The sequence below is a fragment of the Osmerus mordax genome, chromosome 13, assembly GCF_038355195.1.
Source record: "Osmerus mordax isolate fOsmMor3 chromosome 13, fOsmMor3.pri, whole genome shotgun sequence".
NCBI classification, from domain to species: domain Eukaryota; kingdom Metazoa; phylum Chordata; class Actinopteri; order Osmeriformes; family Osmeridae; genus Osmerus; species Osmerus mordax.
The window spans coordinates 12,376,294-12,448,382 of record NC_090062.1 but is presented as its reverse complement, the minus strand read 5'-3'; the positions used below and the strand labels follow the sequence as shown (position 1 = coordinate 12,448,382).

The following is a 72,089-nucleotide window of genomic DNA, read 5'->3' as shown; positions in this document are numbered from 1 at the left end:
GGGTAGCCAGCCCTGTGAGGAAGGTCGTGAGTAACCGCAAAGGACTCATATGTTTATTTTTCTTGCTTTTATTCTGGACTTGCGGTGTGACAGCTGTTGACAGGTACCTGTGTACTGGATGCATGGGGTACTGTACAAACTCTGTTAGCTTCGGGTCTCTCAACACTGCATGCGTGCAGCAACCTACTGTTTGCTGTACTGTACTGTAAACACACACCCCGACACCACACACACGCATGTGCTGTCTACACCCATTCCCTCAAACACGAGCGCACTCTGCCATGCACACACACCCCATGCTTCCTGTGTTAACCCCGATAGCACACGGGTGTCCTTAATCCTTTTCTCAGTGTCTGTACTGTATTTAAATTTACCCATGCTGTGTCCACTAATGATAAAACCACGACCAGCCTAAAGACTTAGGCACTGATGAAGGGCTGAGGGCATCTCGGTCACTCTAGAACAAATGCCAGATTCGGTACTAAACTTAACATACCTAACCTTTCTTTTCTCCAACTGCTCCCTTCACTTTGCTCAGTACAGAAAAAAATAGGAAAAAAATAGGAACTTAATCATCGACCCAGCTAAGCCCGGAGATGAACTAGACAAGGTAGAAAAAGTGTCAAAAACAGGAACATTGTACTTTCTCCCCCGAGTTTGAAGAGGGTTCTACTTTTCCAAATGCTTTCAAAGTCGACAGTAGTCAGCCAGGTCCTGAAGACTCTGCCCTTAATTACAGAGCAAGTGTAATTACAGAACTAGAGGGGAGAGAAAAGAAGCCGGGGAGGGAGAGAGGAGAGGAAAACCCAAATCCAACCATTGTAAATTTAGATGGCTGCCGCTTCTGATGATACCTGGTTTTCCACCATTGCGAAGACCAAATAATCCCATCAAAGAGAACAATACCTCCACACCTGCCTCCTGAACCTCTGGCCAATTACACTCAGCTAAACATTCGATCTGCCTGTCTCTCTTCCCCCCTCCCTCTCTCTCTGACTCTCTCCCTCTCTCTTTCTCTCTCTCTCTGACTCTTCATTCCTTTGTTTCTGTCTTCAATATCTTTTTTTTATTCTTTTAAAACGTGATGCATATTCTTTTGTCCTATTCAAAAATACACACAAATCTCAAGTGCCAGTATCGTATCTTTCATCCATACAGATATGTTTCATATTGTTCATAAGCTTGGTCATTAGCATAAAGGCGACCAGTGTTTGCGTTAATGAGTTGACCTAGAGGTGAAAGGCTAAGCTCTCTTCCAGTTGAGTTGTCAGCACAGCAGGTCCATTGTGTCTGGGGAGGCCGTCGGAGATGGAGCAGAGTGTGTCTGTGTGTGTGTGTGTGTGTGTGTGTGGGTGTGTGTGTGTGTGTGTGTGTGTGTGTGTGTGTGTGTGTGTGTGTGTGTGTTGGCAAAGAGGAGGTGACACAGGCTAAATGTGCCATTTGTAATGATGGCTCAGGCCAGTGTGGTGGTCTTCACCCCGGTCAAGTGTTCCTCAGATCTCCCTCCCTGCAAAACACAATGATCTTACTGCCAGTGTTGTCAATGGCACACACACAACCACACACAACACTCATGTTCACACAAGCACACTACCAGTCAGACATATTACTCACACATTCACAACAGATGCAGTCTAAAGTCACCTGACTTCTTTTTTGAGTAAAAAAATGAAATAAAAATCTCCCCCCCTAGCCCACCGAGACTACGGAAGAGGCAGTCTTAATTTGAGGCTGTGAGTGAGAAAAGACTGGTCTATAGCCTTGGGTGTACAATAACCCCTAAAAGCTAGGTTGCTTGGAAAGTGTGTATGGACTACTGTCGGAAGGCAAGGGTTGGCTGCAGGAAGTACACCGTGTGTGGTGTGTCTGCGTGTGTGTGTGTTCCCCTGTGTTCCCCTGTCTTCTAATCCATTACCTCGGGGTCATTAGGGCCAGCTAAGGGGTTTAGGCCTGTTTTTATTGACTGCACTTTTACGCCTCTGCGTTTGAAGTGAGCGCCAAGGCTGTCATTTCCTGCTCGACCCGCTCGCCGCTCAAGACATATGTAATTAAGGACCATGTTGACCGTCCCTTAGAATATACCAGTGATGTTGAATATTGACAAGAGTGAGAGAGTTACGCTTCACTGCCAGTAAAATTACACACTGGATATTCAAATCATCTTCACAGGTACAAAGTACATCTTAACACTTTTTATGCCAAGCATGTTTCCGTTTACTTATCAAAGCATGCTGTGCTGTACTTTTGACCACCAAGAGTGATTGGTGGCTGTTTGAACTCCTCTTGAACTCTTTGACACAGTTTAACAAACTAAAGAGGAAGTTTGGTACAATTGTGTAAAAAAATATATATATATATTTGCAAGTATGTTCTCGAACAAGTGTTTGTGAATTCCAGTGTGTGTAAAGCTTTTCTTTGAATGAGTGTGTGTGTGTATGTTTATAGGTGGTAAAGGTTGTCACATGTGTGTTACACCTCCTCAGCCCGCTCCATTTATGCGACAAAGCGGATGGCCCGAAAACAGGTAATACAGGCTGCAATAATTAGACAATCTGGACTATACAAAAATTTGACGTTTTAACCTGTCTCTCCCCACTCTCTGGTTAAGATAAATAAATGTCTGGATCCGTACTTTGGCACATTAATTTCATAGCTCGATAGATTTACGACTTAACCCCGAGGCTAACGAAACCTTTTCAAACAAAGGTCGGGGTAAAGGACTTAAGTAGGGCAGGTTTGTGTGTCACAGCTGGAATTAAGGCACTGGGATCTTTCAGTACTTTATGGGCCAGTTGTGAGCTTGATAATATGCATTGTGGGAGTATATCCCCACAAAGCCATAACTTAAGAATCCTGTCCCCCCCCAAGCCCTGAACTAGCATGTAAACACCATCGTCTAATCCTGTCTGTTTGGTCATGAAAATGTGCTGTTCTATCTGGTCAATGTGGGCGTCTAAAATGCATTGCATTAAAGAGATTTACACCATTTCCATGTAAGCTTTTTGTTGTTAAATACTTTTTACAAGGACGCACTAACGCATAAACACACTCTCTTATACATCCATGCAAACAAGGGTGAACTGTTTCATAGTTTAATAGCTCATTGTTTCTGTGTCAGCCAGAAGCCGCTGTGTGGAACTGTTTCTGTCATGGCCGACAATTTGATAGTTTTTTCACACTTCGTTTTGCCAAGACTTCCCATTTTCTCGGCTCCGTTTCTGCAGCCATGCCTGCAAGCCAACCCATGGTTTACAAATATTGAGACTTAATCCCCTGGTTTCAATATGCGACACTCAACAAGTGATTGTGTTCAGAAGCTAATTTAGGTGACATGGGATTCTTTACTCCATACAGGCTAGAGCTTTTCAAGGTAGGTTTTCTGCTGATCACTAAAAGCCACGTTGATCATCATCTGCATCCTGTTTTAAAGAATTACTCTTAAGTAACTCTTGAAGCCACTGCTGCTATGTGTTTTGAGGGTAAATTACAAAACTTTCCCATTTGGAAATGGTGCCTTGATGAAATCTTAGATACATAGATGTCAATATGTCTGAGATGTTACTGTGGAGCTTAATGATTGTGTGAAATGTTTCATGGGTCGTTGGCTGTTAGTTTGTTATATTCAGATGTGGGATTTAGGCCAAGAGTGTGTATATGAGTGTGTGTGTGTGTGTGTGTGAGGGGGGGTGGTAGTTATGATGTGTTTTCCCAATATGTTGTTCTGAACTATGTGTACTGCAAAATAAATATTAATCTATGAACAGACTTTGTTCCCAGCGAGACGGAGCTCGGAGCTACGTGGTTCGAGTTTTCTGGAATCGGCCCAGCTCCTAGCTGCTCCATTATCTCCCAGTGTCTTTGTATGTGCTGATTTATTTCAACAGTGCTTTCTCGGCCAAGCGCTGGTCGCCTCCTCTTTGTCAGCTCCTGTGTGAACACAGAAGCCTTTGACCACCTTTGACAGTGTGAATATTTTAGATCCTTTTAATATGCAGCCTGAAGTTTTTTTTATGTAAAGATGAGGAGCGCAAGGGAGGAAAAAGGAGGGAGAGATGAAGGCGAGGGGGTTGGGGGGCTGAAAAAAGAGCTGTTCCCATGAGTTGATGTTGACATCATCAAGAGGCATGCTGACATTTACTTGATTTAAAGTACTTTTTTATATGAAATAATTTGAATAACCAGTCAGAGTACATTTTGTTTGTGAACAAAACAATACTATGTGTATACAATAACTCATACATTCCCACTGTTGTGACAAGAGGTTTAGGCTTACAGTATGTCCTGTCTCCTTGGTTCCATCTTCTTCTCCCATGGCAGGCCCGATTAGACATTCCCTCCGAGGTTAAATAGTTCTCATGTTTCACTTTCATGAGAATAATTTTTTGTTATTTGTGATGAATTCTTTGGCAGGCACAAACAATTGTTCTTGTAACACTGTTGACTGTACACTCTCTTCTCTCCCGAGGACACCCCAGTACAGGCAAGGCTTCTAGGTACAGATGTGGTTTGTAATTTCATTACGTAAGGTAATTATGAGGAATATCTACCCACGGTTGACATAGGTTTCTCACCTACTGCACTTCAAACAAACTATCTAGTTCTCATTGGCTAGCAGAGATAGCAAAAGTACACACATCGTTCACACAAGTAAAAGTACAGATACTCATGTTTAAAAAGACTAAACATGAGTATACTACTTAAGTACTGACTACACTTTTTCACTCAAGTTAAAGTAAAGAAGTATGGGCACTGACATATACTTAAGAAAAAAGTAGTCATTGGGCTACTACTACCTGTTATACCTCACATCATAATACATGAATACAAAAAGACACTATAGACACGCAGCGCATTCGCCAGGAATCTTTTTTGACACCGACAATTTCGAACATCTCCCTCATGTATGTCTATGGGTGATCAGGAACGTCTCTGTTCTCAGTCATGTCGACATCGCTAACTCAATTTGTCTCATCCAGAACGTACTTTTATATACATATATATAATTCTTATTCAAATATTTTTTTTTTCAACCTTAAAATCTAAACATGTTTTTCCCCACACACAACATGACACAAAAAGTTTTTTGTTTTTTAAAACGTATTTTTAAATAAATTTTTGCAACCTTTTTTAACTTTTCTTTCCATGCACGACATGACACATTTAGCAAAAAAATTATTTGTAACGTTTTTTGAAAATATTTTTTTACCTTTCTAAACTTGTTTTGTACGTTTTTTTTTAACCATCTGCCTTGCTCCATGGTAGCTTCGTAGACTAGCTTATGTTTGTTGTGCCTGATAGCCAAGGAAATGAAAAAATGCGCTCAATGACAAGAAATAATAATATCATGCCATCAAATACAGATTCAAACTAAAGTAACGAGCCTCGTAGAAAGTACAAATATTTGTGTAACAAATTTAAGGAGTGAAAGCTTGTCACCGAAATTTTGGTAGAGCTATGTTCAAAGCATGGTCACTGCCTTCAGTAAAAGGAAATGTAAGCGAGCCGTCTGTTACACATTATGAAAGGCTAGAAGAACCTCCTGGAACTTCCCGCTCAGGTCAGCCATGTTCAAATATGGAGTGTGAGACTCTGAATAATGATATTAAGTGATTAGATCGTTGATCTCTAATCAGACCTGACGTTTGACGTAGGTGGTATCTAGGCACAATACTCTCAACTCTTCATTTTGCATACAAGGCACTGTCAGTATGGTGGACTGATTGGATTGCAACGGAGAGAGATTTAAGATTACATGAATAGCACATTACGTCTAAGGTTATGTTAACATGTCTGTTGAGGTAGAGTAATGGAAATTCAAATTGTGACAAATACAGTGGCTAAGACAGTTAACTTTATTTAGATTCAAAAAATATCAGGATCACTAAGATACATTTTAGCATCCAAACTATTTAGTTTTAAGTTAACCTGATCATTAACTTTCAGTTCCCACCTCCACTCCATTACTGTAGGTAACACAGTCCGGTGACCTTTGACTTCCTGAAATAATTTATGTACGTCCCATGAGGAAGGGTAGTGTAAGAGATTGTAACAAAAAGCAGTGGGGCTCATCTCTCCGGTCATTATACTGACCTTATTTGCACAGCCTTGCTGACATATGTTTCTTGACTTGAGACGTTTCTATTTTAATCTGCTGAACTGTTTAAGATGTGGACATAGTCACCATTTGACTTTATTAATCCAGCTGGTGTTTTCTGATGAGATGTTACACCCCCCAGCTCCAAACCGCCTTCACCCCACCCCCACCCCACACACGCATTCCCCCTTTTGCTTCTAACCCCCCGCCCCTCTCATTCTTCTCCTCCTCCACTCATCCCTCAGTCCTTAACGATAGGCTCTTTGTCCATGGTCGCAATAAGCTGAGGGATTTATCATTCATGACTAACAGGGTGACTAGGAGCAGAGCAGGACAGCAGGACTGCTGTAAAGGTTACTACTGATTCCAATATTCACCCCACTGCCCTTAAACAGTCCTAATTCTAAGATTCAGAAGAAGCAGAAACCAACCATCTTTTTCTCAAAGACAAGAGTTGTATGTGTGTGTGTTCCGGCTGACTCGCACACACATACACAGGCAGACAGACAGCAAGATAAGCAGGCCGATTTACTTTTGGTACTTTAGAATGAAGTGGAGAGAGGAGAGAGGAGTGGTGCAGTGTGCTGCCGTGTCATAGCGAGGGCAGGAGCAGGGCAGTGGAGCGATGAGGCCCTCCCTCCCCCGCTGATCACAACAGGGGATTAATTATGTCAGTATAATAAGTACAAATGGTGATCTGAACATGGAATTAGCCCCCTAAGCAGAGGCTGCCGCAGAGTGCTACAGAGACAGGGAGATTCGCCAATTTGTCCCAGTCTGTCTGCCCAGGCATGGGGGTGGCGGACAGGGAGGTGGGGGGTGTCTGGATGGCAGGGGTGTCCCAACTTCAACCTGTCATCTCTGCTATGATTTGCATGGATGTCAATCTCAGTGGCAGCAAGACAAGACTCTAGCTGGGCTGGAGGCCACTCTGCTGCTCAAAGCACCATTCAGAACCAGCATGGGCAGGGACCATGGGACCTGCCACTGCCCCAGCCTAGCCCTAGCCCTAGCCACAACCCCAACCCCAGACCTTGCTCCAGTCCTACCCCTAGCCCTACTAACCCCAGCCTCTGCCCCATTTAATTGTATGGTATATTGTTTCATGCCTTTTGTACACATCTTTTGGCTAAGATAGTGAGCTGTGCAATACTCATTACGTTAATGTGGGTGGAAAGGGAAGGGACCTAGCTAGTGAACCAGGCAGCATGTGAGACTGGGTCAGGCTGCCCTAGGAACTTGACCAGGCAGGGCAACCAAGAGAAAACATTCCCCTCCCTCTTCCTCCCCTTCCTCCCAAGTGATAGTAGCCGTTGTCCCTGTCGGCACCAGACCCTCTGTGCTTCTCCAGACCAGCTCTGGCCGTGCCACACATTCCCAGCTCAGGAATGCTAACATCCACACGGCACTGCAGAGGGCTGGAGCATTTGTATGGGAATCCCAGCAGCCAGCATGAGGTTCAGAGATGACTGAATGGAAGACGAGGGTTAGCTCCTAGCTAACTGAGGTAAACCCGCTCACAGATGGATGCATAGCCCAAACAGATCAATAATCCAGTCCTTTTTAGCTGTAGCATCAGCAACATAAAAGGGTGCAGGGGAAAAACCTGTACCGGTGCATCAATCTACCTTCAATCTCATCTACACACCTCATCCTGATTTTGTCTGCCGTACCCGTTGTTTGTCCCACACGTCTGTCCAAGCCAGGCCTATTTGAATATAGTTCCAGTCAATGATGGTTACAGAGACTGGGACCACATAATGATTCCTCCTCTATGGGGCTGAGGTACTGCTGATGGGGGAGTTAGTATGAGAGACTCATAAATCCAGCGGTATGATGAGCATACCGTGTATGACTTACGTTTACAGGGGGGAGTGTGGGGGAGAAGGGGGGGCGTGGGGTAGGCTGGGTTGGGCTGGGGGCAGCCAGTAAAGACAGCCTCTCATAAACGTAGACCGGCTGGTGGCCCGCTTGTCAATTTTCATTTTTCATCGGTTATTGGAGTGGCGAGTGCTGAGTTATGTCTTTTGTGTTGGGAGGCCCATCTCATTAAGGAGACCACTCAGAGCTTGTCCTGTAGACTAGATGGTGAAGGGGGGGTAAAGTGGGAGGGGGTAATAAGAGGAGCAAGGGATGACAAGGATGTCTTTCCAACCTCTTATTTTATCCACAACAGCATGCAGCTTGCAGGGAGAAGCAAACCAGAAGCATGATATATAATAGATATCCTTGAATTCACTGTAGTCACATTAATAAGATGTAAGAGCATTTTGTCTGTACAGTAATTCAATATCATGTATGTGAAATTATTTATTGTATCGGGTTTCTTGTACTGGGTGCTTTTGCTATCTTTCCGAATGATTTGCCCTCTCTCTCTCTTTTAGTTGCTTTCTCTCTTTCTCTTGTCAACAACTCTCTCTCTCAATCTTTCTTCTTTTTCCTCCCTTTTTCCCTTTCTATTTTACCCTCTCCCTCTAACCCTTCTACTCTGTCTCTCTCTCTCTCTCTCTTGCTCTCTCTCTCACATTCCCTCTTTCTATCTCTCTCTTACCCCATCCCCCAGCCCTCTCTCTCCCTCCCTCTCTCAGGGGTCATGTTCAGGGGGCCAGGAGTTGTTATGGAGGTGATTGGGGCATGTTACTGCAGCTTGTTTTCACTGAGTGCTGTCTGGGCTCTGGTGTGTGTGGTTGTGTGCGGTCCTATGTGTGTTACTCCAGTATGTTGCTGAGTGCCCTGACTGGTTTGCCTTGACTTATGACTCGACACTGACTCACTCTCCCAGCCCCCCCCCCCTCCTGCCCTGGGTGGGTAGAGCTCTGCGTCACTTACTGGAACACATACAATGGAGACTGCGCACACAAACACACACCTACACACAGAAAGACACACACACTTTTACTGACTCCAATATAGGACCCTGCACTGTTCAGTCATTCCTGACTCAAAATAGGATTCAATGGGGACCCAGGGCCAGGTGCTTCATCCTCTGTGTGAAAGTGCAATACAGAGAGACACACTACCAGTCATCACAGAACTGAGACTCGCTGAGGAAGCCCCCTCTATATACAGATGACTGGTGACGTCAGCCACATAGCCCCCCCCCCAACCTCTCCACCTCATATTGGTAAAATCTAGGTGAGAGGGAGTTGGCATGGGACGGCATTGTTTTTTTGTCTCCTTTCAAGAACAGAAAAGGAACATCATAACAATGTCAAACGATACCTTTGTTTGACAGAACAGTTTGCACATTTATGCCCCAATTGTACTGATTGTTTCATTCATTTCATTGGAAGACTCATCATATCCCAGTACATAATATGGAATGGTATGTTGTTTCTTTAGACTCTCAATTAGAACAAATGCGCCGTGCATAAAGGGTCACTGAGACGTCAGTGTCAAAATGCCTCTGAGCGATTTACTTGACAAAGGCGCGTATTGTGCTACTGTGCACGGGCCACTCTGTAAGGCTGTTTCCTGTCTTTTCCGTTCTTGGCAAGTCTAATATTTAAAGAAATGTTATGTCTTGACAACCCTCAATTATATCCTGTCATAACAGAGGCCATCCAAAAAGAGAGACAGGAAGGAGAGACGTGGGGGATGATGATGTCAGTGGGATGAGACAGGGTGGGGTGGGGTGCGGGTGCTCAGTGGCGCATAAACAGCTGTTACGTTTGGCCCAGGCTCCCACTGTGTCGTCTACACCTCCAAGCCAGGGGAAAGGAAACCACGAGCGACCCTGACCAAAACTACTCTGTTAGGAAATGCCCTTTCTGTCCTCTGATCAGCCTGTCCCTATCAGTGCTTTGAAGTTGATCTGCTTTTTTTAAACTAAGCAGAGCTCATTAAAGGAGAGAGAGCAGGACCAAAAAAACAAGAATCCATGCCTGAATTATTACAGGGATGTAAGTACGTAACTCTAGCCTGCTTTAGAGGCTGTGTAAGTAGATCTAGTAGGTAGGAAACGAGAAAAAACAAGTATGACCCTGTGCACTTTAATGGAAGAGGTCAGCCTGGCTTTGGCTAGCCGGGACTGGTCCATGTGCTTTCTGTGAATAGGGGCTTGGCCTTTCAGAGGGTGTAAATAACCACCCCAGCCAGAACAGCCTGCGTGTGTGTGTGTGTGTGTGTGTGTGTGTGTGTGTGTGTGTGTGTGTGTATGTTTGTGTACCTGTGTCTGGTCTGCATGGAAGGGCATTCAGGGCTGTTTATGAACATAATCACCCATAGGTCCAGTTCATGGCAGTTTTATAACACGGCATACAATCGCTGACCTCACACACTCCCCTGGATCACAGACAAACAGAACAGGGTCCAACTCAAGCCTTCTCCATTACTCTTCTGATTCCTAGATATGAATCCAGTTTGCAAGTGACGTTTTTCCCTGAACGCCACTCACTGAGAACCTGGCAGAAAGATCATTGAAAATGTCAGTAAAAGTGCTTAGAGAAATTCCACGAGGATTATCGCCCCAGTAACATCGGCAGACGGGGGCATGTCTCCCTCTACACAAAAGGCCTTGTCAGGATATCATAAACCCTGCAAAGTTCGCCTGCTTTTAATGAAAACTTTTTCTGCTCTGCCAACTATGGGTGGAGGGAGGAGGGCGATAGAGTAACATCTTGTTTTTGGGTGCCAGGGGGAAGTTGGAAGCGTGGGGGGGGTTCAGTTTTGTCCCCCATCCGATCTTTTTTCGGGGGAAAGCCAGTGTTGTCAGTGCATCATATAAAGGAAGATATACAAGCGATTCACATGCTAATGCAGCGCGGTGATTTAGAAAGGAGGGGAGAAAAGGGGAAATGTGCTATTGAAAGGCGGTGGAAGGAGCGAGGAGGGGAGGTAGAGGGGGGGAAGAGGGTTGCATTGAACCGGGCAGGGAAAGAGGGCGGGGGAAGGGGGAAGGGGAAGGGGAGGTGTGAGGTAGCGGGCGCTGTGAGACAGAGAGACATTTGTGTAATCTGGCTTTATGTATCACTAGTTCTGAATAATAACATAAAAAGACTTACCTCATCTGCCTGGTACAGCCAAGGCATAAATAAAGAAGCCTGAACAATGGAATTACTATTAGCTGGGCCTCTGCCGCTCTGCAGCGACATCATGGTATTCTTTAGAAGCACTGGCAAGAAGATTAATGTTTTGTTAAATATCAGTGTGGAGGCATGTGAAGTAGAGATGGGTTGAGAGGGTTGGAGGGCTGGTGGGCCAGGGGGGGGATAGGGGGGTTGGAGCTGGGGCTGGGAGGCTGCTCGTTTGCTGGGGCTGCTAAACTTAGAGTCTATCCTTGCACTTCTTTAATTATGGTGTGTTACTACAGATCGTCTAACTCTTTCTGTCTTTCTCTCTGTCTCTGTTTCTCTCTTTCTTTCTCTCTTTCTCTCTCTCTCTGTCTAGTTTTCTGTATCTCTCTGTCAGGATCGTTGTGTGGGATGCCATCAGTCGTGGCTTTTCTCCCTTCAGACAGCACCTCATAGCCACACCCTCTGCCTTTCACTCCAACAGGAAGTGCCAGAACTTTGCTGTGTTTTAGTGGCATGAATCCAGTCAATAATGTTTCTTTGGTGTTCACTTAAAAAAGAGAGTTATGTCTCCATTTAGTTTAGAGACATAGAATTTAGAGGTTCTAAAGACATCATCAGAAAAAAAATCTAAATCAATTCCTGTTCAAAGTAGTGGAATGAACACACAACTAGGAGCATACAATATATATGGTCATCAATTCTTCAGGTGCAGGTGTGTGTGTGCTGATTATCACCCCCTGTCCAGACACATCCTGACACACGCTACAGAGACACAGCATTAGCGGGGCTTGTGATGTAGGGCAGTGGGCATGTTCTGACATAGCCCCCTTCTTCCTCCTTCTCCCATCCCCTCCATCCTCTCTGAAGGTGCATGGGACACGAAAGGGTCAAGGGTGAGTCTGCTGGATGACAGTGGGGCGACAGACAAACATGCTGTGGGGGCAGGTGACAGAGTGGCACAGAGCCAGGGTGACGGGGTGATGGCATGCGGTGACAGAGAAGCTGCCAGTCGTGGAGGCAAAGGTGAGTGATGGCAACTGACCAACACACCCAATTGTCACCCTTTCTCCCTGCCTGTCTCACTCGGTCTCTCTGTGTTCGCCCACCTCTCACAGCTCCTTCATTATCCATCTCTGAGCTTCCATTTGACAGACAATCTTGAAAACAGTGTGTGGTGTGTGTGTGTGTGTGTGTGTGTGTGTGTGTGTGTGTGTGTGTGTGTGTGTGTGTGTGTGTGTGTGTGTGTGTGTGTGTGTGTGTATGTGCATGTGTGTTTATTTGCCTGTGAATGTGTAACAGTTTGGTTGAATGTTTGTTTTGATGAATGTGTGTGTGTGTGTGTGTGTGTGCGCGCGCGCGCGCGTCTAACTAGGTAAAACCTTCTCTTTGAAACCCTCCCAATAGAGCTGGCCATTGTTCAGGTTGTATGTTTTCACCCCTGTCTCTGATGTCATGGCCGTGCACTTCTCCAGGCTTCATTAAGCAGGGGTCTTTTGTGCTGAGTGGAGGTGGGGGTCACTCGGAGCTGAAACACAGTGGTTAACATCCTTCCTGTGTGTTCACTCCTGGGCTCTGAGGAGAGGAGGATTTGGAGGTGGTGGGGGAGGAGATGAAAAGCTCTCCATCTCATTTCATACATCAGCAAGCTCCCATAGTGACTCAGCACTCGCTGCCCTGTGTGTATGTGCAGGCGCATGCGTGTATGGCATGAGGGCTGGCCATGCACTTAGTAACCTATGATGCAAACTCAATAACCTCTTACATTATTTGTCGAACTTGGGTGACTCAAAGCGTTTGTGTTCACTGGTCATATTTGCAAATGTCTGGATAAATTATGTACCTAGAAGAGAGCTGGTACACAAAACCTACAGTCTAACTAAACATGCAGTCTCACGTTAACTGTGTGTGGGTGTGAGGGAGGGGGGGGGGGTTGTAGGCCAGCTGACCGGTGGGTTAAGAGAAACACAATAGCAGCAGTCTTTGGCTGGGTTAATAAGTATTCTGTCTGGGTCTTGGTCAGATGCACTTTACCTTCTAATACACTGTCTGTGTTGTCTGCCTTCAAAGCCAGATGGTGACCTCATGTCTGCCTTGCTTTGTGTGTGTGTGCATGTGTGCGTGCGTGTGCATGTGCATACATATCTTGTGTCTGTAAGTGTGTAACTGGTGTTTGGGTGCACAGTGGGAGTGTGTACAGAGTGTGTGTGGGATGATTGCATTACACTAATCCACTGGGTCATATGTTTTTATGTGACTCTACAGTTGGTCACCCCTCTAACCTCAGTCATTATGCCTACCAGTGGTTTAATGCAATACAGAGTGTGTTTGGTAGTTTTTAATCATTAAAGAACTAACTAGAAGAGGTTGGATCATTTTATTAGAAAGATGAAAGGAATCTTATGTTTAAAAGTGTTAGAGGAGAGGGAGAAGGAGAGAGAGAGGGGAGAGAGAGAAAGGGGGGGAGGGAGGAGCAAGGGGTATCAGTGTCAAGAGGAGGGTGGGGGGAGCGGGGCTGTTCAACCACCACTGCTGCTGTCTCGGCTGCTCTCTGTCTGTTGTTTGTTTACAAGAAGGTGTCACTTGGCTGTGTGTCTGTTGCTAAGGGCCTGGGGGGGCCTGCCTGAGTTTGACTCACAGGACAGAGGCCTCTCAGCAAGCACCTGGAGCTCGCACAGGCACTGGCCAATCTCTCCAGAGAGACGAGGCACAGGTTCTTTATGTATTTGCTGCATAAACCACGAATAAAGAGCATCACATGACCCGGCCTCTAATTGTCATGTCTAAGCTTCTTCAAAAAGGGGATGGCCACCAGCCTTTTAGTTTGCTCATGGCAAGCTGAAAAAGGTAACAGCTCATGTTTACATAATTTTATAGCTTTTTTTCTTCTCTTTTTTTTATGTAGGGTGAGTGCAGAAAAACAACACTTGCCCACGAGTGACTCAGTGATTTATTTTGTGTTTGGACAAGTATGTAAGATCCAGCCTCTCAAGCGGTTTAATCTCCTTGAAAGTATGACTATTATTGCTCAGAGGGAAATGTGTGTCTAAATCAAAGATTTAATGTGTTGATTTAGCGTATGAATTTATTTCCCTTCTCAGAAATAACACGAGTACGAATCAAAACTAATAGATTTTTAAAATTTATTGGCATGGTTTAGCTAATATAATATGTTATATAATGCCACTTAGCGTCAGCTTTTCTCAAGAGTGACTAGTGGTCCACCGAGAAAATATACATTTCTCATTGTTGTTGTTTTTTGCTCTCTATACATGGGGTCAGTATTTTAAAGCTGCAGTAGGCAACATTATGAAGTAAATTCAACCGAGAAACAGTACCCCCAATTTTTGAACTTCTGTGCTTTCTTCCAGCTCGAGTTTGACAAAATAAGCCAAGCAGGAAGGCCCACCTTGCCAAATGCGATTGGCTGGAATAAAATTGCTGGAACAGAATTGGCTGCAAAGTAGCGGACCTCTCCAAAATGTTACATTGCCATTCCACTGGCACTGAACTGTTTCTGTTAATGAAAAAAGCTCATGGGGGCCTCATTAGCTGACGCAACATGTTTGTAGGAGAAAACACATTTTTTACAGAAAATAATCTTACTTTTTGTACCTTTAATGCTTTGTGAAACCCTGAGAGATCTCAGGTCATGGTTGTTTTTGATTTCATAAAGGCTGCATTGTTATTTGTAAATGAGGCTAGATCCATGTAATCATACTTGTCAGAGCCCCCTCTTGGAGCCAAGGTGTGGGTGAGACACCTCACAATTACTTCTCTGCATTTTGTTGAGATCTTTATAATTCCCGCAACCTAATACAGGAGCATGGACTCAAATTACAGGCTTTGAGTTGTCGGTGGGAACTTATTTATTGTGGCACCTTTTCTTTCTTTGCCGGTGACAGTCGACTACAAAAACTAATTAGTGCTTTCAACTAGACGCCCATTAGCTGCAACCCGATCCTCCGGTCTGCGAAAAAAATAATTATGACATTCCTTTTATAAATCATTGGTTATGTCCCTGATCCTTTCAATGTAAATATGATTTCCCACTACAAATTGTCTGACCTGTTTTACGTTCTCCAACACATAATTAAAGCCGTGGCGTGCGAGAGGAAGTAATTTTGTTCAAAGACTCTGGCAACAGCAGTGCTATGCCTTTTTTTGGGGCTTGTTTAAGTACCAGCTACTGGCGAACCTGCTCGTGTGAGCAGTGGATTGGATTAGCAGCAACAAACAACAGGCCATGTGTGAATAACCTGCGTTGGCCACCGGGCCTAGAGTGGAGGAGATCAAATGAACAAGAACTTAAGTGTGGGTTCTGGCTGGGCAAAGTCAGAGAGAGAGATATAGGTCTGATGCAGCCAGTCACTGACCTCAGGGGAGTCTGTCCACACATCAGCGCAGGGGAAAGCAGGCCATCTCTCCTCGTGGCTTTGTTTCAGGGTTCCTCAGTAGCCCCTGGTGGTCCTAGTGTCACTAAACAAACAGTCTGAACCCAAAATGATGAAAGTAGGAGGACAGACATTTGCAGCTTGTTGGACATCACAATAATATCACCAATGTCTGAAAGAAAACGTAATTCCTTCTAAGAAGTTATATAGTATTGTGCGAGATTTTAATTAAATGTTGATTAATTGGTTAAAAAAAAGTTTAAGGAACACACTTTTATACAGTTTTTAACAGTTTATCACAGTTTATTGTTGCCATGGAGGGTACTAATCTTCGTTCAGCCTAATCCTTCTGTATGCTATGCCAAGTATGCAAAGCTGCATCCTGTTTGTCTTTTCCTGTCCTTCCTGCAGGTGAAAGACTGTATGTGTGTGTGTGTGTGTGTGTGTGTGTGTGTGTGTGTGTGTGTGTGTGTGTGTGTGTGTGTGTGTGTGTGTGTGTGTGTGTGTGTGTGTGTGTGTGTGAGGTAAGGAGGCTACTAACGTCAGGCAGCCAAAGACAGTGTCATGTCCGAATGCTGCCATAGGTCAAAAGGGCAAATCTGGTAGTAATCTGCAAATCCAATTGACCTGCCGTATTCACATGATCTTCTGTGCCAAAGCACAGGACCACACCTTCAAAGTCGACACGCATACTCGCTCATACACGGATACACATTCACCTGCACTGCTCCGCACACACACTAACATGCCTACTGTTCAAGGTTTCTCTCCCTCTCTCACGCACATGACTTCATAAAGGCAGCTCGTTGGATTCCTCTTAGGCTAGAAGTAGATTAGTGAAGGTGACTTGGAGGGGGGAATTCCGGCACATAATTGGCATAATTTATAAACCAATTAAAAAGCACATTCTAAAGAGCTGTGTTCTAAAGCTATTATTAACCTATCTCTGATTGGATAAGCAGGGGCCTCTCAATTTGCTGTGCACTGTTGTTAACATATGAAGAATATGAAGTACGTTTGGCCTCATTTCGACCACACAGACTTTCTGTACTGGACAAATCCCTGATGCCCTTTTTCAACCACACCAGACCACACAGCATCCTCTGTCACTGTGCTCCTGCACAGCAAACTCACAAAACATGTTGTGTTCTTCCCTCAAACACTCGATAAGAGCAAACAGGGTTTTCCTGCAGTGAGTCACCCTGTCTTGTCCCCTAGCAGGAGTGTGGGGGCTTAGTGGAGGGACTGGATCCCATTTCCCAGGCCAGATCGAGACCCCAGGGCAGTGTGTGGAAACAGAACTAATTGCAGGATATTGGGCTTGGGATGATTAGAGGAAGAGATGAAATTCCTGGCCTGTGATGCAACCGGACCAAGGTGAGGCTAATGAAGGATGCATTCTTTGATATCATTAGATAAGTGTGGATCACACAGCGGACGCCCGCCTGCGGCATGCCAACAGGAAGGGGAGGAGCCAGAAGTTTAAAGGGGCGGTTGTAAAGACTGGAATATGTGCTGATTCTCTGAAAAAAAGATTGTCCTTTCCTTCGAGGTACTGTAAGTCTTGATTACAAACAGCGATATCTGTAACATTGTTACATATCATCATACATAACGGTGTTACGGATATTGATGTTCGTAATCACATATTACGGATTGCATATTACTTGTTGATATGTAACATATTACATATTGTTACATATCATCATTACATATTACTTAACACATTATTACATACTGTATAACCATTGCAAATTACATACCACACATTTACAGTGCATAATTACCATTCCACAGTTCTGTAAAGAAATCATGTCTATTCTTCTCTGCACAGCTCAGCAGAGACAATGCCAGGAAAGTTACAAGACTATGTGAAGACACTAGCTTTTTTATTTAGACTTCTCTTGTCTCTAGGCTCTTTGTTTGCTGTGTTTGTTTGGTCTCCCTCAAACAGAAGGAGAGAGATGCGATTGAGCTGGCGGGACCCCCACTGAGTTCACACCTCTTTTAGTGTGCTGAGGGTCGCTCTCACAGGTCGACCTCCAAGCAGAACAGGCCATTGGCCGGTCATTGTTGACTAGTGTAACTAATTGCCCTGATTGTACCTCAATAAAACCCAGCTGTCTGTCTGTCTGCCTATCAGCCTGTCAGTCTGTCTGTCTGCCTGCCTGCCTGCCTGCCTGCCTGCCTGTCTGTGTCTGTCTGTCTGTCTGTCTGTCTGTGAGCAGCCATACAGTGATTGCAGACGACCTATGTGTGACCACAGACAATGCATTAGTGCCAAAGACAAATAGTTGGGGGTGTTCTGAGGCAATATTTGGCTTGGCCAGATGGCCACTGTGTGCAGGCAGACTCCTTGCCCTCCCCTACACATCTGCTCCTTGAGATGTGCCAGCTAGGGACTGCCTGTCTGAGATGCAAGGTGCCCTTTGTGAATTGTGATAGGCTTACAGTGTGAGCGGCCCCTCCCTCTCTCACACAGACTGGGACCCCAAATCCACTAGCTTGCAAATGTTTGCGTGATGGGGAGGGTCCATGCCACATTTGATTTAACATGACAAATTCCAAATGTGTGTTGTTTACATATCCTTCTGTGATGATTACAAAATGCTCAGTTGTCTGTACACTGATACATGTCAGGGGCCTATGATAGACCTGGACCTAATTCCATTCTTTAAAATCTTTGATAGTGTGGTCGGTGTAGACATGACTCTCCTCTCCACTCCTCTCTCCTCTTTCCTCTCTCCTCCTCTCCTCTCTCTCCTCCTCTCCTCCCCTCTCCTCTCTCCTCCTCTCCTCCACTCCCCTCCCCACTCATCTCCCCCCTTTCCTCTCTCTTCCTCTCCACTCCTCTCTCCTCTTTCCTCTCTCCTCCTCTCCACTCATCTCTCTCCTCCTCTCCTCCCCTCTCCTTTCTCCTCCTCTCCTCCTCTCCTCCACTCCGCTCCCCACTCCTCTCCCCCCTTTCCTCTCTCTTCCTCACCACTCCTCTTTCCTCTCTCCTCCTCTCCTCCCCTCCCCGCTTGTTTTCCTTCCACCTTCCTCCAGCCTGTCTTCTCCGATGCTGTCTTGTCTCTGATGATGGACAAAGTATCAGTCTTGTGGTGTGGTCTTGTTGCATCATCACGTACCCCCTCCAACATTCAGAAGCTTGCTTTCGCAGCTGTTTAATATAAATTCTCTGTGAATATCTTTGTCCAAATGGTTTATTTTTACAAACAATACACAGCCGCATTCCTGCAGTTCTCCTGCCCCTCTCCCGTCTGCCTAACTACGGACTCTCTCTTTGGAGTGGAGTGGTGGGGTGGGTGGGGAGGAGGTGGGTGGGTGGGTGGGTGTAGGGGCGCACAGATGGTCCTGGCACACTACTGCCATACAAACAGGGTACGATAAAGAAGATATATGCACATGTACAGGTATCGATACATAAGTCATACACGCTCAGAGCAACAACAAAAAAATACACAGACACACTGACACGCACACCCACACACAGACACACACACAGTTTCATTTGTGAGGAGACAGATGTGCAGGGTAAAAAAGTGCATGTATATGTATTTTGGATTCCAGAGTGTTTATTTGAAGAGGATACATAGCCATTTGTCATAGATCACCAGGCTCCCAGATGAGTTCCAGATGACAGAGTATGGTGTTGTGTTAATGTCAGTGATATTGAATGGAGGGGCGGGTCTCCCCCTAGGTCGGCCAGTCACGGGCTCGCACACACACACACACACACAGTCTTCCCCTCAGGCCCTGCTGCCACAGCCAGTGCACATCCTCTGTGGCCTTTCCGTCCGTCTCCTTCCGCCCCCCCCCAGCTCGGGGCCCTCACAAAGGGGCCCTAACAAGAGAGAAGAAAGAACCAGTGCCACTTGGACGGGATTACATCCTAGTAAGATTCTTCAGTCTTCTTGGCTGGCCGCCCCTTAACCCTCCCCTCCCCTGTTTAGAAAGTGAGCAGGCGAGTGAATGGAGAGAGAAGGGCCACACATGCCCGATAGACTGTTACACGGCGTATTGACTAGACTGACTAGCTGACAGAGTCCTGTCCTGGCAGTTGACTGAAAATACACCCCTTCTTATTTCAGTTCCTTTGGAGCACCTGCATATTACCTTTTTTTGGAGCGTGGCTTATTGTCCTACAATGAGAGTGTCGAACTTCAAAGACCAAGTGTGCAACACTATTGGCCTTGTGTAAACTGTACTGAGTTGCTTGTCCTGGCATGTCCAGAACTCCCACTATGCCTGTGAAGGATAGGGTCAAAGCCCGACTGATGTTTTCCCATGTCCACAATGTCGTTAACACAAACCTAACACCTTCAACCCTTACAAGTCTTCAGTGTCCACTGTAGCCTGTTGCTAGTGGTGAGTGATGGCCTGTGTGCTGCTGTCCTCCACCAGCCCCCCGACCCCCCAACTTTTACACATCCACCCCTTCATAGGAAGGGGTCAGGTGACAGGTGGACAAAGACCCGTTGCTTCAGACTAAATGATTCGTGGCTTTGGGTGAGGTAAATAAGAGGCGTGGTGCCATTCAAGAGGGCCAGCCCTGCATTGCTGCCATTCCTACTGCCCCAATGGTAAGGTAACCTGCCCAATCCCACTGAGTGTGTATGTGTGTGTGTGTGTGTGTGTGTGTGTGTGTGTGTGTTTGTGTGTGTGCGATGGTGGTGTGTGCGCGCATGCGTGTTGATGATGGTGTGTATAGGTGAGTTCAAAGGAAACAGGATGTGCTGGCCACCCTCACCAGGGAAAACGGAGAAACTCACTGATCACAGAGCTATAGCCATCCTGATGAATGGAAATGGGTTTTGGGGCAGTAGCATCACCTGAATTATAGTAGTTTGTTGGTGACAGCCGGTAATAGCAGCTTTTGTTTTTGTTGTGTTTGTCTACGCGCTTATCTTCCATGTAGACGTGGGGCACAGTCATTTCAGCAGGGAGAGGTTAAATAAATTACTTGGATAAAAAAGACACAGAGGTTAAAAAGGCCATCCCACACTTTTATATAAATATATATATAAACCTTAGTTACTCATGTCGTTGTCTTTGTTCTGCCGGTTGAGGGATGAGCAGTCTCTATTGTTGGAAGAGACCAGGTATTGTTCATACTTCTCTCAAAGTAGTCAGAGAGAGAGAAAGAAAGGGGGATGGCAGGGGGAGTAGGGTGGGTACTGGCTTTGGAGCTCCTCGTTTTTATGGAGCCAGAGCACCAGCTGCCTGGTCCCCACAGCCAGCAAGGGCTTCCCAGACAGGCCGACCCAAGCCAGGGCTCTCCCCAGCCAGGCCCCACGGCGTTGCTGCGTACCACCCCTCCTGGACTGTGAGACTTGGAACTCCTCGGCCCCTCAGTTTGCAGCCAGGACAGCAGCCTCTGCCAGCCAGCCTCACCTCTAGCCCCCGTCCTACACCCTTACTCAGCCAGGCCTCATTGTGGTGCTCCACTGCCCAGTAATTGATGCCTTGCACTGGGGATATATTTAATCACCATAACAAGGAGTTGGTGGGAGTAAATGACCTTGTAAAGGCACCACGAAGCTCTCTGAATGAGCTGGATCACAGCTTATGGGACTGGAGGAAGAGGAGGGTTTGGGGTGGAGGGTGGGGTTGTATGTGAATGTGCACCTAGCTCCCCTCCCATCCCCACATCCCCAACCCCCCGACACGTCCTACTGCCGGCCAACAAATTTCATTACAACAGCCTTAAACTGCCCAGTTTTAGAGGGGTCTAATTATTGGACTCTCTGATGTGGTTGTGTTGAGAAAAGGCTGTAAATCACCAGAAGTTGAGGGGGGAGGCGGGAGTTTGTGTGGGTGCTTGTGTGTGCGTGAGTGTGTGTGCGTGAGTGTGTGTGTGTGTGTGTAGTTGGGGGATTGCTGGCCTGGAGCTGCAAGAAAACTGAAAACAAATGATCCCCCACGCCTATCCCTCCCTTCCACTTCCCCCTTCCTCCTTTCCACCCTCTATCTTTACGCCCCTTTTTGCCTCTGCCTGCCCCTCCCACTTTCCAGGTGCAAGCAAGAATAGTCAGGCAGTAGTTGGAAGGGGTGGTGGGGGGGATGTGTGGGGAGAGGGATTCAGAGGGCACATGGTCAGCTGCACCCTGCTGACAGCTGAGTGCAGTGACATAGTCAAAGGCTTTGCTTCCTTACCAAGTCTAAAAGTAACAAGGTCATCAACGTAACCCGACACTGTATAAGTGAAGATTGGTACAAAGTGATATTAGGGACCCATATCAACTAGTTATTATATGACGGCTGACAGATGTTCTCAGAGGTACAGTAGAGCTGTGGCCTGTTTTGCATACTATACTGCATGCTAAACTATTTAGTAAAGAAGTGTCTTTCCTTTTTCCTCGTTCTATGAATAAGTCACAATCGATAAAGCCAACAACAATGCTTCAGTGAGGTTAGTTAACATGAATATAAGCATTTCAAGAATTTCTTTTGAATTCTGAAAACTGTATGGTCAAGTTGAGTAGTATGGTTAATAATAGGGTTCATGCTTCACAAGAAAGGTCTAGAGTTGTAACCTGTCACGTGCTTACACCTGGGTGCGATCACGAGTCACATGTCATGTCTACTGTCTCTGTGTCATCCTATTCTATGCTGGGCAGCCATGATGGGGCTCCTTTGACAACAGAGCGTCTGCTTCAAAATGGCCACCAGTTACTCTTGTTATCAGAGGTGAGACATTGACATGAGCAGCGACAGACATGTTGAGTGGTACCTGGGCCTGGCTCTTTCTGTCTGCTCCCTTCCCAGTCTGGCCTGCCTGTAATCAGCCTCTTTAATGGCTCCAGCCAGTAATTGCTCTGCATAGCCCCAAGATAGCAATCAAAGGGCTCAGAGATGCTGAATTCCACGCTCTCTCTTTCTCTCTCTCTTTTATAACCCGCTTTGTATTTGGGGGCACTGTAACAAAAGCATTTTGGCATCTGTTACTTAAGGTTTGGGGGGGGGAATCAATTCAAATTGAACTAATGGCAAAATTGATATCTCTTTGAAGACTAGGCCTTCGCCCCCAGTTCTCTGTCCTCTGGTCTCTTATCTTTCAACAAATTACAAGAACAGTCTAATGGCCCTTTTAAGTTCCCTGCCAGCTGTATTTGCAAAAAAAAAATATGTCTTCTTCATCTTAAGGCCAACGAAGTGGCGGTGAAGCTCATTCTTAAGTAATGACGATGCCTTTCCTCTGAAGTCATTGTTTGAGCTGTTGGTCTTGAGATGAGCCGTGACTGTATGCCTTAAACCGTTCAGTCCTCGGGTTGGTATCTCTATGCCAGCTTAACATCCCCAAGCAGCTTGATGAAGTGTGTTGGATGTTCTTAAAACAAAGGAACATTTCTCTTGTGACCTTATGATGGATGGCAACTAAACTTCCCTAACTTTCCAAACACAAGTCATTTGTTTTGATGCAGACTTCCTTGATTGCGTCCTTAAAGTACATGTCTGTAATTATTGATGCCGGTGTTTTAGCGACATGTCTGTCATTTGTTGTGCACTGGGGATGTGTGTGTGCGCGTGGAGGCTGTAAACAGCGTTGGCACAGCAGGGTGATATCATCTGTTAACACTGAAGAGATGAGGAGAGAGGAGAAGAGAGGTGGAAAAGACACCTGCAGCTCAACAGATGCTTCATCCATTATCACTGCATCTCCTCCCCAACAGCCCCTCCCAACACACAACAACCCCCTCCACTCATCTCTTCAGCCCTCCGTCCCCCACCCTTGAGGCCTTCTCCCATTCTCTGAAAGAAACACTGATTGAGACGGCACCAGAATCCACTTGGCATCCTCCTAATTGTGTATTTTCTCTCAGCAGCTATACCCTGTAACACAAACCAAACACATGTAACATCCCATGCCTGTGTGCGCAGTCTGAGCATTATGTCTTCGTGAGAGGGATCCCAGTGAGATTTCTCTCCTCGGTTAACCTGCTTAAGGATTGGCCTGACACAGGATACATTGGGGTCAGGGCAGTCGGGTGATGGTCAGGGTGAGGAGGATCCTGTGGAAGCAGGTCAGATCTCTCCATTGCTTAGTGCGTACATCAATACATAGAGAGAGAGGAACTGAGAGCTATCAAGAAAGGAGTCAAGGAGAAGGGGGTATCAGTGCTGCAGCACAGCAGAGAGAGAAAGAAAGAGGGAGAGAGGAGAGAGAAGGAGAGTGTTTGAGCGAGAGAGACAGAAAGCAGCCCAGGCCAAGTGTTTGAAGTGTATCACTGTAGGCCAAACATCTGAAGAGGACAAGATTGCAAACATGTCACAGTATCGCCTGCTTGCACTTAACAACAGATGTTTGTTCTCCCAGGCCGGTTAATGGCTGCCTACTCAGGTTGGCCTGACCTGCTGAATGAATAATGCACTCGCACAGAAAACACTGGAACTGTTACAAGTCCATCGCAAAGCCTCCATCCTTGTTCATCCACCCCCCTCCACATCCTCCCATCCCCTCCTTCTCATCCTTCGTTTCCCTTACAACAGAATGCTCCGCCACGCTTCCCGTTTAGTGGGTAATTACTAGGAGGCGTCAGGAACCCATACATCCTCCGCACCTAATGGCACCAGGGGTGATCTGCTCCAAATTTATGGACACGGGGGCTTCAAAGTTTTAATAATATTTGGGTAATATCATGGCAGGTCTTGTCTGCCCAAGCGTGATAGATGAGGCCAGAATTAAGCGATTGTGATTCTGAGCATGACGAGATATTGGCAACCGACAACTCTGTTCCTCTGCACTGGTTTATGGGGACCGGACATGGCAATAGAAAGGAGGTGAGGTGGTGTGTGTGTGGGGGGGGAGTGCATTCATGAATTATAGATATGAGGCTGAGTGATGGGGCTGAGGCTGCCGGGTTGTGAGCTGGGTGGAGAGAGACAGAGGGTGAGGCTAGCTAGCTGATGTGCTGCGCGACCCTTCGTCGTCATGAAGATTGATGGCGAGGGGCCCGAGAGTGTAACAGGCCGCTCGGTGGGGACAGTTCAGAGGCAGTAAAATGCAGGGAAGCTCTCCGAGCGTCAGGACGGGCTCAAGTGCTACTGGGAGGTGTGGACCAGGCCCGTGGGCTAGTGGACAGCAGGAGGGACCGGGAGGGAGAGATGTGGTGGGTGTAGCATAACAAGTTTCAGGTTAAGATCCCTATGTGATATTCACTGTATTGTTCCTGTTCAATATTCTGGTTATTTGCTTAAAATATAAAACTACTTTGACAAACAACATTTTTAAAAGGAACACATTTAGAAGATAGTTAGAAGTTAGGAAGTGGTGAGGATGTGCTGAATCTCTGAATTGCTCCTTTGATTTCTTTCTCTTTGAGTTTTCCTGGGAGTTTTTATTTCAGTTTTATGGGCATGCAGGAAGCCCCTCTGTGACATTGCTTGTAAAAACGCTACACGAAGACAATATGATTGAATTTGATAGCTGTGGTTATTTAGTCCTTACTGTTGAGAGAATCCATCTCTCTCTGTTCCTTGAGTTCAGTCTTATTCTTAATTGCTCTCAACCACTGCGGGTGTGGAATGAATGCCAGCACAAATTTGTAATACACAGGAATTAAGCATTGCCATTCTGTTTTAATGAACCACTTGTTGAGAAAGCATTGATTCTGTGGACATTAAGCCCATGCTCAGATAAGATAACTCAGAACATTCTCTAATCTAGCCCTGTCCCAGTTTGCACTTGACCAGATGGAGATGTTTTATTTCCTTTTTTTTTTCTTCGATGCACGGAGGAGAAAAAATCTCTTTAAAAATGAATACCTTATTTACACCCACCAGTGACTTACTGGCCTTGTAAATCATGTCCACTACAGGCTCTACTGAGCTCCTCTTAATGACTTCTAAAACATATGTTTTTTGGGCTTTTTTCTCTTTATTAAACCATACTCACACAGGACAGACAGACACGCCAGTACACATACACACACAGGCACACACAAGGGAGGAACATAGTGTCGCTTAGACAGAGGCCTGTGATTAGAGCAAAGCAGGTCCTCCGCTGGCCTGATAAGATCTGGGGAAGTAGACTCGGTGGGAGCCCCACCCCCACCACCCCAAACCTCCTGATCCCCCTACCTCAGCCCAGCCCACACCCCCATCCCAGCCCCCAACTCCACCCGAGCCCCCACCTCCACCACCCAAAGAAAATTAAAGGTAACCAAAGGTAACAGGACAGCTGCTCTCATTGTCAACATCCCCTAGATAAGATCAGCCGAAGAGGCCATTGTTGTGACCAGGTAGCCATTTTACGTCAGTGTCTTAAAGACTGGCAGAGAGGGCCGGTGCCCAGAGATTACAACCTGAGATTTATGAATATGTGGAGTGATTAAAAAGGAACAAAAGGGGTTCGAGGAGTGGTGTCCCTTTCACCTCGAGGGGAGGGGGGAAGAAAGGAGCCAGCCACAGACCCTCTACCAACACAACAGAGGGATGGCCAGATGAATGCCCTGGCCACTTTGCCATCAATTAGCAAACAAGACCAATTGTGGGATTGTCTCCATGCTGGTAAAAATGCATTTGATATGAGACAATAGGAGTAGCAGCCCAGCCGGGAGATAAGTCCCCTGACCATTGTTCAGACGTCAAGGGGGAGAAATGGATGGTTTGCCTTTGGGAGAATTCAATCAATTAAACGTTTCAAATGATACTGCTCTACGATTATGCTGTTCCCTGTGTCATAAACGATAAGGAGGGGACAAATGGATGACAGAGGCCTTCATGTTCTGTCAATGAAATTGTATTGGGATCTGTTTGGATGTGTTACATTGTCATGTAGATGCATCCATGAACGACTGAAGCATGTTGCAATTAAGTATATTGTCCATTTTTACAGTAAATTTCCATACAGTGAATTCAGCGTAATGAGAACATTGTGTATTCCGTCCCGCTGAAGTATTTTCAGATTAAAAGCGATGATCCTTACAGATGTTCAAGCAGACATGCATGGCAAGCGTATGTTTTCGTGTTAAGAGGATATGTTTAATTCAACTTGGGAATAATTATTGAAAATACTTGGCTGCAATCCTAATCTGATGTCCAATCTAAGCATGAGTCTTAGTCAGATTAAATCTACCCACACCACACCCCCCATACACACACACAAAACACATTTTCCATCTGCTTCAAAACATCTCAAAAGAAATACACATTTTCTTCAGGGCAGAAAACAACAGAATTAAGCGCTGGCCAGCGTCTTAGTGCGAGTGTGTTTACCGAATCAGTGTGGATTAGAGAGAAGGCCCCCACCTTGGCACACACTCGGGGTCAAACAAAAGGACAGAACAACACAACATTCCTAAAGTTCCTTGACCCAGAGACACCCCCACACACACCCATACCCAACACCACCACCCCACCCTTCAAAGATTTCCATGACTTGAGCCTATGCCTTTATTTGCAATCAGCTTGTATATTGCTTGGATGCATTCTTTAAACCACTGCAACAAATTTGGGCTTCAAATTGACAGAGGGATTAATCAAGAGGATGATATAAAAAAAAGGCTATGACATCATTGAACAAGAGTCGATCCAGCTGGAAAGATTCCTCTGGGGAGGTAGGAGACGGATCTCGCTGTTATTTCATTTATTTATTTACTTATTTTGTGTCCCTGTCCTGTTTGTTTTTATGAGGTAAGAATGGCAGGTGCTCCTCTGGCCCCCACTGTCATCCTGACAGTCCCAGACTCTCCTTGGCTGACCACCAGGAGAGGAGCAGGCAGGAGGAGATGAGAGCTGCATTAAATCTCTGGCTGTCAGGCCCCGTGTCCAGCTGACCACCACTTAGACATTACCCCAGACAGCAGGCACATGTTACCTGTATAAAACGCTTGTCGGGGGGGGGGGGGGCTGTGGTCTAGTCCCAAGGAAAGGAGGGAGAGGGTGCATGGGGAAGAAGTGAGGGACAACAGTTGAATGAGACACTGAAGACCTTTCAAAGTAAACTCCCAAGGGCACCAGTGCAGGGGCAGTGCGATTCCCAATGCTGCTAGATTTTCACACTTGCAAACCGTAACAACTGTATAATATGAAGATGCATCTCAAATATATACAAAAAAAGAAGAATAAAATCCAATAAAATCCAAGTCAACTTTTTGACTTACTTTGACTTACTTTGACTTACTTTTTCTCCTGACAGCCTGAAGCATGTTTTCCATTTCCACATCCATCCTTTTGTCTGTCCATCCAACTGTTAGCACATATGCGTCTGGCTGGCTGATAGGAGATGACAGCAGGCTACTATTACCTCATCCCATCCGCTACAGTCAGCCACCAGACACGTCCGCATCTGTGGCATGTGGGGGATTTGATCATATAGTTACACATGTTCACATATGTCTGGGAGAATTAAGACGCCTTAAGGCTGTAGGGGACGATGTCTTATTTGGCTTCCCGGAATTTACGACCCTTGTCTGTCTATCCACGGCTCTGAGCGCTTCACACTTTGGCTTATTTTATTTCTCACTCTGAGTTTGGTTGCAGTACGTCCTGATAAATCACCCAATGGCTCCTTGCACCCCCATTTTCCCCAGAAACTCACTTTCAGTCTAGCTTGTTTTAGCCCCCCTCTTTTTTAATGAGCATGACCAATTGGATATGTGCTATTGGCAACTGCAACGCTCCTCTCATAGAGCAAGCCATTGTGCATGAAACTAGCTGTGGACCGAAGGAGGGGATGAGTGGCTCAAGATTTTAAGTTTGCTGCTGACTAGTCTGTAAATATGTTTCACGTGGTTTTCTAACTGTCACACTGTCACTGTGGGTTGTATGTCTGTGTTTGTGTGTCCGTCACTATTTACATCACATCTGGAGATTATTACATACTGAACACAACTGACAGGAAATTGCATAAGAACTATACCATTTTTCATAACAATTTTTTACTTGGATTTTGCAGTAAATCCAATTTGGAAATGAGGAAGAAATAATGCATTTATCCTAATCCTAGCCTAGCACCATGCTCTGGTACTTAAAAATATATACATTTTGAAGGGTGCCTCAATGAGGAAATATAGTTGTTTGATTGGCTAGTGGATGGGTGAATTCTATACAGCTATGTAGGTTGTGCTGGACTTAAGAACTTTGTTGGCCTAGACAAAGACACACTCACAAATACAAAAGACCAGCAAGTAGACTGGGAACTTTCAGGAAACACAATTTCATGGACACATTTCAGTATGAATGCATTCATCCTTCCTCCAGATGTATCTCTTTGAAGATGAAAGACCTGTAAATCTTAGGACAATGACACAATAGATCAAAAGGCAGCTATTGCTATCAATATGTGCAGTCAAGAATACCAGAAGCTGTTATGGGTAATCCCTTTATCCACGTCTCAAAAAGCACCCCAACTATTCTCAACTGAGTCTTGAAGTACCTGTGTTTTTCTGCCAGGCTGACCTGTTGTCTACCTCCTTTCAGGTTATTCTCCTGGAAAGCTGACCTCGTTGGATAGTTACTTTATTTACCCTAGGGCCATTGTATCCTTCAGTTCCTTGCCAGAACAGACCGTGCAGACCTCCCTCTCAGTGGGTGATCGTGTCCCAATTATCCCCCTGAATCTCAGCACAGGTATCCAAATGTCAAGCGTCCTCCTGTGTTATTCTGTTTCTTTGTGGCACGGCTCTGTGGTGTGGATGCGGTAATTAGTACCTGTGGGACGTGTTGATGATTGGGGGGGCTCAGGGTGAGACAGCCCTCCTAGCGGAACTACTGTTGCAACGCTCAAGATAGGGGTTTTGGTGTGATCGGACCTTGTATCAGCAGTGCTCAGGTATGGTGAGGAGAAGGGCAGTCGTTGGCACCAGGGCAGGTCTCTGTTTTCTCACAGCCTGGAGATGGAGACTTTATTCCCACGCTTTTACAGACAAAATTAGTATTTCAAAAACTTCAAGTAGCCAATTACTGCAAATATGCTTCCAAAAAATTAAGTAATAAGTAATTTGCAAACAATGTATTTACTTTTACATATAAAAAAAAAAAAATGTAAATTATACCAGGTGGTTGGAATATACCAAAACAAGGAAGCTTTGGAAACGACTGAAGATGTCTTAGTTCAAAGTCTGGCTGATTCCTTTCTATGCTAAAGCATTCTCAGATCGTTTTTTTCTCTCTCCTCCTTTGTCACTTAAAGAATGCTTGGTGTCTGTGGATTAATTAAAGTCTAAACATTAAATATTGATTGATGCATTATCAGTACCTTGCAGTCGCTTCCTCTCAGATTGATTTCCACTGTGATTTATTGTCATATTTTCAGTCATTCCACTTGATAACAAAGAGAAATAGCTTGCAACCTCCAAACCCACACCCCTTCCATTAGCCCACATTGACTGTCCTTCGCTCTGTCTTTTTATCTCTTTTTCCTACTTTCTCTGTCTCTCTCTCTGTGTTCCCTTTCCTCTCATTTTCAGTATATCTCTCAGTCAACCTCGATCCATTAAGGACATGAGAATGTGTCTGCACAATTTGTCAGAAGCATTATCAGTTGAGCAATGATAATACCTTCTGAAGTTAATGTCTGGGGGATACACATTTTCACTAATTAAGCAACTACCAAGAAGGAAAAGACAGAACTTCTCTAAATACAATATGCAGCCTTAGACAAAACCATGCCAACACTGGCAAAGTCCCTAGAAACAAAAATGTCTGGTGATTCCATGAACCACACCTAATTTATGGTATGATATCCATATTTTAATTTACTAGGCATATCTTGAACTGCACGCAATACCAAAGTTACAGGCATAATAGGTTATTCAATCATCTGCCGTGTTGACAGGTCACATTTGTTTTCAGTTTTTTTGTTGAACACCCCCTCCCTCCCCCAAACCTCCTCCGTCATACAAAGCATTTCCTTCTAATCCAATTAACTATTTTCTCTAGAATCCAGCAACTATTTCTGTACCTACATTATGTGGCAGATTAGGATTATCCTTTAATTTAAAAACTCATTCGATTCTGCTGATTCCATTCATTTTGTACTGTCCTAAACAAAAAAATGCTTTGTTTGTGTTCACTTTGTATTTTTAGAGTGTCTACCTTAATTAACCTCTTATTTTTATTATTTGGACAATTGAATTTTCCTTATGGTAACCAAATTTAGTCACATTGAATTATGAGATGTATCCTAACTGTGTGTATTTGTGTGGATGTTTGTGTGAGGGTGCTTGTGTGTGTGTTCTAGTAACAAGGTGTGAGAAAGGTGTCTCTCAGGGTGTTGCATTGCCTCCTAAATTAAATTATTCCTCATGAGAAGATTTTGTGGGAAAGAAGGTGTCGAACACCCTGCGGCGACCAATCAACAATAAGACTAGGATGGAAATTGTGTGTACGAGGATAGACCAGGTCAATGTCCCTGTACAACATTACACAATTTTGGTTGGATTTATTTGATCTGACAGTCTTCAGAAACAGATTGAGTTCTTAGTCACAGAGTCTCTTTTCACAGTAATTGGTGATAAATGAAGATAGCTTGTCCTTTGGTGTGCAACATCCATAATCAGTAATAACCAAAGGAAATTTGCCAAGTAACCCTAATTAGTAATGTAATATGTGCTTAACTACCGAAAGATTAGACTCCTTTGACCATATAAAGCATGTTCGTGTATATTCTACAAGCTTGTCTTTTGTTTGGAAACAGCTAATTAAACTCAAATGTGCTAATTGTTCATTTGTATTTTTCCTATTGGCCTGTCAAGATAAAGCGCATTGCGCTCATTCATCATGCAGTGTGCAGTTCATCTCTGTCAGAGAAGCATCGAGGCTCACTGTTCTCCTGAAGATGAAATGTTCTTTCTTTGCCATCAATCACACTGTAGGGGGAAACTGATGACACTGATCGGATGATCTCTAAAGAGTTCCCCAGTTTGGTGCGTGCATGTGTGTTTCTCAGTTTCTCTGGGACCATATCGTCCATAGTAGGACTGCAGAACTTGGGTCAACATCAGTCTCAGTCCCAGATGAGCTCATGCTTAGAATGGAAAGCATGTCCGGAGAAATTGATTGATGGTGGCCTCCCTAGACCCAGCTGAAAGACATCTTCCTCATCTGATCTGTTTCTTCTCATTGTCTTTTACTACTGTCTGTTTCCATGTTTAGCTGATCCTTAGACCAGGGACTATATAGTAATGTTCAATCTCCATCTTGCAGGTCTTTGGTCTATCTCTATCATGATCTACCTGATGTTTACCTAGTAAAGGTACTCTGATGCTATCCCTACTCCCAGAGCAAGTCCCAGGCCATTCTACAGTGAGGGGGGTCAATATACTCACAGCACTCTCTCACTGCAGAATGCCCAAGTCTCTTTCCTTGCATGGATTGGGTTCATCCTCTACCTATTGTCTTATTGATCACAAATGAAACACTGAACTGATCAATACTGTCTTAATGCGAGTTTGTTGTTCAATCACTTGCCATTTAAATCACCCGGATCACCGCGACAAGCGATCTGCTTTCTGTCATATATCGCACATGTCCCACCAATTTGCTCTGTCATTTTGGTTAGAAGACTGTAATTCTCATAAATATCTCACAACTCTCACTTTGTCAGTTGTTCAGTACTGTGGCTTCATGGCGAAAAGGTTTCGGGAGTTTGTCGTCTCTTCTTTGTTATGCCGTCTACACCAGTCGAAGACAGGTACTTTGCTTTTGCCACTGATACTTATGGGGGCTATTCTTACATTTTAAACGAGGTTCCATGAATGTCACAAATGAAGCCAAAGTGCAGCCCCATTGATTAGGCAGGTAATTAAGATGTAAATGTGGCTGTGAGTGATCACACCTGCGATAATAGCAGTGTTCTGTGAACATCACCAGGGGTCTGGCTGCCACACAGCATGCTGCCTTATCAATGTTTGGAGTGAGAACTAAGTATAGGCTCCACGGCTCAGCACATGCTGCTTGCTACCGTTCCACTGTGAAGAATAGATAGGATAAGGCTGCAAGTTATAACTAATTATTGCAAATTGGCCATATGCCTTTAGCAGCAGCCATTGTTGAAACTGAGAAATGCTTCTCCGATAAGCCACCTGGGTAAATAAAGGATGAATGGAAGAAATCACAGTACCTAGCTTGTACTAGTGAATGTAAGATTGTTCTTTGTACGCTAACTAGAATTATAGTTTTGATTGTGATCAAGATATATTTGTCAAATTATTTCATGAAATTTCTGAAAATAACTAATTTTGTTTATATTGAAGATATCAAAGAATCATTTAGCCTATTTATTTTGTTAAATTGGGAATATTTCAGACTTTTCCATATCATTTTACATCAGCTTGGCCCTGTTTTCCTGCACCACAAAGCAAGCGCAAGACCGAAACTTGAGTGGCAGTGGGCCTCTAGGTACCCGCTGGCAGTGCCCGCCGCCTGGGCACTCTCACAGTCTTGTTAACCGTTTAGCTCCAGTGCCAGGCTGTGACCAACGGGGGGCCAGGATGGCACATCTTGGGATATGTTTGTCAGGAGATGTCCCTCCCCCTGGCGTGTTTACACTCATGGGGGCCACACTTGGCCGTTACCGGGGGGTGGAGGCGGGGAGCGGGGGGGCAGCAGCCTTGTGAAAGCCAGGGCTCTTTCAGTGAATATTAACGAGAGAGTCGAGCTATCTGGACAAAACCAAGCTGGGTTTGGAGTGTTCCAGCGCATAATAGGCCCAGCTCTTTCACTGCACACCCAAGGCATTCTGGAAAAATGGGGGGGGGATGCTGAATGGGAGAGGAAGTAATAAAAAAAGCAAACTTCTTTGAAAAGAGACCTGTATGTGTGCATGTGTGTAGACGCATACATTTTGCAATTCTGAGAAAGCGTTTTAAAACAGATATAATAGCCGCACTACATAAGCAGTTGAGCTTATCTGACATCTTTGGGATAAAGAGAAACAAAAATAAAGTAGCAACAAAGTGGCAGTGACATCATCAAATAGAGACGGGTGAATCACTGGTCTCATGAAAAAGTAAGGGGAGCCATGCTGTGGCACCCTGAGGGGAATAGAAAGCAGCAGCTCCCCCAGATAAGACAAGCCAAGAGCGTGGAGGTGAGTCAGACTAAAAGGGCAGTGGAGTTCGATGAGAGAGTCGAACTGCTGCTCTGTCTGACACACTCCCTAAATGAGTTGAGTTGAGAGAGAGAGAGAGAGAGAGAGAGAGAGAGAGAGAGAGAGAGAGAGAGAGAGAGAGAGAGAGAGAGAGAGAGAGAGAGAGAGAGAGAGAGAGAGAGAGAGAGAGAGAGAGAGAGAGAGAGAGAGAGAGAGAGAGAGAGAGAGAGAGAGAGAGAGAGAGAGAGAGTGCACCGCCATTCCTCCGTTGAATAAACCCTACCCCCAAGGTAGGGTGCTAGTCACTGGGGAAGTGTGTTTTTCTCAGGACTCCACATCCGACAAGTCTGGTTAATAAGTACTACATGACACATTCACCCACTGGCCAAACAATGTGAGGTGAATACCCTTTCTCTCTAATTTCACAGAGCCTAATAAGGCTCTAGACGTGGTGAGTAATAAAATAGTCTATTTCATTTTACATTCTAATGAAAACACATTTCCCTAGATCTGTTTCTATGGGATGATCTGGAAGATAGTTGTTATTGTGCTCCAGAAGTTTCCTGGTTGTTTATGTTTTACAGTGTGGTCCCTGTGAACTAAATAACACAGACGGACTTCTCTGAGAGGACCTCACATCATGCTGCAAGTCCTCACTTTTCTTTCCAGACAGTGGCGACTTCTAACCGCCGAAACCTCAGCTCAGTCTAATGTGTGTTTGTGCTTGTTTTAAAGAACAATTAAGTATGGAAAGGCGTTGTATTTAACACTGTTTTCTTTATGAGAGAAGAGGGAAAACATGAATGGGATAGGGAACATCTTGAAATAGTCATTTGATGTATCTCATGCAATTTTTGCTTGATTTTTAGGATCATTAAGAGCACCTATTGTACACCCAAGTACAGTTAATTGGTATCATTATGGCCAAAGTGATGAAAAAATACTCCTCAAGTCACAATTAAACTTTACCACAATAGCCATCAAATAACAGCACCTCCATGATGCATATAAGAAGAATCAGACAGTCACAGAAAAAACTGTCTGTGATGACAACATTATAAATACACAAGATGTCTTATTGTAAGTACTGAGGGCTACCATCAATTCCAGGTAAAGTCAGCCCCCCAGCCAACCCTGTCTCTCCCACCAGACAGACGGGGGTCCTGGAACTGGGTATGTGTAGCCATTCTCCCATCCTCCCCTATCCTTCTCTACTGGCTCCAGGCAAGTCAGGGACAAGCGGGAGATCAATAGCCTCCGTTTGCCCACAGCAGCTCCATTTCTCAGCCAGGACACTGATGCTAACTATCAATAGCAATAAGGGGCTGTCTGAGACAGAGTTAAAGCGCTGGCCAACCAGCGTGGCTGTCTGGCGCAGGCTGATAAACATCTTGTGTCCAGGATCGCTACAAATAAACCACTTGATATGTTTGAACTTTGCAGGGTTATTTATTGCAAGGAGGTATGGCTTATGTGAACCCCAGTGTGCTTGGTTTTGTTACCTACATGCACGTCCTGTCGTGTTGGTGTTGTATCACTCACTCTGCCTGTTGTGTTGGATCAGACGTCATAGTATGTGTGCATGTCTAATGTTGATGAGGTCTGTGGAAATGGATTGATGATTTGAAGTGTAAGTTTTAGTTTTTCTTCCAGGTCCTTAAAAATACATAAACAGAGCTTTCTTGGTGATGCCTTTAATTTCTACAAGATGTCTCCAATGTGTGTCCTTCCCCTAACTCCCAGTCTTAGTGATGTGTGTCTGTGTAATTCAGCTCCATTCAGTGAAACATCTAACAATCTCAGCATCTCTTCTTCCAAATATCATTTGTCAAAGTCATATGAAAGCAGAATCTGTTTGGGGAGAATATGATGGGCCCAAAACCAAGCCTTAGTGGTATTCAGTGCCATGGTGGTTCTCATTATTTCAGCTCAAGCGAGAGTGTTTAATCAGATACAATCAAGTGAATTTGTATCATAACTATGGGAGTATTTGATGATTGCATTTCTGGTAATGTCTATGCAAGTGTGTTTCTATTCACAGGAAACCCTTCTCACATGGTGGCTGGTTTGAAGTAATGAGAAACAGATATTAAAGTCCACTTTATATTGAGTCCCTGAACAATAAAATAACTTTGCAAACATAAAAATAAAATCATCTTTGAAAATATTTTACATTTTACATTTTAAATGTACAATATCAATTATTTTCAGTGATTTAATATTAGGTGTTTACTTGGCAAATGTTGAACAATACTTTTTTCTTTCAGTATCAGGGTCAGTGTTCCATATTTGAACACAATGAATGAAAACAGTGATACAAAATGCTATGTAAACTGTATATAAAAAAATAAACATATATTGCCCCAGATATTGTACATAATATCCGAATACTATCTCAATATCTGTATAAGTATAAATGAATCACTTCTCACTTGGCATTCGTTTTAATAATAAAACAAAAGGCTTTTACAATAAAAAACACTTTGAAGTCACAAGCTCTCACTCCCCCAGGCCTACTCTGCCACAGTTGTCATGGTTGTAAATGTAAGACATCCTATTGGCTCTCTGTTCTTTATCCTGTGCCTCAGTCATGGTGAGTGTCTGTGAGAGTCTTGGTCAGCGACTTAGTTATCTGCCCACAGCTCAGCACTTGTATCTGGATAACAGCTTACCTCAAAACAAAAAACTAGAGAAACAGAGAGAGCAAAGGTACCTGTGGGGGTTGGAGACTAGTGATCTTCTACGTCTATTTGACACTTTTTAATGTTTTCTTGTTTTCCTTCAAACAAGACAGGTTGAAAGGAGAGGCTGTAATTCCAGCTAAGATAATGTAAAAACAAATGTAGGCTATTGATATCGAGTGATGCTGGGGGAAGTTGTCAGGGGGAACAATAGAGAGACACACTCTCTGGGACGAGTGTAGAAGGCCTGTTAGAGGACAATAGAAGAGGTCTGATCTCTTAATTAATGGAGACCATTCTCTCCTTGGTGCAGGTACTGAATTTTAATGCGGGTGATTTTTCAAAGGGATTCCTGCCAAATAGAATCGTGCTACTGCAGATGTTTAGGGGAATCTTTTTGTTTTAGAAGTCTAGTCATTTGAAATTCAACTATACTCTTCAGCTGTTCCAGCTGTAGCCAGCGCCTGTGATACTTTTTGAGAGATTATTAAATGCTTTGCAGAAGGGACTTATCTAAAAACTAAACAAACTTGTATGTCACTTTACCAATTTAAAAAACAACACTCTTCCTTTTTGTCAAATTATCATTTTTGATCATTTGAAATGACACCAGGCCTTGATACATGTGTAGGCTACTTTTAAATTTGTTGATTTAATGCATAAAAATGAATTAGTTTGTGTCTTTAAATCTTAGGCTGGCCACCGTGCAATCCTTTTAATCAAGTCTTTTAATCCGCTGACAACGTCTGCAAAGACTTCATGAGTGAGGCCATCGCTGTTATTCATGTAGATGCTGATTGCAATGAAATGGCTTAACATAAGCAGTCTATACCGAGCCATCGATTTTATCATGATCAAACAATATAGACTACTTTAATTCAATCTAGGTCTTTGATTTATGTTGTAAAAGTTCGCCATATCTTCTTCACGAAATGTAACCCTTTTTTTCAAAGGGAAAATGATTTCTTTAGATGTTAATTTGGCATCGCTGTGATTCGTGTTGTACACAAATTAATCTAGATTAAATTAATCTGGATTTAAAAAACGGAGGTTTATATAGTCGCCTACCACAAACTGCTATCATGTAAATCATGGCGATAGAAAGATTAGTGACTACAATGCAGGGTAAATTTATGTGTGTGTACTCGGAGAAACATCCTTGTCTCATATAACTCACAAATGTTTCTATTTGTATGACATTAATTAACTCAAAATGTCCTAATTTCTATTTCAAGATTCCTATTTCAAGTCCCGTTCTCCCGGTAATGCAAATGACCTAGTTTAACTAGCTGCAATTCTTTTGGAATTGTTTTTAGAAACGGACATTGGAAGAATTGGCTACATGTTGAATGCATGTTACACAAAATACCTCTCTCTACTGTATGGAGCATGGATATACTCACAAAGGTGATCTAACACAGGTCTTGCAGTTGCCCATAATGTTTATGCTATTCAATTATGCGGTCAAACGTTCTGTGTTTCTGAGCAATGATCAATGATCGGACGTCAGTGATAATAGTGACTGATGACCCCACGCAGCTCCCTCGCTTATGTGCTCCGTATCGATTATGCGCGAGCTGGTGTGGGCGCACTGTGAGCGTGCGCAAGATGCAGCTTCTGTCACTGTCCTCACAGCAAGAATCTTATCTATCAAAATAACTAAACACACAGAGAAACAGATACTACCATCTGTTTACAATTGCGATTACGTTTGCTTAGGTTTTCAGTTCTAATTATTCAAATATTTCATTATTCACCCAAAATGTAATTCCTTTAAATTGTTACTCCAATTTTACAATAAAGATCTGAACATGTGTGCTCTCATTAAACTTCATCTCACATTGGAGGATATTTGTATCTCACAACTTTCAGTTACTTACACCACTGTCTTGTCTTAGATATAATCTTTTTTTATCCATTAAAACGTGGGCAGTTTGTGTCGTTCTATCCATGACTGTTTACACCGTTGTCTGACCGTCTGGAGTGAATCTCATTTAAAATGTCTCTCGCTGGGCTGGGCTGCAAATCACCCTGTTTACAATCTCACACCAACACTCACATCAATTAACTGACCATTGATTTTCCCGCCCGGGACATTACAATATTGCAGACCTTTTCGCTCGTCCTTTTAGATTCATCACGGATATGATTTTCAACCATTTCCAGCTAATGACCCCATATTGCAGGAAGACACACACGTCTTTAACTGCTGTTGTGACTGTGTGTCCCCATTTGAGTTGAATTGAAAACTGTACAGTTTGTGGTTCAGTAACAGAATTTTACTGTAAATGACATTGCCAAATCATTATTTTACACAATTATTAGAAAAGCATAATACTTCAATTGGTATTTAAATAAGAGTTTGCATTATTGATGTTCTGCATTGATACATCAGTTTCACCCCAAATGAAGTATTTCATGTATTTTTCCTGTCAGAAATAAATATATATATATTTTTTTTGGTCATTAATAAGTAAATACTAGTCGTCCTAAAAGATAGCTGACACTAGAAAGGGCTAGATCCATCTAGCCTGCAGCTGCTCTTTAAATATTCAGTGAAAAATAATGGCATCCTAGACATCACCTATAGTAACATTATTATCTTCATTTCTCAAAATCACCCCGACTGATAGCTTCGTTTATCTTTTCCACGTAATAAATCTACCAGACGCAGCGCACAGCTGAAGCTCCTATGGGATCTCTTGCTCCTTGAAACATTCCCAAGGATGAAGATACACTCTTTCATCCTCTAATGACTTATTATCCATAGATATATAAGATTCAAAATTATGATTTTTATTATTGTTAGGCTATTTTTCATTTATGATGGGAAAGTTTTCATATTATTCTTATTCTTAGTATTCTTATGAGACACTCTCTTGCCGTGTCTGCAGACAACCGAATTAGATTATTTAGTAAACAAAATGCACCATAAATGACCTGAATGAATAACAATAATTGTATCATATGTGCCTTTCAACAATACTTAGTGACATTAACGAGTTTCGGTGCCTATCTGTAAGATAACATATTTTTTCGCTGAAAAAAGTTTTTATGATAACGAGTATTGCTGATAAGCATCGTATGAAAACAACTTACTGTGTTAATTGTCTCTACCTTAAGAACACGTACTTTAAGCTGATTAAAATGCCTATTTATGTAGAGTACGTTAAAGTCAGTTGTTCACCGGCTAACTACAAGAGACATTCAGAACAGAACTATACGCACTTTACTGTACCGTCCGTTTGCTCACACTCTGGCGCTCAACCTCGCGCGCCGCCTCTGTGTGTTTGTGTGTGTGTGTGTGTGTGTGTGAGAGAGAGAGAGAGTGTGTGTGTGTGTGTGTGTGTGAGAGAGAGAGAGAGAGAGAGAGAGAGAGAGAGAGAGAGAGAGAGAGAGAGAGAGAGAGATTACACCGCCAAACGCCTATGATAGAATAGCCCAGTGACCAATCACATCATAGATGGGCAGGGCTCAAAATTTCTCACAGTCCTACATGGGCCCTTAAAGTTTGTTTGTTCGCGGAATGCAGTGTGTGATGAAAACGTGTCAGTAACCTTGTTCGGTAATAATCAAATTAATCAGATCTGGATATTCAATACATATTGTGGACTTCCGAAACTGACAGTGCCATTACGCACGAAGCTCCTTTTCTCGAACCGATTTTTTTGCGCTGCTGGCTTGCTTGAAGCTTTAACGAGTATCGGTGTTCAACATACAAGATGTGAATTTCAACGATCCTCATGCAAATCTAAAAGGAGGCTATGCAGAGCAACAGCGACCCGAGTTGTGGAAAGATAGTCTACTTGTGTAAATAGTGCGACTCCGCCGTGAAAGCCTCTTCAGTTTGACTTTATATTAAACTGATCGGCTTGATTGCTACTTGATCAATAGGAAAGATACGGTTCTACGCATGGACTCAAGACTGACATTCCAGTAGTAGCCAAGATAAGCTTTAGGTGGCTACCAGCTGGTTGCTAAGAAGGGTTAAATTGTATCTAAAGGGAGTTTGGAAACCCAGCCTTTCTTCCACACGGATCAACTCATTGGGTGGGAGCTGAGAGAGAGACAAGAGTCCCCAGCAAATCAGGAGCTAATTGATTAAAGAGACTTCATTTGAATAGGGGGCTGGCGAGGTGCCAATCGCCTTTCAAAGAACCACCGTATGATTAATCGCAGAGCATTATTGATAATCATAACAGGGCACATGCGCGGTGGATGGGCTCGATTTCCGTAATTTTGAGCTGATTTTTTAGTAATTTTTTATTCTTTCCTGGCTGATGTGTGAGCCAGCATGTCGCGGAGGAAACAAGCGAAGCCGCAACATTTCCAATCGGACCCTCATCTGGCCTTATCCGAACACAATGGTAAGTCCGAGCCTAGAGCGAATATGACCGTCCTCTCTTTATCAACCATGCTTTTCAAAGAAGAGGAGCGTTATCTCCTTTAAAGGCAACTCATACTAACCTACTATAACTTACTTTTCTACTTAAGATACATATGAAAAACGGTCCTATTTGTGATCTAGTTGTGAAATGTGACTTACAGATCGATATCAATTTGCGATATACACTCTCTTGTGGTTTGGCTATATTAGGCAATGACTATGGTGAAACTTTTTGTCCTGATTGTTTATAGTCAGACCAGGCTACTAAGATGACATAAGAAACATTTGCCATCATTTCCTACCACTAAAACAGGTTAGGTTACGATTTAGGTTTAAGTTCCACAATAGCCTATATTGTCAATAGGCTGACATAGTAGTCTAGTGACTATAGATTTTCGTAAGCACTGTTGAAAACGTATTATGTGGTAGGCTAGAAAGTTGGAGAATGTTATTATAATAGTAATTCGTACGCTTCAACACATTCCCGAAACGCTCTGACTGGCAAGTTTCTTACAACAACTGCCCAAGTTTTCTGAATTGCTTTTCTTATCAATCGACTCCACCGTTTCTACAAGATGCTTTGGGCGTCGAACCTTTTGTAATACCCTTTCTCAGGTTTTAAAAGTGATAGTTCTAAAGTTTCGTTTTCTGAGTTATGATCTTTCATCGCCTATACAGTATAACTGTATTGTAGATATTTGCGTCGACGTATGTAACGTTGAAGCAAAGCAAATTCTTCGTATGTAAAAACTTACTTGGCAATGAACCGTATTCTGAACTATAGATTTGTCAAAATGCTCAAACTAGGCCTATCTGTAATAGCCTAATAGTGAACAAAAAGTAACCCAAAAAGTCAGCACATAATGTTACTTACAGACATCGTTCAGAGTGTGCTTAACTGTGATAGAAGCTTAATAATTTAATATAGGCTTTTTATTTGGTCTTAAACCCAGATATGTCACTGGATGAAACTACAACCTTTCCGAAACTGTCTAATTGTTTCTCGTATGTGCGCGTGCACGCACTCGAGCTTTTTCCCCTTCTCTCGATACACACAATCACACACACACAAACAGGCGTGCGTGCGCGCACGCACATACACACACACACACTGCAGAGCAGATTGGTTTGTTTCCAAGAAAATAAAGTTATCTCGCTATAATGTATTTGAATATTAGCCAATTAATTATTGAACTCATGTAACCCCTTACCCGGAAAACAGAGGCAGAACACACCATTTACTTGTGCTTTGAATAAATGATTAAAATATGACAAGCATTTTCGGAAATGTAGCCTACTTAATGGAAACAAGTTTTGGTCTTTTGTCATCGTTTGGAGATTGTCGTCTAAACAGTGAAAGGAATGTCTGTTTGTGGACCAGACATTAGGCCTAAGTTCCCTGATCATTTGAATAAGCTCTTGACGTTTAGCGACATTTTCAACAAACAACCATAGCCTTCAGCTTTAAAACCATGTAACATATTTAAATCCTTCATGTCTGTCCTCAACGTTTCATTGTAAATTGGATTAATAAGTGGGCTATAGGCCTACTCGCAGAGCTCTTTTACGCTTCCCGTTTTCTTAAAATGAGCGATTAGATTTTTTGCTATATTTCTATATTCAAAAGAATATAATGAAGAAAACGGGTAATTCCAATTATCAAACAATTCAGTGAAAACTATCCTACATGTGGTCCTATGTGTGGTATTTTGCATTAAGCTACTGCACTTTTTATTGTGAGAGAGGCCCCGTACGTTTTATAAAAACTGTTTGTGTTTGAGTGAGAGGAGAAAGTTCAATGTTTATACCCGACAGATTATTTAATTGATGTCATTTTGTTTTCTATCGTTTTATACATTAAGTCCTAAAATATATTTGACCCATGCTCATGTAAAATATTCACCGTGCCTGATTTGGTTTAAAATTGTTCACTGCACATCTAGGAAGTTGATGTTTTCAACATGCTGAATACTGAGGTCCTCCTTAAACACATCCTGCCGGTTTGAAAGGCCTGTGTCACTCCGAAAAAACGTTCATAAGAAACATGGAGTTGCTAAATTTGCGTGATTTTATTGAAACAATATTGGATCAATCCAAAAGTTCGTCAACACCAGAATTACACTTCGCTTCACTGCATTTCCCCCTCAAATTAAAAAAAGTGGTGAATAGTAACTTGTAGTAACCATGTCAGCGGACTGCTACCTACTGACTTGCACGATACACAACCAGAACGCTTCTCCTGTTGCAGAGCTTAAACTGCAATACATTTAATTATACTGTAGGTCAGAGACATGTAATAGTTGTATGTCTCTAGCCTATGTAATTGGTTGATCAGTCTTCTCTGTGTACTCATAAGAGAGGTCCTGTGTGGATAGTCCTCAGGAGGTTTATTTTTGGAACAGATTGAAATGAAAATAGAGAGGCATTTGCAGTGTTTGAGGGCTGTGTATGGCAGTTGGTGCTGGGTAGTGAGACTGTGAGTGCCCGGGCTCTGTCTCTCCTGGTGGTGAGTGCAAGGTGGTACGTTGAGCTGTTTTAACCTTTGCCAGCGTCCCTCTGTGCGAGGGTGATGAGAGTTCAGGGCACAGTGTGTTCTCCTGTACCTCGTCATTGACCCCGGTGATCAGAGCCACAGGCGGCCTAGCAGGGACCCTGCACTTTATTTGAGTGTGTGTGGGGGGGTTTATCAATGTGGCCGCCATCCCCTTTCACCCCTCTAGAGTGGCCCCCCCAGAGGGAGATTGGCAGGGCGGCCCCCTTTGCACTGTTGTACCCAGCAAACAAGAGAGATTCAGTTACTTGTCATTTTGCCAATGTTTATATAGTGGAGGTCTAGATGTTGCCTGAAGGACTTGCTTGCTTTTTCCCTCCCTCCCCTTAAGCTTATACATGTCACCAGGACAGAGACGCTAAGTCTCCAGTCTTGTTCTGGAAACGGTAGCTTTAGTGGAACCCCATCTAGTGTTCAGTGGGATGTTTCCTCAGAGTCCTGCTTTTGAGGACTGGAGAGGAGGTGAGCTCACACAGACACCCTCCTGAAGTCACAAGTGTCAAGAGGTTCCGAGCGGTCCTGCAAAGCAACGTAGGAACTCCAAGCTCTCTGTAAACTTTTCTCCTAATCTTTGTTTCTGTCTTGTATACTCACACCGCTGTCCCTCTTTTTTCTGGCTCTGTAATAAGGTGTGTTTGTCTATTTTATGGGCCTTCGATGTGTTTCTACCTAGCAAAAAGTTCTCTGAGGCACTACTCTCACCCAGAATTAATATTTCAATGTGTTTTTCTTCCAGTTCAGCATTTATCATTTGTCGTTTTGAGATCATTAGTTAGCATCTGCCTCCTCTGTGTGATTAAATCATTAGACTTGTCATTTATTTTTCAAGTCATGAAGATATATCCGTGCTATTGCATTTTAGAGTACAAATCTTATGTAGAAAATAATGTGAGGAGCACATGTGATAGAGTCGTGTACAGGGTGTACAGTTTAGAAAAAATATTAATCTTCATGGGTGACTTGACTTTTCCAACATTTGTTATATCATGGCGAAGTGGTGAAGAAGGAATGGTGTGAAATGCATCACATTAAATTTAACCAAATGTCATGGGGGATAAGTAACACATTCATATTTAAATAGCCACGTTATTCGTCTGACACTCTGTAATTATAACTCATATGTGGTATAATCTAAAAGCATCAAACAGTTCAGGCAGACACTCTATATAATTTAGGAAAGCATTTAAGACATTGAGGGAGGATAGTGTTTGACCAGTGCTAGTATTTTTTTTTACTATTAGAACTGATTTATAAATATTTGTTTATTTTTATTTTGACTTATTCAGGGGAAATATGTATGGCAGTTTAAGTCAAAGGGTAGACATTGTTTTAGTAGCTAATATTAGTTACTTTAATATTGCAACATCATGTCTTCAAGTTTGTTATTATTCTCCCTCATGTTTGAGAGTAAAACACTTTATTTTCAGTTTGAAACACAGTTGACTTTACGATGTCTCTCATCTTTGGTCACTTTTGTATTTGATTGATTCAGCAATGCATGCGGGGCATTGTGTTGTGATGTGTTACCTCCCTGAAATCCACTATAGTTTGTCTACATGATCATCCGAGACAGAGCAAAAAGGTTTTCATTTAACCTAAACATTTCTCACAATGTAAATCAAACACATTTCTCATTACCAACACTTTACTGGGGGTCCGGTTAATAAAAAAAGTTATCATTAAAGTTTAGTCTTTGCGTTTGCATGGTTTTGGTGGTGTGAGGCTAGGGTTTACTGTCATGGCAACTTTGCGTTATCTGATGTCCAAGAGCACAGAAACATTGAGGGAGATAATCCCTGAATTAAACAGGATCTGCTTTGAGTAGGCCAAGATGAGCAGGCCAGGCTGTGCCGACGATCCCACTGCTCCCATGCTGCGTGAACAATGGGAAGCCATCCTGTCGCTCTGTGGGGCAGAGTTGCACTCCTCTGGGTTTCATTTGCAAATGAATCCTTGGCCCTGATGAAAATGTAGAGGGCCAGGGCCACAATGAAAGGGATTCATAGAGAATTGCAATTTGTAAATCAACTTGTATGTTAAACAGCAAGAATTTGGTGTGACAAAGGGAAAGAGAATGAGAAAAGTCTGGAGCACAGCAGTGGCCCAAGAGGGCAGGGGTGTAGCCTCGCCTTTTTCTTTTCACTGTTCCTGTTTTTATTAAAATGAAAAACCAAAACCAGTTTCTATGAACATTTTAAAGATGAGATTAAATGTATTCTGGTTTCTAATTCTAATTTTGGTGGGAAACTTGTTCTCTGGGCTTGTGTTTAGTTTTTTTGTGTGGCTTTTTTTGTGTGTGGCTTGTTGCATGATGTTGTATTGTTGTTGAAACTTTTCATAGTTCCTATTCAAAATACTTTCTGGATTATTTAAAATATTAACATTTTAAGTAGAAAACATTTACTGACAAATAACGATTGAAGATTTAAACATGTATTTTATGGTGTTAACTCTACACATACGTTGTATATATTTTATACGTCTGTAGTTTTGGTAGGGACACTATAGTTCAAGAGTAAATGAAATCAGTAGTCATATTTAAATGAATAAAATCTTTAGTTCAATCTTAATTTGTTTTATATACCTTTGTGTTTGTCATGAAACTATTACAAATACAAATGATGGGGAAAATACAAATTATTTTAACATGTCTTGGTTGTCCCTGTGTTGTGTCCGAATGCGGAGAACAATGTGGATGCCAAAGGCTGTGGTCACGTAAGACCCTGATAGCAGCCTGACTGGATACAAATTAGTTTAGTGACAGGGATAACCTGTCCAAGATGGCTGTAGTTGGTTGAAAATGAGCTAAGTTGACAGTAAATTGAAAGTCTAATAAGACCTTCAAATGGTTGATTTGCGCTTAGTGGACAAGTAGACATTCAGGAGTATGAAATATTGGAAATCAATGCTTCTCTATGAAATTTCATTAAGCCCCAATGTCCTCAGTCCAGGGTATTCTATATTTTGATGGATTATCTGATAACAATGATTACCTCTTGTTGGATTGATGAAACCCAGATGTGCACCTTCAAAGATCACTTTTAAGCAATATTTGAGCAGTACTATTGATTTAGTTTCTTGCCTCATCCTGTTTTTCATGCTACCCCTCTAAAGGGGGCTTTTTCTCGTTTTTTGTAGGTTTATTGTTACTTTTTGATGGTTGTATTTGTGAACACATCAAGGGGATACGTGTAAAACTGATTAATTTAAGATTAACAACAAAGGCATTTGAATAGATAAAGCTGCTTCTTCGGCTGCAAAACATTTCTAATCACTAATCCTCTGTCACTCCCCCCCTCCTCCCCCACCTTGTTTTTCAGGGGACACAGAGCCGTGCTCAGAAGACCCCCCCTGTAAGGAGTCAGATGCCCACGTCTGTAACAGATGTTGCGCTGAGTTCTTTGAACTATCAGATCTTGAACAACACCAGAAGAATTGCACTAAGAATCAATTAGTTCTGATAGTGAATGAAAATCCCGCCTCTCCCTCCGGAACCTTCTCGCCTGGCTCCCCTCCCAATAATCCTGATGAGCAGATGAATGATACGATTAATAACACTGATCAAGCTGACTGCAGCGACCTTTTGGAGCAAAACACTCTCGACAAAGAAGAATCTATGGACCTGGACGTATCTGGGATCACCAATGGTCATGAAGATGGAAACAGTCATGTGGAGGGTGGCAGTCCTATAAACACAGGCAGGGGAAGCTCTGGACCCACAATGGGCACTTCTGCCATCTCTGCCCCTCTACCTCAGATTGGAAACCTGACAGAACTGGGAAACTTCTCCATGATCAACAGCAACGTCATCATTGAAAACTTGCAGAGCACCAAAGTGGCTGTGGCCCAGTTTTCCCAGGAGACGCGCCCATCTGGACCAGCAGGACCGAGGGTGGCTGTGCCAGCCCTGATGGAGCAGCTACTGGCCCTCCAACAACAACAGATCCACCAACTGCAGCTCATTGAACAGATCCGCCACCAGATATTGCTCCTGGCTTCTCAGTCCCCAGAAATGCAGGTGCCCCCCAGCACTACTCCAGGCAAGTTGGGACCCTCTGCCAGCCCACTGACCACACTAAGCTCCCATCTCTCCCAGCAGCTGGCTGCAGCCGCAGGCCTAGCACAGAGCCTCGCTAGTCAGTCAGCCAGCATCAGCAGCCTGAAGCAGCTGGCTGCAGCGGCGCAGCTACCTCAGCCCAACCCCAGCAGCAGTGAATCATCTCAGAGCATTAGCACACTGGGGCCGTCAGCAGTCAATGCCCAGTCATCTGACAAGAGGCCAGGCCACACGGGCAGCCTCCACTCTCAATTCACCAACTCTTCACTAGCTAAGTCATCCACACCAGCCTTTGGGATAGGTAGCCTGTTGAACTCTGCAACAAATCCACTTCTACCTCAGCCCCCAACTGGCAACCCACCGTTCTCCAACTCTCTGCCCAGTGTTGGTACCACAGTGGAGGACCTTAACTCTCTAGCTGCCCTGGCCCAGAGGCAAGGCAAGCCCCCAAACGTCACTTCATTTGAAACCAAGAGCAACTCAGAGGAGGCTTTCTTCAAGCATAAGTGCAGGTTTTGTGCCAAGGTGTTTGGGAGTGACAGTGCCTTGCAGATCCACCTGCGTTCTCACACTGGTGAGAGGCCGTATAAGTGTAACATCTGTGGAAACCGCTTCTCCACCCGTGGCAACCTAAAGGTCCATTTCCAACGTCATAAAGAGAAGTATCCACACATTCAGATGAACCCATACCCTGTTCCAGAGCATTTAGATAATATTCCGACCAGCACTGGCATTCCATATGGCATGTCAATGCCACCTGAGAAACCTGTCACAAGCTGGCTAGACAGCAAACCGGTACTTTCCACTCTGCCGTCGTCAGTAGGCATGCTCCTCCCACCCACCATGCCCAACCTGCCGTCTTTCATCAAAAAAGAGGATAATTCTGTAGCTATAACCAGCCCCCCAAGCTCAGCTAAGAGTGACTCAGGTACCGCCGAGCTGTCAATGAAAATCAACGATGGCGTGTCTGAAGAAGGTGAAGGAGCAACCCTGCCTACCTCAAACGGGAAAACTGAAGAGGGCAGCCACTCCTCAAGCTTTTTGAAACATGTGAGGTCTGCCTCTGACAGCAATGCTGAGTATACAACATCTAATAGCCCTCCCATGATGACCAACCCTCTCATGCCCCTCATGTCCGAGCAGTTTAGGGCTAAGTTCCCCTTTGGGGGCCTCCTAGATCCCCTCCAGGGCTCTGAGACCTCCAAGCTGCAGCAGCTCGTGGAAAACATTGACAGGAAAGTGACAGACCCAAACGAATGTGTCATCTGTCACCGAATACTCAGCTGCCAGAGTGCTCTGAAAATGCATTACCGCACTCACACTGGAGAGAGGCCTTTCAAATGCAAAGTGTGTGGTCGAGCTTTCACCACGAAGGGAAACCTCAAGACTCACTACAGCGTCCATCGGGCCATGCCACCACTTAGGGTCCAGCACTCTTGTCCCATCTGCCAGAAAAAGTTCACCAATGCGGTGGTTCTCCAGCAACACATCCGAATGCACATGGGTGGACAGATCCCCAACACCCCACTGCCGGACAGCTACCCTGAGTCCATGGGCTCTGACACAGGGTCATTCGATGAGAGAAACTTTGATGACCTGGACAATTTTTCTGACGACGACGACATGGAAGGGATGGAGGGGTTGGAGGACTGCCCAGATAGCAGCGTTCCAGACACCCCCAGATCGGCTGACGCCCATCAGGACAGTCTTGGTAACTCTCCCACACCACATGACACATATGGCCAGGATGGACAGGAGAACAACACCCAACAAAACTCCCAAATGAATGCCCATCAACGGCTGATGGAGGAGCTCCATGCCAGTAGAATGAAGGCCATGGGGAATGGCATGATGGAAGGGGATTGCTTCACCAACGACGACTCTTCCATGGGGGGGGACAACGAGAGCCAAAGTGTTGGAAGTCCAGCTGTTTCTGAATCTACCTCTTCCATGCAGGCACCATCTCCCACCAGTGGGCAGCCACATCAGCGAAAATCCCCCAGCTTAGATGAGAGAAACCATAGGGCCATGTCCCTGGAGCAGATCAGTGCAAACCTCATGCACTCGCACCCCTCCAGCATCGGAGCACTGGATCTGACATCGGTCAACCCTTCTAAGGATCCCCTGGGCATGCTGTTCCCCTTCCGTGAGCGCAGCACCTTCAAGAACACGGCCTGTGACATCTGTGGGAAGACGTTTGCTTGTCAGAGTGCCTTGGACATTCACTACCGAAGCCATACCAAAGAGAGACCGTTCATTTGCACAGCCTGTAACCGGGGCTTCTCCACCAAGGGAAACCTCAAGCAACACATGCTCACCCACCAGATGAGAGACCTACCCTCCCAGCTCTTTGAGCCTTCGAACACCAGCCTGTCCTCCAGCCCCACCCCCTCCCTGCTCTCCATGGGCTCCTTGTCCTCCATGATAAAGTCAGAGGTCAATGGCTTTCTCCATGGCCTCCACCAAGATTGCAAGGACAGCATGCCTCCTGGCTTGGTCACATCTTCGGCCTCCACATCTCCTGTGCTCTCAGCCGCCCCCCCTCGTAGGACACCCAAGCAGCACTACTGCAACACCTGTGGGAAGACGTTCTCCTCCTCCAGTGCGTTGCAGATCCATGAGAGGACCCACACTGGAGAGAAGCCTTTTGCTTGTACCATCTGTGGCCGAGCTTTCACCACCAAAGGAAATCTCAAGGTACTTATAAATTGTTTGCACTGCGTGTATGCGTGTGAACAAAGAGAAAGCCTCAAAACCATTCTAAAGTTAGTCTTCAATTTTGAGCTGCAAATTTGTGTCAGTGACACTAAGAGTTGGTAATTTTGATGAAAGAAACAGTTTACTGAGAAAAGGGTACCTTGGCGGAAAGGTTGAATCACCCCATTAATATGATTATTGGGTAGAAACCTGAGAATGTGATCAGCAGAGCACAGCTGGGAATGGTTCAGTTAACAGCATTAACTACAGTTACCAGAGGCAACCATCCTCAGCTGCAGCAGAGTCTGTAGTTTTCCAGACGTTATCCTGTGAAAAACGTACTGTTGCCTTTGATCATTAGGAAAAAGGCCCTGCTCAGAGATAAACAGGAACTGGAGGGCTTTATGTGGACAAATGGAATCACACCACTTGTCTGAGATGCAAATCCAACATATTATATTTCGGAAGGCCCGTGAACCAAATATTTAACATTACTATAACAAATCAGCACTTTTAGTTAAAACTGTACTTTCTAGTGTGATCTGTAGTATTTATTTTGGTTTGTGGGAATAAGCTTTTAAAGTATTTTATTTTGTCCATATACAAATATATAATACATATATAATGTGTTGTCTTTCTATTAACAAAACTTTCCATAATGCCGAAAATACATTCCTATTTCTCTACCCTGAATTAGTTTACTTCAAATGTAGCTCAGACTATTTGTATATCCTTCCATTGGTTGAAATAATTCGATAAAATTGTGAAGCTCTTTTACAGGCTGGTGTGGAAAACCAGCAAAGGGCAGAGCAGAGGTGAATGTCAGGTGTAATACAGGCCAGTTAAATGAAAGTGGACAGAGCAATTTGAGCCAAGGCACAGGGGTTCTCTGGTGACATGTATATACAATTCCTGCCAAAAATAGATGCTTTCACCATGCCTATAGCTCTCACAACACAAGCACCTTTACTACAACACCCAGGGTGCAAAACTATTTTATTATTTTCCTTTTTTCCATTGCATCATCTCTTATGTGATGCCGTTGAGGCCAAGTTTGTAAACATCGCTAATTTTCAGCTCTTTTTCTTCCTCTTGTGTTTGTGTTCAGGTTCACATGGGCACACACATGTGGAACAGCGCCCCTGCCAGACGTGGCCGCAGGCTCTCTGTCGACGGCCCCATGGCCTTCCTGGGCACCAATCCCATCAAATTCCCTGAAATCTTCCAGAAGGACATGGCGTCGAGGGCAGGAAACGGAGACCCGTCCAGTTTCTGGAACCAGTACGCAGCAGCCTTCTCCAACGGCTTGGCAATGAAGACCAATGAGATCTCTGTCATACAGAATGGAGGCCTCCCTTCCCTGTCTGGCAGTCTGGGGAACGGCGGCAGCTCGCCTGTGGGAGGCCTCACAGGCAGCCTGGACAGGATGCACAGTACAGAACCCAATGCCGCTCTGGCTGGCCTGGAGAAAATGGCCAACACAGAGAATGGGACCCACTTCCGATTCACACGTTTTATGGAGGACAACAAAGAGATTGCTACCAACTAGAATGTTTCTCCTTAATCAGACAGACAGACCAACTCACACACACAAATATTGTTCATGCATACATATTTAGACACACACACACACACACACACACACACACACACACACACACACAGGGAAGAGAACAAGACAAAGACAAAAAATGTACTGCTTTGGCTTGCCATTGAAACTTTACGAACACAAGTGTGAAGAAAACTTGCTTTTTTGTACAATGTACAACCTGTTATAGTTTTAAGGAGCTTATTTATTAGTGATTATAACCTTGCTCGGAACCAAGTGGAAGCATTAACAGTTAGTTTCATTTTCTGTTCTTCAGCCAGAATGAGTATGTATGAGTGCTTAAAATGTGCTTTTAAAATTTAGCATATCTGGGTAGATAACTTTACCTTGGCATTAAGTTATTTTCTGTGTATAGGTATAACAAAACTGTTGATGTTCATGTGATGCATTAGATCTGTAATAAACAAAACAGAATGGCTGTAAATAGTGTACACTGATCTATAATAGATGGTCTAACAGCTGTGTATTAACGTTCCCCAAGAAAAAGAAAAAAGAAAAAAAGATTTTTCAGGCAAGGGACTACAATATGAAAATATAAAAGCCCCTCTTTTATCAACCCCAATTTAACTTTATTTAAGGAAAAAAACATACAACTGCTGCATTTCAAGTGTTACTTCTAAGAGTTAATCTGTTTTGTTTCTGTTGTTCGATGTAGTGTAGGCTTCCTTTTACCTTTCTTTGACTTCCATAGTTCCTTTTTCCTTCATCCTTCTCGTTTCGTTTTTCTTTTGTTATAAAGTCAACAGACAGTTGTTTGGGGAATATCGTCATTCTGAGAAGCCCACATCCTGGTTTTAACTGAGAAAGCTAATCGTATGGGTGTGATTCTCCTGTAGGCTAATTCCTCCGCTGGATTTCCACATTGCTGCTATGTTCTAGCATCCTCGTTGACATCAAGTGCAAATATGTGTTGAAGCGTCTGTAAATAATGTCAGATGGGGAACTACAAATTCCATCACAACAAAATGTACATATAGCTCACAAGACAAAGTCCATCTTGGCCAGGGGACAAATGATAGTGTTTTTATAAATATATATATATAGGTTTGACAAACCTTCGGACTGTTACATGCACTTTCTTGGAAAGTTGGAAGATCTTTATGGGTCCAGTTTCTCTACACTTTAATACTTACTAACAACTAAGATACTGTAATTCTTTACTCTAATAATCAAATACATCAGTTTTCCAAAAGAAACATTGTGTGTGTTTTTGTGTATTTATTCTCTCTTTTTCTCATTTGTGTGTGGGCAATTTATTTTCAAATTCAATGATTGATTAGCCTTAATTACTTATTTTATTATTTTATTCATATGTGTCGCTTTAAACATGAAAAGTGGTTAAACTATGGTTTTGATAATATTATGTTTGCTGATCGCGGAAAGGCTAGTGGCCATATAAAGTAGCCTAACAGCTCACAACTGTCACTATACCCTATATTTTATGTAGGCTAATTATTTTGCGGAATCAACCGGAAGTAAATTGACAACCTCTGACTTGTTTTGATCGTCCATGAAAAATAGCATAGCAGAATACGCATTTTCTAAGTTCATCATTCCTGCTGTTGTCAGTCTTCTGGAATCGTTAATTAACAATCGACCGGCCAGAAGTCCTCTGTCTTCCGGGAGGTTGATGGGAAGGATTTAGAAGACTCGTCAATCTGGGTTACTCACCCTGTCATTCATTGTAAATTTTAATCCATGTGACACCAATCTACAAGTAGAAACAAATGGTAAGAAAATTAGGCTTCTCTTTTACGCTGGACAACATGAATCTAGCATAGGCCTACGGTTTGCAGTGTGGTTCCAGGCTAGTAGGCTATATTATTAATTTGATTGAAAACATATTTTTTAATTAAGCCTATGAACTCATGCACGTAAACGCACAGCCTACCAATGTTGGGTAAATCAATTAAGTAAAATATCACACAAAATAGGTCTCAGCCTTTTCTCACTGCCACACAAAACAATAGCAAAAAACTCTGAGACAACCAACCAGTGTGAAGACAACTGAAAAAAATGGTTGATCGATTTAGAGGAATTTGGTTTCATTAAATTCAGAGTTATATTTTTTCCTTTTTATTTCAACAGCTGCATTTAATTTACCACACCATTGCACATCCTGCAATATAGGATCTGTTCATTTGAGCCCCGCATCCTTTTCCTCGCTCGCTCTCTTCCCCTCCTTGTATTTTATAGCTGGCTAAATTCCACAATATTTACAAGATCTCGATACTAAATGATCCTTGCAAAGGGCTTGGGACCAACACGAAGACAACCCCGCCCAGTGCCGGTTTTTCCTTTGACTGTCACATCTGGCCCCTCGAGCTTTGTTTGCACAGCGCATCAGCTTCCGGATTCTTTTATTACAGAGTTGAATACCTGACTCCATCCACTGTTTATTGACTTAAAGAAAGACAAAAATGCTCGGATCTTATAACAACGTGATTTAATTAGCAATTTGTCTTAGTAAAGAAAGCGACTTAGGTCTACTTAAATAAATAATTAAATAATATGTGTCAATAGCTGCAATGAAAAATCATAACGCGCTCAGTTCTTTTTTTAATGACAATAGGCGTTAGCCCAAGCCAACTGGTCAATTCATTTTAAGAAACACACACCAGACTTTAGCCTATAGCCTATTACCAATTACATTTATTTTTTTTTACCTCTAAAACCTGTTCTGAAAGTCGAAAAACTTCTGCAATCTCTAAATTCCCTCTAGACAATGGCATAAACCCATAAAATATAAACATATTTTATTTTATACTTGGCACCTTTTGATTGTAAAAAATGACAAAATTGTATACATTTAACAAACATGGACTCCATTGCTGACTGGTGGAGTATATGGAAAATCATAAAAAGACAAGGATGTGGAGCAGCTCCTCTTATGTAATAAAACAGGGAAGAGAGAGAGACGGTACAATAAGACATCACTAAGGAACACATGCTTTTCGTTGTGTAACAAACCCTCAAAGAGTGATCCCAATGATGTGTAAGGGTCTCCCCCACCTCCCCGGGCAGCCCACATTTTGGCTAGGTATTGATTGAGCTGTGCAGTATCACAGAAACACTTGAATCTCAGGTGGCAGGAATGTGTAGAATTGATCTCTTCCAGTGTGCCTCCCAGTAGTGTAGCTTGGCTCCCCAACACAGTGCACCACAGGAAGAGAAGAGTGAAACACAATCGTTCCATTCTGAGAGGAGATGCCCCCATCTGCCCAGCTTGCTGTCATGCATCATGTGTCAGAGTCTGATTTTATCCATCCATTATGGACACGTCAGGGCTATATAACTATGGTTATTATAGTTATTGTTTGGTCGGCATGTCCATTCAAAATCCCATGACATTTTATTTTGCTAACATTTCTGCCGTATCATAACCAATCACTTGCTGAATACTAGATTCAGAACAAACCTACCATGGACAATTTTTGGATTAAAATCAAAATGATTTCATGGGGTGAGTTATGGTTTGTGACGATCCTAACTCTGACAATGCACAAACAAGGTGCATTGGCATAAAATCTTAGAGCACTGTAGCTGTAGGTTGGTCTACTGTGCTTCAAACATCATACGTCACAAAACTAAATATTTTGATTTTAATTTTACCTGTCTACTAGTTCAAATTTAAATACAGACCCCCCCCCCACCTCTTTTTCTCTCTATCACACACACACGCATGTACTCACACACACAAATACCAAACATTATGTATTCATGTTTACTTGTGATTATTTTATTATTAGTCCTTATTCATTCTGAGAGTGATGTAGATGTAGATTTACATGTCGCATCATAGTATTGATTTCAGTTTGACTGCATTTCCACAATGTTTTAGAGCTCATGTTTAATTGACCTAAATGGTTTAATGGTCTTTATGTCTAAGACGCTGTAGTGAGGATGGTAGTTCTCAGTTAAGGAGTTTGACTTTAATGTTAGACATGCCTATTCATCATGCACATCATTGATTGTATCTTATCATTTTTTCTCAATGTACAAACTGCAGGTATCCAAAGCATCAAAGTCTTTTTTTTATTTTTTATCTTCTCTATGTAGAGTCTCTAGGTTCCAAGTGATGTTTGGATGAGGCTCTACAGACCTCTCTTTCTGAGTCCAGTGCTGGGCTGTCAGTTCTCCTGAGTCGATACAAACCCTCGCCTGGGGCCTGGACTCCCTACTGAGGCTCCGGCCTGCTGGTGGGAGATCAAAGCCCTGCTGAGAACAATGGTGAGCCATGCTCCACTGTCCCGGGACATACACGGCCACACCTGCACCACAACATACCACATGTCAATCACTCCCAGGTAACAGGGCTACCGTACGGAGGGCCATTGAAGGGTCGCCTGGTGTCACCTCAGAGGGGCGCTGACTGTGGGGTGATATCGGCCCGTTTCATGTTTTTCATGTCAGCTACATATAGTGCTTCTTTGTTTAAGCTTCTCTCTTTCACTCAATCTCTCTCTCTCTCTAACCCCCCCCAGCACACACAGTTTCTGCCATCCCTACCCTTCTCTTCCTGCGGTTCTCATGGCTTGGTTTCCTGTGGAAAATGAAGAGACAGTCTACAGCGTGTACACAGCTGGTTGGGAGACAAGCGGCCCAGATTGTGAGTACAAACACTGAGCAGGGTTTCTCTGCCTCCACGTTCTTCCAGTTATCGAAGAACACCAATCAAAGCCTTCAAGGAAATATCCATCCACCCAACCTAGCACTTTCTACTCCCCTCATGTCTGTTCTCCATTTCACTTTTCCCTTTGGTCTTATGGAGGCTCCAAGATAGTATTTGCATGGTTTGTTTTATGGCACAGTGATCTGGAGACAATCCAAAAGTGAAGGTCGTTTATCTTGCAGTTCATCCGCTCCTTGCCTTTTGTGTGGTGAGAAAGAGAGGCAAAGTCCCGTATTACATTTCATGACCCATTGTGCCAAAGGACTCCGCAGACTAACAGGTGGGAGCCCTAATGTGTGTGCTTCGCCGGGACGACCAGCCAGCCCGGGGGCACTTTGGCTATTCTTTAATAAGGCACTCATGCTTGCAGGACCACCACAATGCTCTGGTCCCCCCCCCCATCCTTCAGGGATGCTAATGAACGTACAGTAAGGGCTTGTCTTACTCACAGTGCCTCTGCTGTCTGTGTGTCCCCCTCTGTTTATCATCGCTACTGAAATTGCGAGGCCGTTTAGGCTGGGCCTTTATTGCAAGTGGGACATTTACTTGTCATTGTGATGCAAATTATTTAAAAGTTAGTGTCTGGGGTGTATCCTTTCAAACCAGGTATGAGACAGGTCTTTTAAAAGAAAACTCCCTACTATTTTGTCATTGTGGAGGAGAAGTGATCTTTGTTGAACAGTTCCTGTGGTTTTGTTTTTGGTGTGCGTGTTTAGATGATGCGTGTTTCTTTTTTTTTTTAATGAATCACATGCACCGACTGCCTATGTTTTATACAGTCCAATGGAGACGGATCATCTTTCTCTCTTTTAAGAGACCAACTTTGAGATTAAGTATCTGATTGTGTTCCTTTCACCATCCGAATTACGGTTGGTAACCCAAGCCAGCACTGTCTGCTAGAGGGCTTAGACACACACAGTCTCGTGGACACTCTCTGTTAATGTCATCTCCCAGGTTAAATTTCCTCATCACAATCTAACCTTAAGTCCTCACAACCCTTGACTTACATTTCTTCTTTCTCACACTGTCGAAGCATGGCTAGCAGGGAAACTATAATCGTACATGTGTACAGCGCAGTATCAACGTTAAAAGAAAAGATATCGACAGCATGTGATCCTCCGTGGAGTGTGAATGAATGTCAGCCTAGCTTTGGAGTCTGACTGTCTGAGAAGACTCCAACCTCTTTGTCAGGTGTGTTTGATTCCATAGGCGCTCCAGCTACATGCCTTGAGTTTATTGAATTTGTCATTTTTGGCCTGGGAGTGAAAAGGGCACCTGTGCTGTGGTGAAGCCCCCCCTCACCCCACTGGCCACATCACACAGTGACAGTTGATGCGCCTGTCCGCCCCTGGAGCTGTTAAAGTTGGGTGAAAACAAACCTTGCTTGTTTTAGCCCTACTCCTGTATGTACTTAATGCATCGGGGGAACAGCTGAGAGGAGATTTACTCGGTGTGTCTGTCATAAAGACCTCCCCTGGCCGTTTGATTGAATGGCCTCTGAGACCATAGTTTGACTAGCAGAGGAAAGGGGAAGTAGACTAGTTTTAGTATTAACTCACAGGAACAGAGGCTCAGTCAACCCTTAGCTTTAGGATGAAGTTAATGAACGGGATCATGAATATTCATTGCCATGTTATGACTGTGTAATGGCTTGTTCTGCCTAGGAGACTGATTGTGGGAAAATGTTTAGGGTTTTGATAAAAGCCCTGATCTTTTCTACAGTGGTTTCTGTGTTCTAGGAGGTTTTGGTCTCATGCACTGGGAATCTAGTGGACCTGGGGTTGGATTCTGGAACCATGCCAGTATCTTTGGCACACCAGTAGCTGTATATTATCGGTGTCCTGGCTGGGCTTGCCTTGTTGTCTAACCAGTAGTGAGTAAAATGGTGTAGTTCCCTTTTGAAAATTGTATGAAAAAGCACTCGGAAAATGATAACACAAAATGTTTTTTTTTTGTGGGCTTTAGTAATACTTCCCACAGCCCCATGTTTGTGGGAAGCTGCATATCCGTGTGTGTTTGTGCTTTACTGTTGGGATGTGCACCTAGCACCTACCCCGTGGTCAGTTTTGTACACCTGTGATGAATGTGAAATATCCCAGATCCTGCAGGTTAATGATTGATAAATCAACCCAGAGCCAAGCTTCTAAATGACCCAGTTCACTTTACCACTGCGTCAAATTAAAGGCAGTGGATTTTAACAGGCTTAAAACTCATTACTTTCCCCTCTGCTAATGAGCCAATTGCTTTGAGAATGGGACATATACTGTATTATCGTTTTGTGTTAAAATAGCATACCTCCTTTCTTACAAAGAGAGATTTTTAGACATGTTTAAATGTATTCTCGTTCAGTCATGCTACAGTCAATGACGTGACTAAACTGAATGATCAGCCTATCCACAGAAGCACTCCTTGAGACCCTGGCCTATTTACTTAATAATCGATCCATATGAAAACAGCAGATTAAATTGACTGAACCTCATATACTTAATCATTGCAGCTACTTGACCAATAGCATTTTTTCAGAATGCCGTGTGTCACAGGCCATCAATATTCCTTTAATCGCTGTTAGTTATTGCTTTATTTTGTTACAACTGCGGATAGCTTGTCTCCAGTGGTCAGTCTGGCCCCCGGGCAACCAAGAGAATGAGATGCTAAATGGTTGCGCAAACAATTTGATTATGCTGTTTAATTCCCGTCATATAGATCCCCCTCAACCACCACCACCACCATCCTCTTGCCTGCTGATGCTCCCGTTTTTCCCAGGCTCTCTGCGGCACAGGGCTGACTTGCCGACTGCACATTAAGCAGGGCTGGAATATTCTCTTCCTCCACCGGAACTACTCAGGACCCAGGAGCCTGTTATTAACCTTCCAGCCGGGGGATTTAGACACACAGTAGTTGAAAATTTGAAAAAACGGTGTTGTCAGTAAGACATTTATTTTTAGAATCCCCACTGAGAATGTCTTGTTACGCCACCATGCATCCAAAAACAACACAGAGACACATGACAGCACTTGATTTCAGAGTGTTAAGCTCAGGTTCAGAGAGTTGTCTCTTGCCTTGTACCTCAGTGTTGAACTTTAATCCTAAACTAAGTCTAAATGGTGAAGTTCTTTGAGACTGTTGAGGGTTAACTGTTACCATCCAAGACAGCCAGACTCTCTGCTCACACAGAAAAATGAGAAGTGAGCGTAGAACTCTCAAGCCACAGTTGCCCAGTTCCCAAAATTAACATTTCAATTCAAAACCAATAATAACACATTGTGAGGCGAGCTGAATGAACCGTGCTGCTAGGGGGAAGGCGATACCTCCTGTTTCTCTGTAAATGAAAAAGCTCCTTCATCCTCCAGTAAAAAGGCCACACAGCCTGAAGTCAGCCAATCAGCCTGGTAACACTGCACAGGCATGACTTGCTGGACAGGACTGCTTCCTATTGCTTTACAATATCCCAGGATCTAGACCCATTTACCAAAGGCAAGCACTGCAGGGAGAAGATTTCTCTCAACTCTCAATACTGTGTGCCCGTATAGCATCAGAAATGCAGTGTTACAGGCTCTTTTATTTTTTAAATTAGTTAACGGTTGCTTTTTTTAATCAACTTTTTACCACAGGTGTCAGCCCATAACATTGCCTAACGTAGGTTTATTGGAGTATAAGTAAATGTGTGTTTCTTACTTCATGTAACGCCTGCAGATATACTAGGTGACAGCAGATCCCAGCCTCTCCAAAGGGCAACAAATGAACACACTGTGTGTTTTTTTTTGGTGCTCTGGCTCACTAAAATGGGATTTGGAGCCAAGCTCTGAGGGTCTGCCAAGAAGGTGTCAGATTAGGCCTCAGCTACACGCTCTCGTCCACCACAGACCAGATTACCCATCTGGGAGGAGAGGGGAAGGGACATGGGGCAATTTCAAGAGCGCACAGTGGCTATTTCTATTGAACCTGAAGGGTTTAGAGGCTATCTTATAGCTGTCTTCACAGAGTGATCCTATGTGTGTTAGTCCTGAGCGATTCTTTAGATGGTCAACTCTGTGTGTGTGTGTGTGTGTGTAGTGTAGATCTTCCCTGGTAGGTTCGGTTCATGTGGCTGATATTTCACTTCTCTCTGCCAGTGCAGGAGGTCTGACATGGCACCACACAGATCAGACGTGTGACAGATCACCTAAAGAGGAAATGAATCACCAACTTCTGAGAAACACACACGCTGCTCCTGTGCCCTCAACTGTACTGTACTCCACGGTTTAGTCAAACAGGTACTCTATAGGAAATCTTTACTGTGGCAAAAGTGGACTGCCTTATTTGAGACTGGATGTTTGTCCTGGAGTGATGACATCACCGTGCACTGCACAGAGATGCGCTACCTCTACTAATAAGGCACCGGTGGGACTGCTGCTCGCTTAGGTTGTCAATGAGTCCGTCTTGATCTGAGGATTAGGCCCGCCGTTCCAATTACAGCCGGGTGCCCTGAGGTTTGTCAGGCATCGATGCCGACGCCCGTCGATGTCCCCGGCGCACGTTCCCTGGGTCCTGCTGAGTGACAGACGCCAGCCCCGTCTGTGCGCCATCAGACACCAATACAATGTGTGCGTATGGGATATGGGATAGCGAGTTTTGGTGAGGATGGCATATGCAAAACAGTTACCTGGAAAACGTGTGGGGTAAGAGTGTGTGTGTGTGTGTGTGTGTGTGGGGAAGGAGGCCACGTCTGTGTGTGTGTGTGTGTGTGGGGGGGGGGTGGCTGCACTCATGGCCATGATGGTACTGTAGGCTATATTAAGTCATTCATTAATAGTGCATGGGGTGTCTTCTCCACATCCTACTGATACTCTAGTCGTCCGACAGCATCTAGCTGATATGAGAGTCTATTATCTCTACGATGACTCAGAGCAGGAGGAGCAGGTTGAGCTCAGTTACCTGACATGGCCTGGCACACCTCACGTCCTCCCTCCTCCCTCTCAGACCTCCGTTCGTTTGCCTATCATCACCTGGGAGGCCAGCGGTGACTTTACACCCGCAGAGAGGCGGGTCATGTGACACAGATGTTAGATACTTAATATTTACCACCTGGTGTTATTTACATGCCATTAAACGTGAGATGGACTGCATGAACTGAAAACCATTCTCTGCAGTAACTTAGTGAGTACTCTAGTGTCAGGTGGATTGAAATATCCCATGGGAAGACATCTTTGTGTCTTAATGAAGAGTAATGACTTTGGAATGAATTTCACCATGTATTTCATAGGGACATGGCTCGTACGGAACCAGTGGATGTAATGCTATCTGAGGGAGATGTTGGAAGGCTGTAATTAAATATGAATGGGAGCGCTGTTGGTTGCCCGGCCAGTTTGTTTGGTTGAGTGCCGGCCTGGGAGGAAAGCTCATCAAATCAGTTTTGTTCATGTCATTCTACACCCTTACAACAGCTCCTGACAGGGAATCTCGGTGGTCCTGTGTGAATGTGGACGGGAAGCACCTGTATTCAGACTTAATGGATTCGAAATAACCCACAGGCCGGGACTTTAATGAGGGCTGGATTAATGAAAAATGCTCCAGCCACCCCCACCCTCACCCCACCTCCCCTCCCGCCGCTTGGCGTTGCATGACAACATTTTCAAATTGCATGCCGGAACAGATAATTCACTTATTCAGAGTAATTGGGTGCTGACCAGGGTTAATATGTTTGGTGTCATTAAATGGAAATGTTCAGTTGTAAGTGGAACTGTATGATACATGGGGGATTTTCTATAGAACTGCCCTGGGTCTACTTTCCCTCTCTACTGCTAGCTGGGCATGTATAGGGTTTTATTTGAGGGAACTCAAGCATGAATTCTGCTAGGGAACGATGGGGACAGTTATATTCACTTCTGTTTGGTGCCCGGTTGAATGAAATGACCTTTAAGATAAAGCGAATCTCTTGAGCAAGTCAGGTGAAGAAAAGGCGGGACAAAGAGGGCAAATGTAGTGAAAGGAAACTTTTTAAATACTGCGGTGAAGGAGGGCTGGTAGCCATGGGGTAGTTAAAGGACTGTTGTTCTCTGTTAACCCCTCTCTACCACAGGGACAATACACCCTAAGAGTACTCGCTCAATGTGGACACTCCTTATTTTGATACCGCACAAGATTGAACACCAGGGAATTGCTTTTCTGAAGCCATGACAGTTTTTTTTTTTACCCCCATAAATAAATGGTCAGAACAAGTCTTGTTATCCATTACTCCAAAATGATTTTGTGTGGAAAATCCACAGACGATGCAGGCGTTTTTTCTCCCTCGACCGGTTAATTAACTTGCTCCTTCAACCTCTATTCAGATGGGAAAGGCCTGTAATTAGTTCCCCAAAAGCTGAGGTGTTTTTTTGGGGATGGGTCAACTCGAATTCCTCCTAACTTATACTGGTGAATGGCCTGCCTCCGTGGCATCAGCAAAAAGACCCATAACCTGAATTCTCCCAGTGATACTAACACTGTAAAACTTAACCGAATGTGAAAACATGTCCAAAAGAAGGACAGTTAAAAGCCAAAGAATGTAGTAATACGGTTGGTTCAGGGAACAACAAAATGAGGCCCTTTGGCTGGTTTTCTGCTTGTTGTTTTGTCTACTTTTCCTGTGTATTTGGGCAATACCACAACTCACCACCACCACCTAAGCCTTACTGCCACCTACAGAGAGGGAAGACTTTCGGCTTGGGGACCTCTGGCATGGAAGTAAATCATACACCCCAGACTGGCGCAACACAAAAAAAGCGGTGTTTGTAAACCTGCCCCCGCGGTTCCGGACATAATTGGCCCTAGAACTGACTGGCTCGGCTTCCTGTCAGCATTATGTCTGTGTTCACACCAACCTAGCTGCTAAGACATTTGTTCTCCTGGAAACATGGCAACTTTTTTGATCTCTGGACTGTGAAAGTAAAGTGCCGCTTACAATGAGAGTTATGTGGGGAGGATTTTTGAGGCCTCGCTGCCGTTTGGAGGAAGCTGTGAGGGGACTTCCAGCTGCCACGCCTGCAAGGGATGAATCAAAATGTATGTTATTGTTTAAAAAAATAATAATAGAATGATATACACCTCTGAAGTTTCATCAGCATAGACCATGTAGGACTATAGTATTTTTATTGGGTCGATTATCCTTTTTATACTTTTACTCAGTTTCATAGTTATAGCTAATGTTTGCTAATAGGGTGAAAAGTCTTTCAGCCTTACTGATTTTTTCAAAGCACAACTTGATTTAAATGTTTGAAACTAAAACACCTCATAGTCAGTAGGCGACACTTGGTATGAATAATTACATGAAATCTTTTCCTGGCCTCGGTGGCATAAACAAGTACAGGTTTTAATGAGGAAGCCCAGATAATGAACAGATTGGGTATGAGAGTGAGGCAGGCAGCTGTGTGGAAACAGATCTAATTTTTATTATCGACACATGCAGGGAATCTGACATCAAAATTGGAAATGTACAAGTGCTATTGCTGACACCTCCACGTGTGGAGAGATGCACTTCCTGTGCAGCTGCCAAACAACACCCCCCAGAAGCCTTAGCTGCTATGCCCTCCACATCAGCACCTCTGTGCCCTGCTAATAAAGCTGCCTGAATATATGGGTGGCTTTCCTGCATTGGAATCTGCTTGATAGTTTCTTGATAGTAGCTGGTAATACATTTTTTGTCTATGAGTTGAAGTAATGGAAAAATACTTGGTCGTAAAGTATGGAGATATACAGTATCTAATTTAAGAGAAGTAGATTGTACTTTCATATTTATTTGATTGACGTCCAAGAAAAATACGGTAATTCATATAAAAACAACAATTTGAGAATGTTTTGGAAAGCTTTTTGCAAACTAAAAGTTAATTTCCAGGCTTAACGATTGATGATTAATTCACCTATAAGATTTGTTTGAAGGTGGTACTGTGTGTGTGTTTTTCTTTTAAAGGAGATTGGAGGCCTTTTGACAGATATCTTACCCAGGTACTTGTCTGGCATGCTCAAGTTGCAGGAACCTAGCCATGTGTGTTAGTAACAGACACTTTATGTACTGCAGAATCAGCCCTCTGCACTGTACTGAAACAACCGAGGACCAGATATGACTGAAACTCTCTCTGCGTGTTCCTCTCGTTTGCAGTCGGTTTAGATTTGTTTGGGATTTTTTCGTAAACCACACACTGATGAACTTCCTGGCCCAGCCGTTTAATTGTGGCTGTTCCATTTTGTGCACATGCTGTGCTCTCTTTTTAAAACCATGTTTACTGGAAGGCGTCCACATATTTGATTGTAATCATACTGCCCTTTTTTTCCAATTTTAGTATTTAATTTATCATGATTTAGATAGAAAATGTACATTTAGTTGGATCTAGTTCCTGCGACTCTTTATTCATCGTAAAATTCTAGAAAATTCTGTTCGTTTTTTCCTCTCAAGTTATTCAAACTGTAATTATTTAAATGTGACACTAATGACACTAATATAGTAATATAAAAATTGTATATGCTTTAATGATAAATGTACAGTTTGAATAATGTTCTGGAGTATGTTTGTTTCTCATAAATAGGTACATTTCTTGAAATAATTAAAATGAAATAAAAATGAATTTATCTGACAAATGTCCCCAACAAGCCTCTTCGCAAAGAGAGATAAGAGCAGAGGGAAAAGCACCTCGATCATAAAAAGCAGCAACTTGGTACAGAATATTGAAAGTGCGTCTCCCCAATGGTTTCCGTTGACAGACAGTTGGTTTTTGCTCTGCCAGTGTGTGGTTGTAATTGAACTGTAAACAACAGCCACCATATTATTATTTACTGCACTATGTGCTCAAAAGCAACAGAGCAAGCGCCCCCCACCATCACCACCACCAATCCCCCAGTCACAGCAACAGTGCCTAAGCCACTTTGACGCGTTATCTAAAAGGCAGTGAAAACAATATATGGCCAGCTCATCCATAAGTCATGTCTTTTATGCAGCTCCAGTGTGCTCCAACAGAATAGGCTTTATGAATGGCAGAAAGTCTGTGAATGATAACGGTCATTAATATGTCTATTGAGGGCCACCACATTCAAGCCACATATCAAATCCCCTTTGAATGAGATCAGTTCCCTCCTGTCAGAGCCCATTAGGTCCGTCCCACAGCACCAGTGGCCAGCTGACAGGGGAGAAACCCTAACCCTGCCTCGTAGCCATTAGCATTAGAAAATGAGCAATCAGCTGGAATGAACTGAACTAGAAGAGGAGGGGGAAAGCCATTTCGACTTGATAGCAATGATACAGGACTGACACACACACACACACACACACACACACAAACATCATACCAAATGAGACACAAGATGTATACAAGTACCAAAGCACACCCAGTGTTTGTGTGCGTGTGCTTGTTTTTTTTACACATTTTAATGTATTTACTAGTTTAAATGTTCGTTTTTTTTTGGTACCATAGTCATGTTTGTCATTTAATTTTATTAAAAAGTATGAATATACATTTTATTTTGTAGGAATTCTATTACATATCCAATGTCCAAAGCCTTATTCGTTCCTTCAAAGATCTTAGAAGTAAAGTAACTAAAATCTCCTTGGATTGTATTTAGAATAGCCCCGTGCTTGAGCCTGCTCAGAGAACATTGTACCTTTCTGTGACTTTGGAAAATAATTGAGTTAAAACACTCAATAAAACATTAATTAGTTTAGCAGTCGAGTGCAGATAACATAGATAAAACCCTATGTAATTCATATTGATTAGAATATGCACATTGAATGTAACCTCTTAAGACAAGTTCTCTTTATTAAATGGACACAAAGCCTAGTTCGTTATGCATACAAAGAAAGATCACTTAAGATTTTATCTTTCACATAAAAAGGTTTGATTGGATTTCTTTCTGAGGAAGCTGCACAATCTATTTTATTCTAGTTTGATTGTATTACCTCTTAATTAGTTTGTATATTGAGTTGAACAGAGTTTATTGATTTTAGCTGCATTCATTTGCATTGCAAAAGTCCTCTTAATCCAATATAATCTCATCCTTAGCCAAACACAGCATTATGCCTCTTTCAGTCACTTCAGTTCTTTTGCATTTTGGTCAATTAGCTTGATTTTTTTGAATTTAGTAAATTGCACCTGAGTGATTTTGAAAAATGTCCCGTAATTTATGTATTTAAAAGTAAAAATCCAGTCAGTGCATTACACTTTGAAAAATGCATTTTACAAACCAAAATATTAAAGCTTGAGATAATGAGTTGTCCCCTGCATTTTCCTGTGGTGGTGGGGGGGTTTAATGCTAGCTTGATCCTCTGAGTGATTGGTGGTTGTAGGGGCTGTGTGTAAATCTGCTTGTGAACACCTGCCGAGACTGCGGAGTCATGTCACACACAAATCAGCACTGGAGGCATCAAAACCCTCATTCCCTCCCTCCCTCCTTCCTTCCTTCTTTCCCACCCAGCCAGCCCAGCCACACAGCGGCAGGCTTAACAATTCCCCGTAATTAACCTCACCTGAACCCTAATGGCCCACCTCTGGGACCAGGGGCCTCGGCTGTGTAAAATTACTGTCACACCAGAGTCAGGGGGCCGCAGGGGCATGTTCAAGAAAGAGAATCGTGTGGAAAAGGGCGGACCCGCAACACTTAATTTTCCGACCCAAATATCAATGAGGAGTACAGGAGATCAGAGGTGGGACCTCCAGGAGCGGGACCCTTTAGTTTCTGTAAAGTTCTCTGAGACGCTGGATGAGCCCTCCTGAACAGCTGCACGTAAACCGCCAAAAAAGCCTGGTGCAGTGTGAGCTCTCTTAAGCACGGACGCATATCCAGTGTGTGCCAGGAGTTTGTCTGGGTTGATCCCAGGGCTTTAGGGAAAGATGGTGTGTGAGTGTTTGTGTGGGTGTGTGTGTCTGTGTAGATGTCTGTCTCGGACGGATATAGCATGCCTGAAGTCATCAGATTGCCCTTTGGACATTAAAGCCAGGTTTCCTGTAACTGAGTTCTCACAGATTGCATGTGTGTGCGTGTGTGGGTTCCTCTGTGCCCGGTGGTTCGAACACACGGACCGGGCAGGGGAGTGAGTCACTGCTGCAAGCCCAGGATCAAACAACCTCAGTTGGGATGTGTTCACCACAAGGCTGGGAGCCTCTGGTCTTTATCAACCCTGCTCGGCTGTGGTGTGGTCCTCTGTCCTATCTTAAGAGGACAACATTGATATGCCATGAATGACAGAGACCACAGAAGGAGTAAAGAAAACCTTTGTTCTTGATGTTCATTACATTATTTTATTTTATTTATAACTAATGTCATAGAAAGGTGTAATTACTCTTCATGCTATCATTTTCTCTGTCAGGGACATCAACTGAATCACATACACAGACACCGACACACAAACATATATGCATCACAAATATTATGCACTGTACTGTATGTAAGTGCCCAGTTGAGACAAGACTGTCATACACTCAAGTATTGAATGCTACGTGACAGATAGAACTCCCCCCCCCCCCCCCCCTTCCTCGCTCTCACCCCCTGGCTCTGTAGCTATGGTTTCCCCTCTGTCATACACCCTGAGCTATCTGCCTGACACTTCTATATAGGATAAAGAGACAGGATGCGGGTGGGACGGGGGGGGGGGGGGGGCAGGCCCATGGCTCAAAGTGCCATCAATGGTTTTTTTTCATTACATGCAAACAAATGTGTCACTCTAATCACCACATGGCTGGCTGTTACTGTAGCGCCAGAGCATTCCCTTTTGTGAGAGCTTGCAGATGATAATCCCACGCTGACAAAGGGCCTTGTGCTGCCAATAGAGGGGCGTGACCAATGTGTTGTACACACATTTCATACTTAATAAGTGTTCTAATGCTTGAGGAAATCATTCACTAGAGCTATTTTGTTCATTCAGCGAATCCTGATCCTTTAATCTCTTTTAACATGAATCTTTGGTCAAGTGCCATGAATTACATACAGTACCTTTCTGAGGAGAGCAAGTTTTCATATTATTGTTGCATTCCACCCGGCTCTGTAGCGGTGGAAACATTTTATTATTGTCTTAAAAGGAAAGAGTGAGGTTCACCACAGATGAAGCAGGCTTTAGTTGCTTGGTAATTAGAGGTTACGACAGTGACATCCCTGTTCCTCAGGTCTGTAGGGCCTGGACTCCTAAAGCTGAGAAGTCCTATCCTCCGCTGTTCACATGCAGACTGACTCCAGCTTTACTGGGCTGTCCAGTCGTAAAGGGGGACGGGTGTCTTGTTACTAAGCTGTAGCCTAGGGCTGCTGTTTGTAAGAGTGACCTTACCAGGTGAAAACCCATTTAATAATGTGTAAAACACATAAAAGACAAAAGGCTTGATTGGAGTCTGTATCTGTACACCACTCCACGTTGTACGGAGTATTGCATTCTCGGTTCTTAAAATGGGTGTTATCCGTACTGCACACTTGACTGAGTGGGTCAGGACTTGGGTCAAACAGAATTGATCCGGAGAGGGTCGGGGAAGGTGATGTAGAGAAGCCTTAGAGAAACAAATTGACCCGCAGCACCCCTCGGAGCAGAGAAATGCCGAGCCGTGACCCTCTTAGCCCTCACTAGCTTCTGTCTCAGCAGGTGTCAGAGTGTCAGTGCCATGAGGGAGACACGCAGGAAGAGACATGGTACTGTTGTGTGGCAGGAATCAGAATCAGACTTGTTCTCCCCGTATTTAAGTTACCTAGTTTCTAACACTTTTGGGAACACTGGATGACACTCATCAAAACACTTACCCTACATGCCTATCAGAGAAGCGTACAAAACCTAAACAAGCACAAAATATGAATAGATTAAGGCGTGGGGGTCCATTCAGCTCTGGCGCATATAGCAGACCTGTAGCTCCTCCCTACACGTGTACATGGCATCCAAATGCATCCATCATCCAGGAGGGGCGACGCGTGCCACAGGCCCATCATGCTGCTCCTTTGAGGGGGCGGGCGTCAGGGAGCACTCATTTGTAACTCTGGGGAATGTGGCACCAGGGTGTCCAGCAGACGGCAGGGTCTCGAGGAATGTCCCACAGTCATATGTTCTCTCCCCCGTCCACAGCAGGCAGCCCTGTCTCAGCCCGACCCTTAACGGGGCTGTAAAAAGCAGACGGCTGTCTGTCTGGCAGCCCTGGTGCTCCATGGACAGGTACGGCACTGCACACACGGGCTGGGGCCTGGGTGAAGGAGAGTTGGAGGGGAAGGGAAGCCTCACAGGCTGAGGACATGGTAGACTGGAAAAGTAGTTTTGGGAAAATGGGAGGAAGCACTGGTTTTAATGTACTTTATTGATTCATAGATGACTACGCTAAATTAAATATTTTTCTTCTTTTTTTTGTTGCTTTGGTCTTTAAAATGTTTGACAGAGAAACTTTCAGTGACTGGCCCAAAATTGTAGAGAAGAAATATACACAATGTAGCATAGTTTATATTTTAAATGTATTTCACCATATATACAGTATATAAGCAATAGGAGTGTTTGTAGGTTTATAATAGCTCATCCTTAGCAATGGCTCTGTATGTTTTTGGACATAGAATTATTTTATGTGCATTTTTCCCGTCTCACTCCTGCTTCAGACAATCCCACTCTTTAGCTGCCTGTCACTACTGTCCCAGTGGAGACTCAGTGATTTATTGACAAGGTAAACAGCTTATGAATGAGGCCTAAGCTTTAGTTATACAGTTTACAGCATGTGAGTAACCACTGGAGGTTTGTATACACACACACTCTCCAGGCTACCGTCAGTCGGATCACAAGGCCGCAGATCACATCATGTTGAGGGGAAATTCCTCATTGCCTTAATTGTAAGCCCCGTAAGATTAATTCTGCGTGTGTTTGGCCAGTGTAAACGTTTCAGTGTGACGCCAAGACATTTTTAAACAAGTTTGGAGCAGTATGAAGAGCAGAGTGGGCTTGTTTACACCAGGAGCTGCTCCGTCGCCACATCGGAGGCCCAGAGACCTGAATAGAATCGAGTTCAAAATAGAGTTATAATAAGATGGAGAACTCCAGCAGCAACAACAGTGGCAAGATTCGGGAGATTGAAAACACTGATTTCATTAAATAGAAATTGACGTTGGACTATTTTTATTATTTCCTGTACTGTTAATTGACGTAATGTAGCATGATAACATTTTACAAGCTTTAGTTTAGTCGTTGTTCAGTTCAGTCTATACTGTAAAAAAAAATCAGTTTCACCAAAATGTCCCTGGACCAAAATAAATTGGATTCGAAGTGTTTTGTGTATTTGCTTTTTCCCAGGTGCATAACATGAAGCAAATCTTAGTGACCTAGTGAATAAGAGTATGTTTAACAGCCCAGGTCTGGACAGTGGAAGCTATTGGCTAATGATTGACCAGTTAGTGCTCCCCTTCCTGTCTTCCTGCAGGGATAAAGGCTCTCTGCCTCCCGAAGGTCTATCATTGAGAAAAATGATAGATAATACTAACATAATACTTGTGTTTAAGTTGACTATCAAGTGTAATAATTATATTTCTTATTTATCCTTATAATGTATCGTTTCATTTATATAAATTTACTTTTATAAGTACTTTTCAAGTATAAAATATAAGTATAAGATTTATTTGATCATTTTATGGCATAACCTTGTAGTTACACTGTGTGCTATATATCGTGTGATTGCATTATGATTATTTATATTTTTAATTGATGTTTGTGTTTGATATTTGTAACAGATAAAGTGTGCAGCTGCTTGTTTACAGTAGTTTATCCAACAGTAAAATTAAATTAATTAATACAAAGAAAGAACTGACTTTTTGAACATATGCTTGAAAGTTGAATATTTCTCGGCTGGCATCTGCAAACGTGTAAATAGAGTGTTGTTTTGTAGCGATGCTGGAGTACGTTCACAGTCTATCGGCGTACAGGCGTCACTGAATTCTTGCACATATTTAAGTACAGCTATTGAAAAAATGGCTCTCTTCCTGTTGTTGTTCTGGGTAGACTGATTTTATTCAAGCCCCAGGAAGTGGAATAATTGAAATGCAGATGTTTTTCACTGTAAACAGCCGTGGTGGATCTGGGGAAGAGAGAGGGTGACAGGAAGAGGGGTGTTTTTTAGCCCCGCTGGGTGCCATACCAAACACATGGTGCAGGTTGGACACTTACCATGGTAGCAGAAAGCTACTGATTATTTGACAAAAAAATACTACCTATATTCAACATGAATTTAAAATGCAAGGACATTTTCCGCGGGTCCGGACATTATGGTTAGATCAACAAGCAAAAACAAATACCTGGTCGCCCCTGCGCAAACACTGCATTTGACTAATGAGCTGTGATGCCGTAGCCTCTCAGGGGAAGAGAGAGGATAGTGGAACTAGTTTTCTCAACCATTTGTGACATTTTGGGGGGAAATGGTAAAGGTTTGTGTTCACAAGAACATGCTTTGTTTGAGTTATTCTATAATTACATATACAAACTGCTAGCATTTGTAGATGGCTTCCTTGAGTGCACAGTTGGGATAGTATTTGTTTTATTCTTTACTGAAATATAATTCCATATGATCAATACAGAGTTCAGGTCAGAGATAATTTGATCATCCACTTATCAATAAATGTTAATTAATTACAATTTATTTTGGACAATGCCAGCTGCCAACAGATGTCCCACATGACTTAACTAGTTTGTGTTGCATTTGCATTTTTTAACACTGTCTTGCAGCTAAAATGTACCAAAGCTAATAGATATGATTCATCAATCAGTAGCCAGAAGACTCCTGGTTTTCGCCAGGCAACTAGAATTGCATTCTTTATTGCTCTTCCTTTGTCTATGTCCACTCCTCCATTTTGTAAAGTGGCCATCAAAAGGTCAGGGAGGTGACGTGAAGTTGTAAAATGGCCCGAGCGGTGCTGACCTATGGCTGCCTGAGCATACGTAATGCAATGTCCAGGCCCGAGGGCC

At 43.5% G+C, this 72,089-nt stretch overlaps 1 protein-coding gene across 1 annotated transcript; it reads left to right on the top strand.

Annotated features, from left to right (window-relative positions):
• Window positions 1–40,512: 40,512 nt before the first annotated feature.
• On the top strand, window positions 40,513–52,650 carry sall1a (spalt-like transcription factor 1a). Its single transcript, XM_067249075.1, has 3 exons — window positions 40,513–40,585; window positions 46,477–49,910; window positions 51,019–52,650. The coding sequence occupies exons 1-3, from the start codon at window positions 40,513–40,515 to the stop codon at window positions 51,457–51,459; spliced, it is 3,948 nt and encodes a 1,315-aa protein (XP_067105176.1). The 3' UTR covers window positions 51,460–52,650.
• Window positions 52,651–72,089: the final 19,439 nt, after the last annotated feature.

Coding starts and splice junctions, on each gene's coding strand:
- sall1a (XM_067249075.1), top strand. CDS start 40,513: ATGTCGCGGAGGAAACAAGCGAAGCCGCAACATTTCCAATCGGACCCT. Junction 40,586..46,476: donor GGCCTTATCCGAACACAATG/GTAAGTCCGAGC, acceptor CTTGTTTTTCAG/GGGACACAGAGCCGTGCTCA. Junction 49,911..51,018: donor CCACCAAAGGAAATCTCAAG/GTACTTATAAAT, acceptor GTTTGTGTTCAG/GTTCACATGGGCACACACAT.